The 72,089-nt window shown below is 34.1% G+C and overlaps 2 protein-coding genes across 2 annotated transcripts; both read right to left on the reverse strand.

The window, feature by feature from the left end:
• Positions 1–17,139: 17,139 nt before the first annotated feature.
• Positions 17,140–28,684, reverse strand: LOC105346328 (growth hormone secretagogue receptor type 1). The gene is made up of 2 exons (XM_011454853.4): positions 28,198–28,684; positions 17,140–18,012 (listed from the first exon to the last, which is right to left on the reverse strand). Exons 1-2 carry the CDS (start codon positions 28,490–28,492, stop codon positions 17,258–17,260), a joined length of 1,050 nt encoding a protein of 349 aa, XP_011453155.3. The 5' UTR covers positions 28,493–28,684; the 3' UTR covers positions 17,140–17,257.
• A 21,018-nt stretch (positions 28,685–49,702) lies between these two features.
• Positions 49,703–56,128, reverse strand: LOC105346330 (growth hormone secretagogue receptor type 1). Its single transcript, XM_011454854.4, has 2 exons — positions 55,390–56,128; positions 49,703–50,776 (listed from the first exon to the last, which is right to left on the reverse strand). Exons 1-2 carry the CDS (start codon positions 55,685–55,687, stop codon positions 50,019–50,021), a joined length of 1,056 nt encoding a protein of 351 aa, XP_011453156.3. The 5' UTR covers positions 55,688–56,128; the 3' UTR covers positions 49,703–50,018.
• Positions 56,129–72,089: the final 15,961 nt, after the last annotated feature.

Below are 72,089 nucleotides of genomic sequence, written 5' to 3' on the forward strand. Positions count from 1 at the left end.
ATTATTTTGTGAAAAGACAAGTTTACTCCAAAATGCTAGCATGCGGACTTTAACATTAATTATTAGTGGGTATCGTCCAAGTTCCCCATAAACCATATAATTTCAAGCGTCTTATCGAGCCAGGCGTTTTCTAGTTTTGATTGGTCAACTGCTATTTCCGCTTTCTTGGAAGTAGAGTGAACCGAGAGTGGTTAGTCAAGTTGATGGTTCATATATAAGTACACATGGTACATTTTTTAACAATCACTGTGCAAGTCGAACACGCGCGCCCTGTAGAGTTTTCCCATAATTCTTTGCTATCAGCTCAGCCGACCGTTACAATAGTTACTACATGTAGTTCATACCCGGCAGAGATGTCTAGCTAGAAAGATGCATACATGTATGTGAAGAGGCAGTTAAAAGAAGCCTGCGTCGCATATTTCTTTGCAAAGTTTCGAAAAGAACACGGAAAGAGGGTCGTTTGTCGTATTGTTGCGGTGGAGATTTGGATGGCGATGATGATGAAGAAGACGTCGATGACGATGATTTCAATGATGAAGCAGACGATGATGGTGATGATGGTGATGTTTATGATGTGGAAGATATAATGGTGAAGTAGACGATGATTATGATTATGATAATGATGACGACGACGACGAAGATTATCTGGATGACGATGATATTGATGATGATGATCGTGTTGGTTTAATTAACAGATTACATCCATATCTAGGTCCGGGACTACAGTCCCGGTGTAGGACAATAATCTGTTAAGTTATTTAGTGGCAGTGTAGAGGTGTTTTTGATATATAGTAATTTTTTCATATATTTTTTTATGTAGATTTTTATATATTTTTATGGGTGCGTGAGAGGTTTGCGAGTGTGTGTGTTTTGTGTGATTTTTAATCATCTATCTTTTCTTCTCTTTTTCTTCTTTAGTAAATAAATTATTTCTGTTTCACATGAAGATTTCTTGCTATATGGAGTGTTGCCACTCATCCTGTTACACATATACGTGTATATTGACACTTCTTTCTCAGTTCAAGAGAGAAGTTTAGAATTTTAACACAATTCACTTTTTGTATAATTTGACTTGGTTTGACGTCATTTGATCAATTTTGCAGAGGAAGATATTTTGTGATATCCCAATTAAAATTTACCATGCCCTTTGTTTTCCAATGTGATGATAATGATTTCCCAAAATACTTCTTGACTGTAGCACGTTAACACATAATATTCGTGTGTCTTGCGGGACAAAATTTGACAGAAATTGATTTTTTTTACTTGCAAAATTGATGAGGGATTAACAATCATTGACAATTCTCTTAGGTAATGGTAAATGAACCCTAAAAGACACCATAGGCTGAGGTTTCTAAAATTATAGTTATAGTAGACGTAGTTAGGCTGAGTTGGTTTTTATTTAACATATCAGTTTCCCAAATGAAATTTACTATTGTTTCATCAAGATTCAATGTTTTATCTTAATTGAGTCTTTTGGCAAAATTAATGGGCTTTTTGCAGAATGGTTGATTTGACACTTTGCTAGCACGATACTACATAATTACATCAATTTTTTGAAGTTCAAGAAAATCTAATACCGAGAGAATAATCCGCTTAATCCACTATTGGTTTGGTGATTTTGTAAACCATGACAATTTTATTCCCCTCACATTATATGTCTTTTATCCTACCTAAAAAAAAAAAAAAAAAAACCCGGCATATTTTCATTAATAACCTAACATTGAAACGCGTTATCCCAAAGGGAAGGCTTTTTGTGCATTTAGTTTTAGATTGGACAATATATGTCAGAACATATAGATTAAAAATAGTAGATCAAATAAAGTGCATGATTTATTATGTATCGGATTATCATGATAAAGCGATTAAACTAATCAACACACAGTGATTGACAGTTTTATCAAGGAGATTACTGAAATTGCTGATAGTCTAGACCGATTTAGTCGAAAAAAAAACTTTTAACGGCAAATAATTATTATTTGGTCCAGCATGGTTTTTAAACATAATTTAAGTGTGCTGATTCCAAAAAAATATGCTGGCCTTCATGAAAATGGCGTTAAGTAGCTCAAAATGGCGGACAACCAAATTTTATATTTTTTTCTTAAAGTCTTTTTATTATTGACAAACAATAATGAAATGATCCAGCCTTGAGTTTAGTATGTTATCATATCTAAAGTGTGTTCACTTTGAAAAAAATTGCTGGCCTTCCCCAAAAAGCGTTAATTAGATCAACATGGCGATTCAAAATGGCAGATACCTAGATTTTATAATTTTTTTCCTAAAAAATTTAAACTAGGGTAAACGCATAAAAAACAATAATAATTCAGTCCAACAAAGTTATTTTTGCATATTAATTAAGGCGTGCTTAGTCGGAAATATATGCTTGCTATGACAAAAATGGCGCTAATTAGGTCAAACTGGTCGACAGGCAAATTCTATAATTCTCTTAAGTCTTAAAAATTGAGGTAACAAACGATTATAAATTGGTTCAGCACAGCATTTTAGTTAAAAAGGATGGACAGCCAGATTTCATCATTTTTCATCTCACAGTCTCAAAAATAACAATACAAAATCACAAATTGGTCTAGCAAACATATTAATCATAATTAGGTTGTGCCAAGTTTGATGAAATGTGTTGGTGTTCATGAAAATGACGTTAATTTTATTATCCAATCTCGGCTTGGCATGGTAATATAGGCATGCTTATAAATGCCTGTCTCCCTACTATTACCATGGTGTGTTTGTTTCATAAGCAACGTAAGGCAAATCCTAAATTGGGACATATTCCCGGGCTTTGATTTTAGGAAGAAAGCAAATTAAACCGTGTCAGTGGGCAATGTTTTAAATTATCCATAAAACTGAAGAACTTCTCAACTCTTTGATTTTCTGGTCAGTTAGTTCCCCTTTTCATACTTGTTTCTATTCACTTATTATGACGATTTTCTCGATATGCTGCAGAAATAAGAAGTTGTGTCACACCATATCAGTGAATGAAATGAACAAAGTGCTAATTCAAAGCTCTATAAAAGGGGAACATTTTCTCTTCAACAACATTGACACGGATGTTTATCGGCTTTACAGAGGTTCATACATCCATCAGCAAACTTTGTTTTGAGGATATGTTGCAAATTAACACTGGCATGGTCTAGCATAAAAAAGCCTCAACTTTTCTTCTGAATATGGACACGCATTGCTATACTTTCCTCTGCACATTTGGCCAAACACATGTTAACAATTTTGCAAGAGGTTCTTTTATCTTTAACGAAGACATAGACAGCTTGATTCCTTATACAATATATAAATTGCCCCTAGTAATGTTAACAAGAGTAAAATTCTTTTGGGTTGCCCAAAACAAATTGTGCATACTTATTACTATATATAAAGCTGGACGATATGTTGATCTCGGCTCATTTTGAATCACGAGCTTTTCCAGTGCATATAATGATATATGAGTTAGATTTATTTGCTGGAAAGGTATTTAAGGAAGAGACAGACATATACTAGAATAGTTCTTCATGTCGTACACTGTTCCTAAGTACCTGATTGTATCTCCGTAATCATATAAGCTTTTGACATCGATGTCTTTAAAGCCTAAAAACACCAGTTTTATAGTGCAGAAATATTTCGCCTCTCTCAAACTTTGCTTTGTAAGCATTTGTTGTATTTCACGAACTTGCAGGTAGAAGAAATCGGTACATAAAGTATAATTTAAAAAACCCCAGAACGGTATAGGAACAAGACGGATATTGAAAAGCATGAACACGGAATGTTTAATTAAGATACCGGTATACGCATTAATGAGACAAAACGGAAAATATTAACAATTTTTAGTAAAATATGGAACTGTTCTTTTTCTTCGTTAAAGTGTTCCAATCTAATTTTTTATGTGCATATTTGTATAATGTAATACTTACAGGTTTCATCCCTGTAAACGGAATTAAAAGAGAATTATGAATTCTGGTTGTCGGCCATTTTGAAACGCCATTTTGACCCAAATAACGCCATTTTTGTAAAAGTAAGCATATTTTGCCAAACTCAGTATACCCTAATTATGAATAAAACCTTTTTGTTGGATTGGACTATAATTGTCTTAATGCTTTGTTTCTTGTTAAAAAAAACTTAAATAGAAAGTGTAGGCCATTTTAAATCGCCATTTTGACCTATTTTAAATTTCCGTCACAGCTAGCATATTTCTTAAGACTCAGCATGTCTTAGTTATATTGATAAACTTTGCTGGACCAAATTAAATTTGTTGGTCTCATGCTTTTTTCCGTTTTAAGAAATTTTAAAGAAAAAAATATGAAATCTGGCTGTCCACCATTTTGACATTAAAAAGCATCGCTTTAGTGGAAACCAGCATGATTCCTCAGACTGAGCACGTCTTATTTATGATTTGAAAATTTATTAAAATAATTATAATTGTTTGTTTCTCGCTTTTTCACCAGTAAAGAAACCAAAGGGAAAAAATATAAAATCTGGATGTCCACCGTTATGAATCGCCATTTTTTTAAAGATAATTTACGACATTTTCTTGAAAATGGCATATTATTCCTGACTATCCACACCTAAGTTATGATTAAAAACTTAGCTGGTCTGAATACTCATTGTTTGTCTCTCGCTTTATGTCCATTTCAGAAATATAAGACGAATTAACAAAATTTTGTTATCCGCCATTTTAAATCGCCACTTTGACCTAATTAACCACATTTGTGGAAAGCCTGCATAATTTGTAAGACTAAGCACACATTGGATATGTTTCATGTCTCATTCATTTTCTATGTTGAATCAGCTGTTTGTGTACCATGTGACCTTTATGTGTACTGATGTGTATGACGTCACGTTTTCTGTGTTCTTGAATAAATGTTAGAAATAGACACACGTGTTTTCTTGATGCTCGTTTAAACATGGTGTCAGAAGCGGCTCTTCAGTGAAATAAAACCCGCAGTTACTATCTCAGAGCTAGCGAAAACGTAATCATGCCTCTGTTCAACCCCCTGAAAGTTTTAACTTCAGCAACCCAACGGAATGGCTTGACTGGAGGGAACGATTTTCGCGCTTCAGAATGGCGTCGAAATTGTACAAGGACAACCCAGAGGTCAAGATCAGCGCCCTCATCTACGCAATGGGTAAGGAGGCTGAACACATTTTTCAGTCCTTCCAATTTGCTGATGAAGAGGATAAAAAAAAAATTAGAAAAAGTATTTGAGAAATTTGACGAGTACTTCCTTCCAAAGAGAAATACTATTCACGAGCGAGCCAGATTTCATCAGCGTGAACAACAACCTGGTGAGTCAGTAGAAACTTTTGTTAGAACTCTCCACGAAATTTCTGAACATTGTGACATTCCTGACAAGAAAGAGCAAATTCGAGATAGATTGGGGATTGGTATTTTAGACAAAGAACTTTCAGAAAACTTACAGCTCAGATCAGATCTGACACTCGAGAAAGCAGTCGAAACTGCACGGCAATCATAAATGGTGAAATTACAGATCAAGGACCAGAGTGTGTCGGCTACAAACGTGGAGGCAGTTCGCAAGCACAGCGCTACAGGCCAGAGTCCGCAGAGCAATAACAGCCGAGGCAGAGGTCGAGGTCCTGGACACAGATACACACAGAGCCGTGGCAGAGGTAACCATCACAGGAGACAAGGTCAAGGGAAATGCAACAAGTGTAACCTACACCATGTAAGGGACAATTGTTTTGCTAGAGGCAAACAGTACAGACGGTGTCACCAATATGATCACTTTGCCGTGTGTTGTAACCAGAACAGCATAGCAGAAATAGTACAATCCGAGCCGGAAGAACCATATGAGGAAACAGGATTTCTTGGATCTGTCACAACCTTTAATGACGATGAAGCAGTGTGGAAAATAAATCTGAAAATCTGTGGAAAAACTGTAACATTTAAGATCGACTCAGGAGCGGACACCTCAGTTATGGGTGAACCAACTTACCATGCACTCCAAAACCGACCAAAACTGGAATCTGCAAACACAGCTTTATTCGGACCAGGAGGACGTATCAACTGTCTTGGAGTATTTACAGCTGAGACCAGCTGCAACGGCAAACACTTTGTATTTCCAATCCATGTTATCAAAGGAACAAGTAATCTGTTAGGACGATCAGCTTTGGATTAATTCAGAAAATTGACAGTATTGAACCAAGTTTGTTTGGAAGTTTTGGACTTGTAAAGTGTCAGCCTGTCAGAATCACACTAACTGAAGGTGCAAAGCCATACTGTCTAACCACTGCTCGTCGTATTGCATTCCCACTGATGCCAAAGGTAGAAGCGGAATTGAACAGATTAGAGAAGGAGGGCATCATCGAAAAAGTGGAGAAACCAACGGATTGGTGTGCTCCTATGGTGCCAGCGTTAAAGAAGAACGGAAATGTGAGGATTTGTGTAGATCTCAAGAAGCTTAATGAAGCCGTGAAAAGAGAACATTTCATGCTTCCAAATCTTGATGATATTTCTCCGAGATTAGTAGGATCAACGTTGTTTTCCAAACTCGACGCATCAAGTGGATTTTATCAGATTCCTTTGCATCCAGACAGCTGCGAATTGACAACATTCATAACCCCGATGGGACGTTACTGCTTTAGACGAGTACCATTTGGAATTACATCCGCCCCAGAAATCTTCCAGCGCAAGATGACTGATTTACTGCGTGGAATTGAGGGAGTGGAAGTTATCATTGACGACATCCTGATTCACAGGAAAACACGCAAGGAACATGACAGGAGGCTTGACACAGTGTTGCGCAGAATTCAGGATTCAGGACTGAAATTGAACCGGGAAAAATGTGAATTCCATAAGATTGAGATAGAATACTTTGGACACAACATTTCATCTGAAGGTATCCAACCAAGTAGCAGCCGAGTTGATGTCATTAGACAGATTGAAACTCCGACCAACCTTACCGAACTACGCAGATTCATTGGTATGGTGAACTACCTAGGACGATTCATTCCTGATTTAGCCTCAGTAATCAGCCCAATGACAGACCTACTGAAATCTGGAAACGCCTGGTTGTGGGACCAAGCTCAAGCTAATGCATTCGTCGTGTTAAGGAATTACTTACCTGTGCTCCAGTGTTGACTTTCAATGATCCACAGAAGCCTATTGTCGTTGGTGCAGATGCTAGTAGCTATGGCTTAGGGGCAGCACTATTTCAGATGGAAGGAGACAAATACAAGCCAGTGGCATATTGTTCACGTAAACTAACTAACACTGAACTAAAGTATGCGCAAATTGAGAAAGAATGCCTTGCGTCGCTTTGGGCTTGTGAAAAATTCTCGCGCTATGTGGTAGGACTGAAATCATTTAAGCTGCTCACAGATCACAAACCCCTCGTCCCTTCGATTAATACTCAAGACTTGGATAAAGCACCATTACGTTGTCAGCGTATGCTTATGCGACTACGGGGATACAGCTTACATGCAGAACACGTTCCAGAAAAACACCTTATTGTTCCGGACACACTTTCAAGAAGTCCGATAGGAAGACCAAACCAGAGTGATACCTTTGCGGAGGAAGTCCAGTGTTATGTTGATTCGCTAGAGAACTCAAGACCATTGACCGACAAGCTCTTAGAGCAAATACAGAAAGCCACAGGAGAAGACAGCATCCTACAAGAGGCCATCAACCATACTCGAAACGGATGGCCAACACACCTGAAATCCATTTACAGAAGTGAATTGCAGGACTACTTTGCAATACGCAGTGCCCTGTCAGAGTCGAGAGGACTACTCTTGAACAGAAATCGTATTGTAATACCCGAGACACTTAGAAACAAAATTCTGAGGAATATACATGAGGGACACCTTGGACTTACAAAATGTAGAGCACGAGCTCAGGATTCAGCTTGGTGGCCTGGTATCTAACAGGACATTCGCAATTTCGTTAATTCTTGCGAATTTTGTCAAACACACCGTCAATCGCAACATAAAGAACCATTGAAGTATACTCCATTACCTAGTCGAACATGGCAAAAAGTCGCTGCAGACCTTTGTGAGTTGAACGGAAAACACTTTATAGTTGTCATTGACTATTTTTCCAGATTCATTGAAATAGCTTTCCTACAGTCTATCACAAGTGCACATGTTATTGGGAAAATGAAGAATATATTTGCTCGATGGGGAATACCAGAAGAGTTGGTATCTGATAACGGTACCCAATTTACCTCGGGAGCTTTTCACGATTTTGCAGAAGATTACAAATTCCGACTGACGTTTACGAGTCCTCATTATCCGCAATCCAACGGGGAAGCAGAAAGTGGCGTAAAGATCTCAAAACGAATTCTCCGCCAGGATGATATCTTCAAAGCATTACTATAGTACCGCAATACCCCTATTGAAGCGACGGGTAAAAGTCCAGCTGAACTTATGATGGGGAGAAAGCTACGCACAACAATTCCCATGATACCGGAAATGCTAGACCCAGAATGGATGCACCGCGATGACGTTTTCCTCCGCGATCAACGATGCAAGGAACGGTACAAATGTAGTTATGACCAACATTACAACGCGCAACCGTTACCCGAACTAAAGCCAGGAGATTCAGTCAGAATCAAAACAGACAAGGACAAATTATGGCTCACTCAAGGAACTGTACAGGAAGCAGATACAAGAAGGCGATCGTACACTGTTGAAATTCCCAGAGGAACATACTGCAGGAACCGCCGACATCTCCAGAAAACCGACAGACCTGTTCACTCCAATTACAGTGAACCGGTTATACCCTCCGAAACAATCGTCCCAGATGCCGATCCAAATCCACCTGTCACTGATAAGGAATTGCGACCTCATAACCAAAACGCATATTAAGATATTCCTACGATTCCACAGTCGCCTGGAGTCGCTCAAACGCGCAGTGGACGAGCTATCAGACGTCCAAAGAACCTGGACGATTATGTTTGTTGAATGACTATGTGTTGTATGAATGTGTCATTAGCAGAAGACTTGTATGTTCTAAGACTGTAATATTTGTGTCTCATGTGTATCATATATTTCCTTAGTAATAAGGTTACTTACCTTTAAATTTCTTCTATTCACACTTCTAGCCAAAAGGAACTTGTTTAAAATTTACTGTGTTTTCTTAACTGGGAGGGGGAGGTGTTTCATGTCTCATTCATTTTCTATGTTGAATCAGCTGTTTGTGTACCATGTGACCTTTATGTGTACTGATGTGTATGACGTCACGTTTTCTGTGTTCCTGAATAAATGTAGAAATAGACACAAGTGTTTTCTTGGTGCTCGTTTAAACAGGATATGATGAAATACTATTTTGGATCAATTCATTAGTGTTTGTCGTTATTTTTTCCCATTGAAGAGACTTTAAGAGAAAAATTTGAATATTGGCTGTCCGCCATTTTGAATCGCCATTTTGACCTACTTAACGCCATTTTCATGAAGGCCAGCATTTTTTTCAGACTCAGCATACTTTATTTATGATAAAAAACCATGCTGGACCAAATAATAATTGTTTGCCGTTAAAACGAATTTCTAGAGCTGTTTTTAGAAATTAGGACTAGACTATGAGCTAAACTAATGCACCCTACTTTCCATGAGCGCTTTAGAGAGATTTTTTTTTCTAAATGATGACAATAATTACAAATGTGCATTGAAGGAAAGGATAATAAAGAGACCATGATATGTACGCACTACAGCAGAGGTGAAAAGGATGACAAATATTCCAGTTCAAATAAATCGACGTTAGAAGATGGTACTTTTATTATCGGTTTCGACTGATCACAGTTAATTGTGTCCGTATGAGGCATCAGGCAAATTTCACTATCTGCGAACATATCACGCCACGTACTACAGCTTCATGTAAATCAAACATATATGTATTGTAATATGATTCAAGTCATTTTTTTCCCTTCAGATGCACCTACTAAAAGAAAAGGTAATTTATTCCTTACTATTTCGGAATGCAACTGAAGTGCGCGACTTATCCTATTTAAAGCGTGCTGTACTTCGCATAACAATAAAAAAAAAATTCGCGATGCTGACAACTGAAGCCATGTTCCGACCAATCCTTTAAAAGGAACACCTGTAACTGTATATATAACCGGTTTAAAAATGATATTTTAAACTATAGGAATTAAAGGATACCTTTGACATACTTTTTAAGTTAGGACTCATTCCTCTGACGTTGAAGGGGTCCTCGTGACAACTCTACCCTCGATCCATCTCCGCTAATACCTCTTATTTTTCTGTGCCTTGTTCATAAATTTATGGCTCAGATTTTTGTTGATATGATTAAGCATTCCATTTTGCAATAATTCACAGGATTCATCTAATACTTATACACGCAGACTGTAATAATCAATATATTAAAAATGTCTGATTCTTTTGTACAAGTAGCTGTATGTCCCATTAATCATTTCCATATATAAATACTTGTTTTTTGGTGTAGCTAATTTATGCATTTTCCTTGAGTCTTCGTCAATTCCATTCTACATTACTTTATCATTTACTTTGAACGTTATGTTCGCTTAACAGTTTACATGCAAAACTTTATGATACAATCAATGTGTACATTGTTTGTATCGTTAGTAAAGTTGGAATTAAACATTTTGATTTCAACCTTTTGATAAAACTTGACAATGTAAGGCGATTGTAACAATTCTTTTAATCTTAAACGTTGCCTGTGGAATTTCAGTAACGTATTTTAAACGTAAAAGTTACTTAAGGCAACATACAGCCATAATAATGAAATTTTTCATATTCATTTATTTTTATGATGAGATTTAACTTTATCAATGACCCGGGCAAAGACATCCTTCAAAATTCAATTCTGCGCTATGTTGTCTAAAAGCTGTTTGAATACAGATGTAAATTAAGCCTACAATTTTCGCCCAATGTTTCCAGTACATGTACTATAAGCCCGTCTGGGAAACATTTAAATCAGACTCAAGCAGAAAAAACACCACAGAATTTCTCTTTTATATGATTTATTTTCCCAGTTCATATTAGTAACGAATTTAGATTCTTGAAAAACACATTAAACTCCGTAAATTTAACAGCTATTACGCAATTCTCACAATTAGGAATATTAATTGTCGTTCATTGAAATACGTTTGCGAAGTTATTTTTCTTCTCTCCTCATACAATGTGGAACCCATTAAAAATGAGTAATTTCTTGTAATTATATCATACTTTTTTAAGAAATATGGCAATTTTGTTTAAAATATATGTACGAGCGCGAATAAAGTCCAATATTCAAAAACAATTATCAGAAGAACTTTTTAAGAACAAATACACAGGTGTACGTATACATACAAAACAACACAACAACAAACGAAGAACAAAACTTACCAAAACTCATCAATTTTTATAGTTGAAACACGAAGTATTAAAACAGATTGTCTCGTATTTCGCATTATGTATGTATCTTCATTTGATAACCACAGAAAGGTATAGTTCTAACTCCAGTTTTTGCCTAAAGTTAGTTAATGTCATGCCATATCTCTCATTTTTTAAATGTGACACGTACTTTTTTTTTACTTTTACATGAAACATTAGATTTATGTCTATTTGTATGCAAAGTTTTCAAAAGATCTGATAACTAATTATTTTTTCATTTGCGTTATAAATTGATTACTCCAACATTTTGTAATTGATATGTGGTGATAACGAACATCAGTGTTCAAAAACAAAAGTCCAAATGAAAAGAATAGGAAAAAGAAGCAGAGCAAATACGGACCTCTAAAAAAATTAGAGGTATGAACAGGTTTCATGGTGGAGTGAGCATCCTCTGCTAACCGGTCACACCCGCCGTATGCTCTTTCTCGTAATCGGTAAAAACGGAAAATCCGTAGACAATTAAATGATTAAATATGGTCTAACAATTATGACAAACGTCAGTCAGCATTCGATCCAGTAGAAGATAGTATTTGCTGACAATGTCGTTGTATCGACCATAGAACTTAGGAAAAGATGACTTCAACCGAGCCTGCTAATAGTCCTATTTTATCAACTTATTTGTAAGTAGTTTGCCTCGCCTTAGAAACTGTTCGTACGAAGAGCATGTCCTATACTAGCGTATCGAATTAACTGAGAGACATAAACTCCTTATGCAGGTGACGAAGAAACATGTATATTGCTACATAAAAGAGTTTGTTCCTCTCCTTTGTGGAAACTATTTAATGCCACCTCTAGTCTAAAAATTCTGCATCATATATTAATTCTATTTGTATATTTACATTTTACAATGCCAAATATCTATTTTGAATAAAATTGTTTAAAGAAAATTACATATTTACAGAGTAAGAATCTATATTTTGTGGGGGTAAGGTTTACAAGAAGAAAATAAACAATTTTTATTACTCAGTAGCTTTAGAGTACTGTTACTTTAGTTACTTTAGTTTCATAAGTTTCCAGACTACCAGATGGTATTACGATATATTCATGTTGTTCTGAAAAACATATTTGAACAATATTTTGATATTTCTATCGATATATTTTAATATATTTAGCTTACATTTCATTGAAGTGTTAATGTTGAACTCTAATTTTTGCCTAAAATTAACTTATTTTATGCCATATCTCAATTGTTTTAGATGCGACACCTACTTTTTACTACTTTTATATGATACATTACATGCATGTCTATTTGTATGCAAAGTTTTGGAAAGATGAAATTGCTAATATTTTTTTATTAGCGTTATAATTTGATTACTCCATAATTTTATAATAATCTTAACATCTGCTGTTGTGTTCATTATGTACTGCCATTTGAAGCCAACAGTAAAAAAAGGTTTTTTAAACTGCTTGTATAGTCAATACATGTGTTCAACTTCATACTGTATTGAAATCATTATTGAATAATAATAATACAAACTATAAATATTTGTTTGATTTCTTCAAATAATCAATTTCCATGCCAAATTTTAGCAATAATTTCTGGAAAACTATCATTTTTGTTTTGGGCCCTATGTTTAAAGAAAAAGACATGTGACATGAGTCACAAGTAAAAGAAATGAACATTTTAGGTCCCCATCTTTATATCAGATTGGTTTTCGGATGATTGACATTACTTGTATTTCAGGTGCCAACCCCCATAAGTAAGTTAACTGTTGAAAATTTGAAGTCATCACCATCATTCGACCTGTCCTTTCATTTGGTTCTGTGACATTTAAGTCTGATATAATCACGGTATGTTAAGATGACATTCAAACGCGGAATTATGAAATGTATTTCTCGTTTTGTATTCAAATTTTGTGTAATTGTAAACTCCGCCTGATATTTTTGACGCTACTAAATAGTTGCAACTGCTTTTCCCGTTTAGTTTAAAAATACCAATATTGAATAAGGTTTTGCACAAACTTTTACCATGGAACGGTATAGATGTTGTTTTTGTTTTCTGAGTACCGGTCACTCTGCGTATTAAATTCTGTGTAACATTTTCATTCAAATGAAGTCGGTTTGTGTTGACCTTTTGTATATAAAACAGAACTGATTTGAAAGTACAGTCAACTAACTTATTTGTTATAGAGAGGTTTAGCAGACCAACGGGTACGCATACTTGAACGTGTACTTTACAAGTTAGAGCTACGCGTAAGTTTTCTTGTTTAGCATTTATAACGTGTACTTGTACATGTACTTGCAAAAGGTTTAAATGTAATGTTTGTATTCCTTCCTTTTAATCTGAGTATTTCAATAGTCACAGTCGAAAACTGAAGATCGCGAGTGTTATTTTTATTGAACACCATTGTTTAACGTAATCATATATGTATGATTTTTTGATAACAAATAATTAAGAGTCATTGCCTATTTTGCAAGAATCGATTAGTGTAATATAACCTCTACAACACAATACGTTTTAGTGAAAATTTATGTTCCTGATATCAGTAGATTGCAAACTACACGTAAGGTCGAACTTGTAGCATATATTTGCTTGTTGGCTATTAATATGAACAAATGTTTATATTTTTGTAAAGCTTTACAAAAATAAACACAGTTGTTAATATTAATAGCCAACTGCTTTACAAAAATAAACAAACTTGTTCACATTAATAGCCAACAGCTTTACAAAAATAAACACACTTATTCATATTAATAGCCAACAGCTTTACAAAGTAATCACATTTGTTCATATTAATAGCCAACAAGTAAATATATGCTACAAGTTCGACCTTACGTGTACCTTACAATCTACACGTATGTTTATTCGTGCTCATACTTGTAGAGTTTCGTCATTACAAAAAACTGATGACGTAATGCACATATTTTCCTTTCTACACGTACGCGTACATGTTTGTTTACTAACCTCTCTATTGTTTTATCTTCTATTTTGTATTTTCTACGCAGAGTTTGGGTTTGATTTGATTGCTAGTCCAACTAATAAGTTATTCTTCATAATTAAATTCGGTTTCTTCACAAAATATTGTTTACTATCAAAAAGCTTCATCAAATTATTATTCATTAAATGTGAATGAATTTCGGATAAATTTCGTATTGTCTTGTTTTGAAATATTAGAGAGGTTAAGCATTTGAACGTGTACGTGTACGAGTACGTGTGACTAGGTGAATCCCATAAATTTTTGTGTATTACGTCATAAATTCTGCATACCGCGTAAATCTACAAGTTGTGCAAAACGTGTAGAATCAAAAGTACACGGAGATGAATACTTGTAGCATTTTTGAATAGAAATACAGACGTTGTTTATATCAAACGTTGTTTTATGTATAGCAGACGATAAATTGAGGACGACTGTGCTTTTTGGTTTCATAGAATTATTTCATAAACAATTAGAGTAAACTGAACATGTTGGAAATGTTAAATCTAATTATTTTACACGTTCACTTACACGTACAGTTTATTAAACGTACACCAAATTTTGGTACGTGTAAACACACGTACACGTAGACGTACACGTTCAAATGCTTAACCTCTCTATTATAGACAAATACACCCATGTTCAATCACATTTGTTCCAATTTTTATATGGTTTAAAATTACATGCTTATTTACATATTATTCACACTAGTTTTTTTTATTATTTGACTGAACTTAATTGAGTGTGCTTTTTTATAGTTTCGCTAAAACTCGTCATATTGTGACAAAATTACTTGTCAGAGCTGAATTAAAATTTTCGATCAAAGAACTTTAACATATTCTTCCGTATTAAAAATTGTTTTTTTTATGTATGAAAAAAGTCCATGTTCAATTTCCAGCTCTTGCTTAAAGTTAGTATACATTCATAGTCCTTCAAAAGTTTCATGTTTGATTTGAACCTCTGATACATTCATATTTCATGTTCTGATTAATTATCTTCGTCTGAAGTTATATACTTGTACATATATATATATGTTTAAGAGATTTTTTATGCAAAATGTCATGTTGAGATCATATTATTTTTAAGCCCCCACCATGAAATGGCCGGGGCATATAATGTTACCCTGCTCCGTCATTCCGTCCCTCCGTCAACATTCACATTCCGATTAGTATCTCAACAATCGTTGCCCACATTCAACTCAAATTTAATATATCGATGTGTCAAAGATATATACAGGTTGAGTATGAATTAATTTACGCTTCGATGATTTTTAACAGAGTTATGCGTCTTGAACTTAAAAAAAAGAGAAATTCTCAGTTTACACTTTCTTACATTTGAAGGGATGCATATATAAAGCTGATATTTACCTCATATGCAAGTAATTAACTTGAAATGTAGGTCGAGTTCGAATGGAAAGAGGTCCGATAACTTTTGACAGAGTTATGATTCTTGAACTTAGGAAAAAGGGGAAATTTTAGTTTTCACTCTTTAACCTTTAAACTGATGCATGTATAAACTTGATATTTCTTATTGATAACAAGATTTGTGTCTAATATGAAATTCTGATCTCTGTTAAATGCCTTGTTAGAATACTTACCTTTTCAGCTAAATTTATAAGAGTCCTATAGAATTTTATGGAGTGTGTTTCATTAGATGTTTTGTTTTACTTTTGGATGGCACGAAAAAGTGCGTTCTTTCTTTTCTAAAAACTGAACATTAATCACAGGTCAAAATCAAGAAAATTTAAACAATAGGCTCATGGGCCACATTGCTCATCTGAGGAACAAAATCAGCTTTATTGAGTCATTATACAAACTGTCTGGATAATACATATAGATCCTGTCTAAATAAAAATCCATTTTCCCTTTAGAAAATTCTTCTTCCTTTTCTAATGGGACGATTTTTTAGTCATATCACATGTTGAACATTGCAGTTATCAAAAAGATCCTAAACAGTTGTTGATAAATAAACCTACTTCAAACTCTGAACCCCTTGTGAGGCCCAAGAATCGTCCAGGGGCCAACGTCTAAACAATTTTAAAGAATCAGCAATATGTCAAAAGACGTGTATAAGTAAAACCAAATATTATTTCATTTCATTTTTTGTTAAAAATTAAATAATTATTGTTTTCCTTTGTACAATTGGATCCTTGATATGGCCCCAACGTACTCTTGAAGATTTTGATTTGTGCATTATCTAAGATTGCTTTTTCTAAAGTTACAGCTTTTCTAAGCAAATATTTTTTAAAAAGATTTTTCTTTATATATTTTGTACCCCCATCCCCCGTTGTGACCCCATCCTACCCCCGGAGATCATGATTTGAACAAACTTGAATCAACCTTACATGAGGATGCTTCCACACAAGTTTCAGCTTTTCTGGCAAATTGGTCCCTGAAAACAAGATTTTTAAAGATTTTTCTAGATTCCTATGTAAAAATTCAAACCCCCATTGTGGACCCACTACATCCGGGGACATTGGTTGGAACAAATCTGAATTAACCCTACCGAAGGAGTAGTAAGTTTGAGACTTCCTGGCCAAATGGTTATTAAGAAAAAGATTTTTGAAAATTTCTCAAAAATTTTCAATCATTCTTCATTATCTCCATAAAAGGAGTGATCCTAATTTTTACAACTTTGAATTACCTTGGTGTAAGGATGTGTTGTGCCAAGTTTGGTTGAAACAGTCCTGTTATTTTGAAGAAGATGTTGAAAATGTAAAACAATTACGGACAGACGGACAGACAGACGGACTACCGACAAAATGTAATCAAAAACGCTCACTTTAGCTTTCAGGTAAGGTGAGCTTTAACCCACTAAACGCTAATCGGTAAAACTCAATATTATTATTCAGAAACAATACTTGCCGCCTTAATGTTTATTATCATTTAAATGATATTATACACATGAGTACATCTATAAAATACATGGCCTAGAAACACCAAAGTTCTAGTTGTTACGTTCATTGACTACAGACCTCAGTATGAGGCCGTAGACGGGATAGCGGTAAGTGTTAGAATTTGTGTCCGACATATTCGGTCATACCGGCTTCTTCTGTGAAACAGGTCTTTGACAGCTCCTCTGAACTTGGTCGACATACAGTTATAGATGACGGGGTTCAGAGCACTGTTGATGTACACCATGACCCGTGTGAACGTGACCAGATTGAGGTAACCCTCCAGGCCAAGAGACTCTAGATTACTCCGCCCCGTGTAAATAATCCACAGTCCCACAATTCTTTGCGGCAGGAGACACAGAAAGAAGGCTACCACAACAAGAGTAAGCATAAAGACGACCCGGCGTCTTTTTTGTAGAGTGTACCTGGCTTCTTTGTCCGCCCTTCCTTCCTGCAGATCGCGGTGCCAAAGTAATCCACGGCCCATACAAATAATCAGACCGGAAAGGAGAAAAAACGGAATGACGAAGAAAAAGGTGAAAACACTCAGTAGATACCCCACTTTCCATTGCCTGTCAATAGGAATTCTGCAGACTTTAACTGAAGTACCGTCTAACCACGTAGAGTCTTTGAACAAGGGGAAAAAGAAGGTTGGCAGACTAGAGAGAACGGCTAAGGTCCAGATGACGGAAACAGCCACCGAAACACGGACATTGGTCCAGTGGCCCTTGGACATCATGGGGTAACATATCCCCCTGTAGCGGTCTGTAGTTATCGACAGTATCGTCATCACAGAAGCCAGGGTGACCACGTTTTCTGTGTAATGAACCATTTTACCTGAAAAATGTTTAAATATATATTAAGCTTGACATAACATAATTTCAAACTATACGGGGATTTACATGTATGGTCTTGGCTATCTCAAACTACTCTTGCCTTCTTGAAAACGGAAGGTTTGAAATATTCAAACTGTAAATGTAAACACTTAATTTTAGTTAACTGCTACATGTATTTATGATAATGGATGTGATAAGTTGACAATCTTGCTCGCCTGTATAATTAACATAAAATGTACTGTAAAAGTAGCCCTCAATTCAATTCATTTATTCTCTTTAAACCATAGGTACAAGTCGCATAAACATTTCGATAATTATTAACATGTACAAACAGTCTGGATCATTGTGCTTGCGGGGAATAGACAATCTCACAAAGTTTAGTTCTGAAAATACAAAGTTTTCTTGAATTACAGAGATGGTATTCGACAATAAATTACAGAACTTTAGAGTATTTGGTTGAACACAATATTTTCTGGCAAAAATCTTTTTGAATCGAAGATAATATGTTACATTAAAAGAGGTAGTGAAATTCATCGACCATGCAAACTTAGAAAATTGGATAAGGCGTGTAAAATGCCCATACGCGATCGGACAGGCTACTGAAAAATTAAAGTATCAATAAATCTGATGGTTTTTTTTTAATCATTTAAAACAATATATATTAAACGAATCATTGATTTTTAACCTATAGGTATGTTCAATACTTGAAATATGTTGACTCAAACAGGCGTATACAAATACTCTCATTTTTTAGAACTTCAAGGCATTTCTTTTATAGAGTGGGTCTGTGCTCCATATTTTTCTCATAGTATAATTAAGGTCTATTGGAAAACAAACCGATTTCAATCAATAAAAACGTGGAGGGATGACCCACTATACATTAAAAATATCATTTTGTATCCCAACAACTGAACGTTTCGAAAAAAATAATATAAGTCCGGTAGTTCGTGACCTTAGTCACACATAATATTTAAAAAGCCCATTTTGTTGTGTCCGAAATGGCTCAGTGGTTAGAATACCTGGCAAAAGCTAACCTTATATATCTATGGTTTTTATGTTACGGGTTCGATACCACCAAAATTTCCGACAATTTTTTTTTCTTATTTATTGTTAAATATATCAAAAACTGACTATAGTTAGAAATTTTGCTTTTGCAAAGTTTTAATATAATATATTTGAATAGCTTTAATTGGGGAAAAATAAATTTAAATTTAAAAAACTACTAAACCGAATGGGCAATTGCGCCATCCAGGGATGGGGTAATTGAAAAAAGTATTTGTAATTGAGTGTAATTAATTACATTTTTCAAAGTAATTGAAAGTAATTGGTAATTGAGTCTGTCTTCAATTACAAGTAATTGAATGTATTTAAATACATTCCAAAATTATTGTGCATTTTCAATTACTTTTCAATTACATCTCAATTACTTTTCTCCAAGTTTAAGATATAATAAAGGTGTCTTATAATGATAAATAGATTTTATACATGTTTGGCATGGACTTTTGTTTATACAATAATTAAATGTCCCATAATGTTTCGTATGTTTATACAGTATGACACACTGCCCAGAGCATTAGGTAAAGATCTAATTTTGTGGAGGTGTGAACTCCTCCAATACCCAAGAACCCCAATTGATTTTAGACTGAACTGAACGGATTTTAGACTCAAGGGAATCAAAATATCTCATTCTTGTGAATTATAGCAATTATTATTTATATACGAATATGCTGTACTGCCAAAAGTTGTACTTTCTCAATAAACATAGTTTTGATATGTGAATAAAAATTAATTCACTATAGAGAAAATATTATTCAGAACCAAAAATGAACTCAATGGTACTTAATGAATTTAATGTTTAAGAAAATTTTCAAGAAATCTGATCTGAACTGAACTATACAACCTTTAAAAAAATAACCGTACATATAGCCCTGTATATCTTAATGTCGTTAATATATGTATATGTTCTCAAGATTTAAAAAAATAAAACTAATGTATTTGAAATGTAATTAATTACATTTATCAAAGTAATTGAGAGTAATTAATTACATTTTAAAAAATCAATGTAATTGTAATTGCAAGTAATTGATAAAATTGTCAATGTATTTGAAAGTAATTAATTATCTTTCAAAGTAATTGACCCCAACTCTGGCGCCATCTTATTCCCCCATATTCTTTGTAAACCAAGATAAAGCATTCTGATACATTTTTATTCTACTTGTGTTTATCTAATCGCAAACTTTTGAGCTATATATTAAAGCTATATATTACCCATTGGTTTACAATCCGCTCCTCTCTTCTCCAACTCATGATGGATTTAGTAAGCGAAGTGCTCACAAGAGGACAATGAAATCTTTCTAGTTTTTGTTGCATCATTTTCGTATACATGTATCTAGCATAGTTTGGCAATCGAGAAAAACAAAAGTGACTGCGCCTAGTATGTTCAACAAATATGTAAAAGTTTCAAAATCGACGAACTTACAAATGACGGATTAAGTAAGCGAAGCGCTCACAAGAGGACACTGAAATCTCATTAGCTTCTGTTGCATCATTTTCGTGTATCAAGCATAGTTTGGCAATCGAGAAAAACAAAGGTGACTGCGCCTAGTATGTTCAGCAAATATGTAAAAGTTTCAAAATCGACGAACTTACAAATAACCAGAAGTGGTTATTCCAACACATTTGTTTAAGATTTCGGAAGATTTATACTACCTATTTACACATTCACTTTTCTTGCACGTGGTTGAACGTTAAAACACATTCAGATTTGATGCATGGGTTAATCACTGCGTCCGATCAAATACATTTGTTTTCACTCGGACTGAAATATGTCACACTTTCATTGGTGTAAACATGACACGTGACTGCCGGGTATATTTCTATGTGTGCCTGATTAAGATTTATATTCAACAATATAGCCGATGCTTCGCCTCATCTCGACATTTTATAATATTAAATACAAAAATCGCATTTCATAAGTTCTTAAAATATTTGGAGTACAATGTAGTTGCCCTTTGAAAATAAGTTTTAAACTAGAGTAGCTGCCCTTTGAAATGACGTCATATTGTACCGGTGTGCGACCAGTTCTCGCCGAGTATCCATTTCTCGCTAGTCTAGTACCAGAGGCCTTCCGAGTGCAAGCAGGAAGCTTCGTGCTTGCACTCGGAAGGCCTCGGGTACTAGGCTACTATTTCTCGCCAGAACATTGTGACGTCATTTTATCAACACATAAAATTATGAATGCAGTTAAGGGACGGGTGAGATCAAAACCGGTAGTGACGTTGCGCTTCCGCAAAAATTGTAAACATGGAACAGATTTTGCGCATGCGCTAAAAAACTTAGACGTTGAAGATGGAGGCGCTTTCAAATGCCTCACTCTATGTTCTTCTAAATGTAAGCGTTGCAGCACGTGTTTATAACTGTTATTTACAAGGGGAAGTTTAACATGTTATGATTTATAATTTTCTTACATAATTACACGATAGTGATACATATACATGTGAATATCCACTTTAGGCATGGAAATTAAGCATATAGTTTCGGGATGTTTACAATTTTTGCGCATGCACAACGTCACTACCGGTTTTGATCTCACCCGTTCCCTAACCAGATTCTAAAAGAAAATTATATACGAAAAATGATGTCACAATATACTGGCGAGAAATAGTACTTGGCGAGAACTGGTCGCACGCCAGTAGTGTATGGAGAAGAATAAAATGGCAGCGTCGAAATATTTGCTCAAACCTCGGGGGGGGGGGGGGGGGCAGGGAGGGATAAAACGTTTAGAATTAAACAACCGCAAGACTCTATAAAACAACAGGGGTGCAGCTAAGATTTATCAAACACTATTTGATAGGTGAAAATGAGATTTTGTGAAGATCGACTCTGTTATACTCTGTCCCGAGATATCCGCGATTCACATTTTGCTTAATTAATCGATATATCTATTAAAGCTTTCAAATGATGTTCATTCAAAAGTATGAATTTCCAAAATTTCTTAGTTGAAATACCGTATATACATGTAGTAATTATTGATTTTGGGGTGCATTATGAGCATTATTCTTTTCGACTTGTCAACTCGAATATTCTATACAAGATCAGGAGGTTTTATATAATTCCCATTTCCAGTCATTAAAAAATGAAACAGAACTTCTATATTCTATATAATTTTACAGAAAATTCATAAGAGGAACACACGAGATTATCATATCGGATTTTTATTGATTACTTTTTGAGTGGATTTTGAATTATTTGATATAGTGTTCATGTCGAGAGTCGTTGGGGATGAAGGTTCCTTGCTTTCCTCGACATCCAGCGTTCCATTCAATACGCATATTGACATCAACTTGTGATCACTCATATTATGTAGAAAAATGATTTCATGATTAATAATATATCAAGAAATGATTATTAATCCTTTAAATATTTTTTTGATTAGTTTGTTAAAATGAATAATATATGTATACATAGCGCATCTGACCACCGCGTGGTGTAAGAACGCGCAGATTACGGCACGTGACAAGTCTTTTGGCCTTTTCAATTAGTTCTGGTGATTGCGTGTGTGATCATCCCATTTTCAGCCGACTGAAGATTTGTTCAATCCCTTTGTTTATGTGTCACGTTTTCTATACGACATTTCTAGCAGATGCGTCCTTGGCTTGAATTAGAAACTAGCCTGAGAGATTAATAAGTCTTACAAGCAATTGATAAAAAAAAAGATCCTTCACACGAATAACTTTCATTTCTTCCATCTTGTTGCATTCCCAGTATATGGTATGATTAGACAATCGATTGTAGTGCTAATTAAAATCAAAATACATCCATTGTAAACTTACAAATCTTTCTGCAGAGGTCAACAAAATCTTTCAAAGATTACTATTCTTTTACATAAATGTTTTGGACAAACAAGGTTTGATCAAAGATTCCATTTATATTATATTTGGTATAATATGATGTCTATAATAAAATACATTTTTGGCGTAAGATTACCTAAAATATTTTGTTGCACTTTAATTATAGGAAAAACTTCAATAGGTACAGAATTTATACGAGTATACACTGGGTTGGAGTTTACGATTTATAAACCGCAATTCTCTATCATCAAAGACAGAAATCGAGACAAATTTACTTCTTAAATAACAATGAAATGTGCAAAATTTTCATCCAGCGTCATGCAAATAGATTAATACATATTAAGTGCTAGCGATTGTGACGTCATCAAGATAATATTATAGATAAAATAAATTTACATGTAACAGAATTTATACGAGTATAAACTGGGTTGGACAGTTTACACTTCACGGTTTAAAAAAAAAAACCTTTTCTAACCCAGTATATTATGTGCGAGTAAATCATGTAGCCTTTAAATTAATTCCTAATAATTTAATTCACTTAAATAATTTAAGAACAAAAATTGAGATAAATTTGCTTTATAAAGCGTTAGAAAGCATCGCATAGGCGTCGGAACCCGGGTGGGGGGGGGGAGGGGTGCAAGGGGGCTTAGCCCACCACTTTTTTTGCAAAGTTAGATCTAACCATTAGGCACATAGCATCACAGAGGGTACCACTTTTTTTGCAAAGTTAGATCTAACCATTAGGCACATAGCATCACAGAGGGTTCAGCCCACCCCCAGCCCCCCCCCCCACTCACTTCTTTTTCTCGCAGCAAAGATAATTGTTCCTAAATCTACCTTGAAAAGATGGAAATATTGAGTCAATTTGCTTCCGACGCCACTGCATCGCTCTGTTTTTCTACACGCAAATAGAAGACAAACGCAATTCTGATGGGACTTTTCTCTTCGTGTGACTTTTGAAATTGACCCCCATTGTGTTTGAAACGTTGTTTGTTTAAAATTTTACTTATAGATAACAATAAGGTTTACAATATTTAAATCATGCGGATTGATACCGTTTTTAGCGCAGGGATTGTGACGTCATCAAAACAGTTTATACAAGTGTTGCAAGCTTTTAAGAAATAAGGTATCATTTTTGGATGTATATCGGGATATGAATACGGGTTGGTCACGTGATCAAATCCCATATGAAAGATTTGATCACGATAAATCAACGTCATAACAGAAAATAGACATTTTCACAATGTCATTTCAATTTTAAAACAACGTTGATATACTACTTGAGTGATAACAATTATCATCACACATCACAATGGTATTATTTATTGTGACTACATGTCCTATCGCAGGTGAAATTATATATCCACTGATCCTCACTGAAGCCAAATAGAGACTTCTATAAGGAATCAAGAGACAACGGTTAATGAAAAGTGAAATGATGGTTAGATTTTTATATCAAAATGTAGCGGAGCAAGAGAATTCGCTTCCTTCCATTCCTGTCCTGGTATATAAGGGCTAGCTCTAATACATTAAGTCACTTCCTATTCAAATGGATTTTAACCACCGGCACTTGGAGCTTCATAGAAAGATGAAATTGTAATGCAAACGCATGCTCTAATCCTTAATTACTTGCACAGCATCACGATGACTTTGAATTCATATAGAGTTACATTATGTGAACGTCTGCTGAGAAATCAACAATCAATGACAAGGAATTTTTATTTACATATTTACACTGTTCATTATTTTGACATTTTTTAAAATCACCATAATGCAGGAAGAATATGAAGAATGTTTCAACAAAATTATCGTTTGGATTTTAAATTTTTGCTGTCTCCAAATTAGTTTTAGATAAATGAGAATTAAAGCAGCGAACAGTGAAATTAGTTCGTATATGCACAGTTACTCCGAGATCAATCGTACTATTGGCGAGATCTCATGCTTCACTTATGATCTAACGTCTAGATGTACTGACTAACAATTATGGACCCATAACACTCAGATCTTTGACAAATAGTGTCAGGAAATATTCTCTTAGTGATGGCCTTTTCTTCAAGGTGCCCTCTCAGAACCGTGTGATAGTTTCCTGGATCCGCGCATGAACGTGACTCACATTTCAATGTCCATTGGAGGGGGTGTGCTATTTCCTTGAGATAATATTTCACTTACGCGAGAACGCAAGTCATTATTGCTCTTCTCCACAAATTGCCCATAGAGTTACGCATCAGATCTGACAAACAACGTTATCTGGTATATTTTTTCTACAATGTAAAACCCATTTCCAGAACTGCAATAACACTTAGCATTGTTGTTGTATTTGCGTGAGTGCAATATAATTTAATTTGCTTTTTCTTGTCATTAACTGTTTTTTATTGAGACCAATAATATACATGCACCTACATGCATTTAAACCACTGTAAGATTAAGTTATCGATTGTATTTAACTATTATATAACTTTCTTTATGCCACACGATTTTGATTTTTCTCCTTAATTGACTTTCTGTATTCTCTTTGCTTTTTTATAAAAAAAAATAATAAATAAATATTATTTGTCACTTTTTCAAATGAAAATATCCTTCATATGTAATATTTGATGTGAAGTCTGTCATTTGTTTAAATGTAACTGGATGAAAAAGGCCTTTTTTCTGACTAAAAGGCGGCGTATGATGGTCATTCATGAAACACAATGTTGTACATAAATAGATAAAAGCAAATATGCTATAATAACTTTGAAAATAGTCCAATCTTCATGATGACCGTATTTGTTCACTGCAGCAATGTGCTACTTGACTGAGTAGACCGTTTAAGAACAATGCAACAAAGCGTCAATTTTCTACATGTACATGTATACTACTGTACTGCATGTATTATACAGCTGTACAAACACCGAGGAAAGAATTTGCAAATTATATTTGATTCTTCTTTAAAACTTCGAGGTTTTATTGTTTGTTTGTTTTTGGGTTTTTTTAGTTGTAACAGAGCATCACCACGGAACCATCTTCTGAGACTCGAAAGTTCATTTAGAACAATCATTGCACACAACGTCAATTCTAACTATTCATCGGCTCAACGATGTCTAAAACTTGGTCTTTTGTGTAAATTAAAACCATTATATCGGCGACATTTTGAATTTACGTCGACCATTTGTATAGTGAGTTCTGCTAATGTTTTTTTCATTAGAGTGTCAGGCAAACGCCATATTTAAGAACGTCGAGGTTTTCTTCCAAAACTACAAAGAATCATCAAGGGACATTCCACTGAGGCCGAACTGTTTACATTGAACGATCTATCAGCAAAATGTGCCAATGCTTCGTTAACGCAGGATATCTAAAAACTGGTCTTTTGTGTGGATAAAAGCTGCAATAACACCACAGGTGCTTGTTGACTGGACCCCCCACCCCCCCCCCCCCCCCCCCCCGACCGAATTTTACAGAATATTCCATGCGATTTACTCCCCTATTACTAAAATAATCTATTAACACTGTTACAAAATATATCCAAGTGAATAAATAAAAAAGCTACCAAACTATTTTACACCCCCCCCCCCTGCATATCTCTTTTTTATGTGCAGAGGGGACTGTTTTTAAAATAAAATCCCATGGGTTAAAATTCGGTCCGGGGGGGGGGGGGTTCAGTCAACAAGCCTGTGTAATAAAACATACACGTACAATACCGGCTATATTGTAGGCTCTGTCGATCAAAAAACACATCTAGGTTGTCCTATTGATAATTTGTAATGAATTGTAATATGTATAAGTCTATAGCCTTCGTACGCACCAATAATGCTTGGAAGATTTTGAAAGCAGTTACATTTTAGTCACTTCTGTTAAAAGTGTCTTCAACACCCAATCACTAATATTTATATGAGCATATATTCCTGTACTGTAGTCAGTCAGTCAAACCTAGCAAGTATTTTGTTTTCACGAGGACTATCAAGTGAACCATTCATTCACAAAAACGATGATCTACGCAAACCCATGTACAAATTGTCTTACATCTCGTCCAATTAATTAACTCATTTAAATTCTTAAAAATTATCAATCTCACCTTTTAAGTTCTCTTTGAAATTTTCGCTACACCAATGTTTACTTACAGTGTTTTGTTGCTATTCAATTTTAAACATTTTTCCCTTTCCTCTGCAGAAATTTTCAGCAAACATCGACGCTGCAATTTTATTCCGTTTCAGACACTACAATGTGACGTCAATAGTCGTCGAGCAACTACTCTAATTTTAAAGAATTTCAAGGTGTATCTACTCCAAAAAATTTAAGAACTTACACCATGCGGTTTCCGTTATAAATAATATGAAATGTCGAAACGAATATGCGAAGCGTCGGAAAATGACGGCCATATTGCCGAATATTAATTTAATCCTCATCAAATGTACATAATTATACAGAAATAAGAGGCAGTCACGTGTCATGTTTTAACCAATGAAAGTGTGACATTTCAGTCTGGGAAAATAAAAACAAAATAATTTTGTTATACTTTCATGTTAAATACTGAAATCTGATTGGTTTAGACGCAGTTCATAATCCGTTCTATTACCCTCAGCGTTAGCAACGCACTTAGCAACGGGTAACATTACAAATTGTTACATGCGCGAAAATTAAGCGCGTAGAATTCACGTTATTCCTATGTAAAAGCAGTAAAGTTTTCTTTAAAATTAAGACATTCAGTATAATAAAATAAATAGTGCCTGTTTGAGAGGATAACAGTTGAAATTGACACCCCTCGAAAACCATTGTCAACCTCCGCTTCGCGTCGGTTGACAATAGTTTTCTCGGGGTGTCAATTTCAACTGTTACCCTCCCAAACAGGCACTATTTATATAATAACGTAATGCTGATATGTGAATTCATAATAACGAAATATTAATTTTTAAATTTAATGCAAACCCATTGAGTAAAAAGCAAATACAATTCCATCTCAAAATTACAGAAAGTCGCAGGGTTGAATGTCTGTTTTAGAAAAAAATATGCATCGAAAAAAAAAGCATTATATGCAAATTCTGCCCTTCTGTTCACAGATCGATCTTGGTGCGTTTTTTATTTTTTGTTTGTTTGTTTGTTTGTTTGTTTGTTTTATTTTTGTTTAGCATGCACCTGTGAAAGTGGTCAAATGAAGCATTTCTACCAGCAATCGATGCTTTTGAAGATTGTCAGAAATAGAACTATTCAATTATTACGCAACCTGGATGCTGAATAGTTAATTAATTCTATAGGATTAGGAATGATACAAGCTCTATGTGTTTAGACACCCCCCCCCCTCCCCTCGTGCCCCTCTGGTTCTACTTAATATTGCATGAGTGATCTATATAGCAATATGTACTTACACATGAACTCTCCAAAGTACCATACTTCCTTGGCGAACAGGTCGACCATTGCTGAAGGCATACACACCAGTAAAATAAGCATGTCTGTCACAGACAGGTTCACGAAGAAAAAGTTCATACGGCTCTGCATGCGCTTGAAACCAAACACAATGGTCATGACGAAAATGTTGCCGAAAAATCCCACAATGAAGGTCAGGGAGTAGAAGAGACTGGCCAGGACCAGAATGTAGATTGGGGGCTCGGGCATCACAGGGGGGACCCCCAGGGAATCGTTCAGTGAGTCGTTCACAGGCATTCTCAAGACAATGTAATCTGATTTTAAATTTGCTCACTGATATTATGTAAACTCGAGTTAAATTCTCTGCTAAAAAAGATGGCCATCTACCTTGTCTGAATCCATGCTTCACATTACAAAACCAATAGGAGAGTAATCCGTCTATATACGAGAGCTTTGATAATTCAACGCCGCTGATCAATGCAGCATCGGAGGAGCAACGCATGCTCGGCTCCGGCCGTGTATTGTTAACAGTAATTAACTTCTCTATAGATCAATTATTATTTTCTAGAACGGTAAGGATTATGTTATGATTTTTCAGCAATTTTCATCTTCGGTCTAATAGGTAATATTGCTAGAATCAAACAATGAACTCAAACATAGACCGAAACATGTGCTTGGATGCTGCAAGTTTAGAAAAGGTTACTTACATTGACGATATCGTCAAAAAGTAGTTATCCTTCTACAAGAGCGATTTGTACATATGTACTTTGTTGATGAACGATAAAAGAATACTTAATGTTAATATGTGTTTTAAAAGGTGTTTTTTCATTAATTCGTTATCTCATCTGAACAAGTAACGAGTTTTTAGTATATTAACGAATTACTTAATCATTGCAATTCCTACAAAGTTGTTTTATATTTTGATGAGGACACTACAAGCAAACCAAACACTCTAAATCTATAGCATGTCCTGTGTACTTTAACACGCTCGGGCAGTGATTGGGATTACCATATACTTAAAATAGATAGCTTGGTTGAGAAAGATAACGAGATACTGAAAATAGATAGATTGGTTCTAGACGGTTGTCTGGCTACATGTAATTAGAATGTAAAGAGATACCATGCTGATCATGTAAGTGGCCTGCAAGTTAACCGGTTTAAAACTGGATGCATTACACAAACTTACACTTAGTAATGGCGATATATTCAGAACATATAATTCATTGATGATTTAAATGAGCTCACAATATATTTCAGTAAATAGATAATGAACCTCTGCAGCTCCAAAGAACAATGTAGGATGCAGTGTTTGCTATTAATTATTCCAGTAGACCACAGCAATTCTGTTCACAAAAACTTAAGCAGAATCACAGAGCCCAAAAGAAAAAAAATTACTTCATGTCCGACGTGTGTATAAACAAACTAAACAGATTAGATAATTTCCAAAATAATCAATTTTTTTAACTTAATTATTCACTTTACAAACTCATGAAATAAAATTGATAATAAATCAATCCTGTGAGCGTCATTTTAAATCATATCTCTCTCTCTCTCTCTCTCTCTCTCTCTCTCTCTCTCTCTCTCTCTCAGTATTGTCAATCCGGCTTTGTTTGTTATGTTTGCCAAACTAATAAATCACGTATCAAGCACACAACACAGATGATTTTCCCAGTGTTCAACAAACAATGTAGACGTCTAAGTCTGCAAATAGTAGCATTTCTTTCACAATTACTGCTCTCCCTAGATTCGTTTCTGCCGAAGATGGCATTTCTTTGTTCAAAGAAAAAAGCCAACAGTTCATTAACCGCTTTAACAAAACACCGCAGAATTTATATTTAAATCGAACACAGTGTGGTTTTTCATCCATAGGTAATTATGAACGCTATGCAGTGCAGGACTCCAGTGTAATTGAACACCGGTTTTTGTATGGGCTTCCAGAAGTATTGCATCTTGGTGTCCCTATCCTCATTCATTGTCAAAATCCAAAATAAGTACCGGGAAATTTATTTTACTGTATAATTCTGTCTGTGTTTAACACTTTTTTGCGTACGATATCTGAAGGCGGTATGAAAAAGTTTCAAAAATACGTATCTTAAAAATACGTTTTAAAATATTTTTTGAAAGGTATGAATTATCTATTTAACTCTCCCGGAATTGGTACATAACAGCGTAAAGCAATGTGTTAGAGCGTTCCCTTCTGTGCGATTCTGTAAGTCATGAGTTCGAATCCAACTTTCCCTTTTAAATCCATCCATTACTTTCCAAAGTAAAAATGAAAGCTGAAAACTATAATACTACTATTATAACGACACTGTGTGGAATAAGCAACGACACGCTGCAGCTATTTAATATTTGACAAATTAAATGTACAAATACATAATTATGACGTTGTTCTCCATTGACATCCCTGTCTGAGTTATCGGTCATACCAGGTTCTCATTTGTTTTTCTGTCACAATTTACTTCTGCAACATTTGTCACATCCAGCATCATAATCACAAACACCAGAAGTCTCTCTAGCCAATAACACGTGTAGCCTGGTAATTCTTGGTCATTTAAATGCCATATTTCGTTGACGATCTGTTGTTTTTTCAATAGCTTATGTCATTTTACCGTTCTCAACATATATATCCTGTATAATACAAGTACTAGTATTCATTTATCAGTTACTTCAAACTGAGACAAAAGTGATTTAATGGCTTGTGTTTCGCTGCTTATTGCAGCAAAATGAGTTTTCTTTCTTTTGAAGCTCCTTCATTTACTTCAGAATTCGATCTCTATATCGATATATACCTCACGTAGTGACGTCATAGGGTTAAACTTTGACAGTAGTTACAGAAGTTTTGTTTTGTTTTTTAAATTTTATTTGGGGATGTTTTTTGTTTTGTTTTGTTTAAGTTCTGCATACAAGAATAAAATTACGCCTCTTTAACCACTCAGAAGAGCTGTAGAACTGCGTAGCTGCAGCCTTTTGAAGTAAATATCTGAAAAAATGAGAAGATGGTTCATTAGTGTCCTCTCTACAACCATTTGTTGAGAAAAAGTTTGAATTTTGCACATTTATGTTGTAATTTTAAAAGCATGAGAGAGAGAGAGAGAGAGAGAGAGAGAGAGAGAGAGAGATTCAGTCTTTTCTACACAATATGTATAAAGACACATCAAAAGAGCCTGGCTTTCAGTACTTTGATTCATTGTTGGCAACAGTTTTGGTCTGTTTCGAACAGAAACAAACCAGTTCTAAAATGTGTACATTCCTTTTCTTAAATGTACAAGATTGCCACATACTCCCCTTAACTGGCCTGAGAAATTCTGCTCAACGACCTCAATCTTCATAGTTCTTCGAAGGCGAGTTGAAACCAAGCGCCGATCAACTGTCAACATTTTCACGAAAATGTCTGAGACAAGTAAAGAACAAAGGGTTGATTTTATGTATATGGAACAATAGCTTTCCGATCTTTTAGGAGATAATTATGTATTACCTCTGAAGCTACAACAAAACGTAGTAAACCTGTTGCAATCTGTTTAAAACTAGCAATAGTATTATATCTTCAAATGTATAGATATCGTTGATATTTCTTGTTTTCAATGCCGGTGTTGTATAGCAGTTTTTCCCCCATAGTAGCTTCTCCCCCCGGAAAACCTACTATATAGTAGCCTTTCCCCCTGGGGGGAAAAGCTACTATATAGTAGCTTTTCCCCCATAGTAGGGTTTCTCCCTCAAGTTTTTGTTTCAGATTTTGTAAAAAATATTGATGGAAATCCAGTAAGGATTAAAATTAATGTTTCTACACTCCCAGGTTGCATGCATGTATCACTGCATTCATCTATCAAGGTTAAGTTTCGTTTTGCCGATTTATTATTTTTATAGACTATGCTGAAAATTGAACATGGGTGTAATGGAATTACTTAATTAAGGTAATTAATTGAAGAAAAAAAACTTGATTTTACAAGTTATACACTTATATGCATAATTTTGTGTTCTGAAATTGTATTAAGCGAGAATGTTTTAAGAATTTTTGATAAATCTATCAGACTGTCTGTCTGTTTGGGAAAATTTCATCCAGGCTAAACTTCTGTTTTAGAGAGATTTTGTTTCCAATGTTTCAGAGCCCGATTTTTAAAATCCTATTATAATAATTATAGTGCATATTCTTTAGGGTCCAATGTCTCATAAACTAGAGATGACCATATCACCATATTTTCAAAGTGGCAGTGGTTTACCACTTGAAGATGACTCTGAAAATTTCAGCCCTCAGGGTAGGGGCCCTTGATGTTTCAGGGCCCGATGTTTAAAACCCCATTATATTCATTGATTGAATAGTGTTCTATAAGTGGGGATCCGAATCTCATATTCTAGAGAAGACCACTTAACCATATTTGACAGTGATGGTGTCATACCACTAGTAGATGACACTGAAAATTTTAGCCCCCATGCAGACAAGGGGCCTTTGTTGTTTTCGAGCCCGATGTTTGAAATCCAATTATAAAGAAAATGTATTTTTAGGGCCCCATATCTCAAAAACTAAAGATGACCACATGAACATATTTTTACGGTCTTTTAAAAGTAAAAACATCATTTAAAAATACACAATCGCTCATATATTTCCTTATCAAAATGATTGAAAATTACGTTTAATTCTGCTTTTCTTTTTTAAGAACTATATATAATATGATTTAAATTTGGCCCCCATAATTCGCAATTTCTTAAAGTGTTTCGGGTACAATAAAATGTTATGTTATTTTTTAGAAGAGTTGATTTAAAATATATTTTTTACCTATTCATTTGATTTATTTGCACTCACTTGCAGTATATGACGCCAGAAGTGACGCTATTACTACAATTCAATCAAAATCGACATTTTTTTTTATCCGTTTACGAATGGGAAATATAGAGCGCATGCTTGAACAAAGAGATGTTTTGTTACTTATCAGTCTTGGCTATATATCTCTGATTAAAATATTTTGTTTGTTCAAGCATGCGTTCTATGTTTTCTGAAAGAAAAACTGCTTGAAAACAAGCTGTTTTATGCTAAAATTGCAAAAATGGCGGAAAAAGGTTGTCTTTACGATGTCATATTTCTTTTAAAAATGTGAGCAATTGAATCAAAAAGAACATTATGTATAAACATCACATATATATCTGTACAAAGAAAAAAAAGAATTGAAGTAAAACGACGATGTTCATTTTAGGGGGCCATCTTAGGCGCCAATATCATATATAGACCAAAGTTTACGAACAAAACTTTTTCAAAAGGTACGCGGGTAAATTCTTCAAAACATTTAATCAATTCATAAGATGACTAATGATATAGTAAATAACTAGATAAATAAATCAATAAACTTTTATTTATAAAAGGAGCAACCGAAAATCAAAAATAAATAACCAACTTAAGCGCATACATGTATACGACTTTTTTTTCTGGTTAGTTGATTAGAAGCCCAAGCTTATATTTAAAAAATATTAAGTCATCTCATCACAATATATGTGTTGGTTTTTGGTGGGTTTTGGTGTTTTTTTTAAATTACCCTTGCTTCATTGTTCGAAGAAATAATATGGTACACAAGTAAATCTTTATTGCAAAAATATGAAACGAATAGTATTATACGATTTTTAGGTAAGTGAATCGTATATCTTGATTTATATGGCATAGTTTTCAAAATTGTATATTTATAAATCACGTTGCAAACTTAAAAGTGGAAAAATTAGCAAATAGTGAGTGTAAATATATACATAAGGTTAGTTCAGGCATCCATTTCTCATTTTCCAAAGTAACCAGCAAAGATACCGACATTGTTCTGGTTGTGAAGACATTTCATTTTTTTAAAACAAAATGTTTACATCATAAAATCTCGCGTTTCGTAAAAAATGTGCTAAAAAATATGAATATGCGTAAATTTAAAACAAAATTGTAAACACTAACTTTTCACATGCTTTTAATTAATATATAATCAATTAAAATACCCCTTACCCATGATTTAGAACCCCGTCAATCAAAATAAAACTAAAACATTTCAGTTCTCATCATATCATTGCACCCTGTCTCCCGTTTGATATTTAGAAGAAGAAATATATAATTGTTTTTAAGATCGTCAATTGTTATTAATATAAAATTGATAGCCTTTTGGACGAAGGGAGTAATACATTTCCACTTTTTATTCCCTTTCTCTACAAAATTATGTCAAGATTGGTCAGTTAGTTCCCTCGGAGAAGCTTATACAGAGATGGTAATTCCAAACTAGCGTATTTTTCTCAAATGTATTCTCACGTGTTCTTAACGTCGAAATCGAAACTGTAGATAAGCATCGATTAGATGAAAAAGATTCGAGGTATTCCGAAATCCGTGTAAAAAGTGTTTATAACATGTGAAATAAACGATGATGACACATGAATGTTATGGAGGCGCGTGCCTGAGTTCATATTTGGGGTTAAAAAAACCCATGTAATACTATTTTATTCTATGTATTAATAAATGCCATAATTATCCTTTTTTATGAGAAATTAATATCATATCAATTATTGCAAATTATTGCCACGAATGGTCCACCATATACATGGCCGGAATGTAAAAAAGGGGGGAAATCCACTATATAGTAGGTTTTCCGTGGGGGTAATCTGGCTATAAAAAGGGGGAAAGCCCACTATATATTCAGCTTTCCCTAGGGGAAAAACTGCTATATAGCCATTTTTCCGGGGGGAAGAACTGCTTTATAGCCATTTTTCCGGGGGGAAAGATGGCTAGGGGGAAAGGGCACTATATAACACCGGTTTATGATTTATTCCAATAAATCAAACAGATAAATTGTTTTTGTAAAGACTTTCAAGAATTACAATCAATAGAGTATTACGGGACTTAACATATACAAGTAATGTATATCTGGGACAACTTTGCATGGTATCCAGATAGGATCATTTGCAAGCTCAACATTTCGTCTGTAAATTTTACAAACAGTAACGCAACACGCCGTCGCCCTATGTAAAAGGGCTTTGTGGTCATTAAAACCCGTTACATCTGCCTTTAAGTTTGCACTTTTCGAAAAAAAATGTTGCGCCAATCTTTTGAATGATTCTTCTGTTTAACTAGTAAAACTGACTCTTAAAATATATAGATTCTATAGGTACATATATGTGTTGCATGTTTATTGATATAATATATCATAATCTAGTAATAAATTTTAAAATTATCATTTATAATTTAATCATCTCCATGCTGCCTTCTCGTTACCTCATTTCTTAAAAAAAAATTAATTACAAAAATAATAACATAAAATCTCTAGAGCACCCTCATCGCATTCAACTAAAGAGAATCAAATGGAAGTTAAGCTGGTCCTCGTGTTATCTCAAGGCCGCCCAGTCGTAGACTTTTCGTATTGGATTCCCCGGCGACGATAATCGGTCTAATATGTGTGAATTGTTTTCATTCTTTGACGACAGCTTTCGAAGAATTCGTAATGATTAATCCATCCACAGTCTTGTTGTCTTGACTTGTTGCAAAGTCATACTTGTAGAATATTGTTGCTTTTCGCGCGACTTGGTTTGCTGTTGTTGTTTGAATCTAACATCATTTAGTTTTTCTGCAGTCTTGTTTTGACTGCTGCTTCAATTATTTTTGAGATGTATTAATCAAAAAATAAAATTTACAGACGCAATGTAGAGCTTGCAAATGATCTTATCTGGACACCATGCAAAGTTGTCACAGTTATACATTATACGTTAAGTTCTGTAATACTTTATTGATTGTAATTCTTTAAAGTCTTTACAAAAACTATACGAGAAAGACGATTAAAGACATATCGTGAACGTGTTCGAATTTTTTTCTTTTTGTGTTGCTAATTACCCAAAATAATGTTTACTACTTTTAATGAATTCATGCGTTACTTTGATATATCCCATTTGTTCTTTTTAAATAAAATGTATGTAAAGAATGTTATGTAACCGAGATAGTGATTAAAACGATTTAATCCCTTCATTATTGCCGGAGAGATTGTTAAAACGATTTAGAGTTTTAAGGGGTTTCCTCAGCGGCTGCATGAGACTCTTGATGTTTTAATAAAGGTTCACCTTTATGCAATTTATATGCAGACACTGCCGAGCATTAAAATTAAAAAGGCTGCAAATCAACATTTTATTTGTAAGTCGGTGACAATGAAGTCACTGGGTGACGACATGAAACTCGAAAATGGTATGATACTACATTTGGAGTACTCATGCAGGTTCTATAACGTGGGCTGAATGCTGATTTTTATGTAAGATTCAAATTTCTGAATTTTTAAAGAAGATGTCTGACATTAAAGAAACACGACTCGACGAGTGTATGGTGAACCATTAATGATCACAAGTTGTGAAATCTGTACATGCTCTGTCTATACTTAACAACGAATGATGACAGATAGCAGTGTGTTCCCAGTTTGGTTATACGATATGATTTCTTCATTGGTCCATATGGGAATGAATGTATTAAGATGGTTATGTACATTTCTGCATGATCGCTACGTACACAATTCGCATCGTATGAGCCACTAATGAAAATACATGTACTTTCAACATTCATATGTTTACGTCATTCTCTTTCTCTGAATCTAAAATTTCTTCATATATCAATGATGAGTGTATATAACATTGTAAATTATCATGTGCGTTGATCAGTACTTTTCAGGAACTTCTGTTTACGACACCGACCCTATACTGCCCAAAAAGTGGAAGGTGTAGGTGCCTTTTAATATCTATAGATATTTATTTCATAATACATGTATATGAATACATTATCATATTTTATCAATTTTTAAGCAAATTCTCTCAGACACTAAAGGTTATTACAACTATTTGGGAATGTGACATCAGCTTTATAGACCATGCTATGGTGTATCATTAGTTTCGAAGATTACGAAAATCTATCAATTCGGGGTTAGGAATTATCGTTTAATAATAAGGGGATCATTGTCACCTTATGTGTTCTTTCAATAGAGGAACCGGGTGTCATCTTATTTATTTTATTCTATAAATTCGAGGACCGGAATTTACCTTACGTTTTAAGGATGTCGTCTAATGTACGCGTACTAAATTCTTCCGGGGACCGGAGGCCATCTTATATATATCCTTTTCTGTCCATCAATACGGAATCCCGATCATCCGTGGCCAGTTGCGTGTTATATCAACACGGGAAACGGAGGTAACGTAATGGGTTGTTCGTGCCAATATGGGGACCGGATAGCACTTTAGGTGTTTTATTCTATCAGCACTGGTAATAAGAAATAATAAGACATCCTTGTAGGTTCAAAGATTAACAAAATAAATAACGCGCCTGCTCTGAAGTCTTCATTCAATTTTCTCTATAGCATATTGCTTGTAATATCATATCATATCAATCAGGGATATTTCTCCCGATACGCCATAGCACTCCTAAATTTTTACATTATTCATTGCACGCACGGAAAGGGAACTACTTGCAGGTGCTCTGAGATCCTACTTGATCTTAAAAATTATCCTTTGCTCATTCTTCATCTAAATTAATGTAGATCTTATGCTATACACTCAACAAAACTTCTGAGTGCTCACCGAGAATAAAAATGATTTCAAAATTACGAATTAAAAAAAATGTAAAATTTTGAACATTTCGTAACTGATGTGTCTTTAAATCAATAGCACAGAAAAAATAAGACAACAGCGATTGAAATCAATAACCCGTGACGAAACGTCAAAACATTAAAATAGTATTTTTTGCGCGTAATTAATGTGATTGGCAATTTGTGTGCCTGTTTTTTTAGTCTTTGGTGTTAATTCAAAAAGTAAAACACTTAACATGGTCTAAGCATGGTAAAACTGATTTTTGAGAAAACAGCCAGAGTCGTTGGAATATTGGTGTCTGCATTGATTCTACAACAGATTTTACTCACTTTAATGCTGTTTGTTTTGTCCTCAACATTATTTTAAATATTAAGAAATCCGAAGGAAATGTTATTTTGATATTGATAATTTCAAATTAATAATACCATAAGTGTAACGTCATTCCATCCACAACTTAAAACAATCCAAAAGCTCTCAGCGAAATTCAACCAAACTGGAGGTGTTAGTGATATTTAGCAAAGGTCGAGGTCACGGGTCGCAACCAAAGGTCAAGGTCAATGCATCGTTCTTCACAATTTGAAATTTAAGTGGAATTCATCACCCCGACGGCAAGACATATACTAGTAAATGTGCTTATTTCATATAGTAATACATTATACTTGGTGAACACTTTAAAAAACTTAGGTTCAGTAAATGGTATTGCAATTATATCAATTCTTTAATCGGAAAAATTATTCTTCCAAGGGATGCCAAAGTAAGAGATAAAATCATTACCAATAAACATTTTTCTTTCATGGATCAATTCATTGATCTACGATTATTATTGGGCTCAAAAATACCCATTTTGTTCATAGAAAAATTTTGTTTACCATTATCATCAGCACATTCTAAATGAAGACTAACCACTTGGTATAATGACCCCTTGTATTTATACAAGACTTCTCTCTGGTTCTGGATTTGATCAATGTAGTCACATTATATCGAGAAGACGTCTGGTGATAACAATAATCTGGGTTATGGCGTTGGAAGGGGGAGTGGTAGTGTAGGGTAATTTTATGAAACATGCATTGATTTCTCTGAAATTCTTGGTCCCTGTGTTAGAGGTGCTGGTAATAAAGGGGTCTAATGGTCATGGGCCATACGGTATTATAGAACAATAATTAATTCTTAAAAACCTCGTCTTTAAAAGTAGTCATTAAGCAGGCAAAATGATGTTCCCCTATCAAAATTGTTCCTTGTATTAAGGGCAGCACTTTATTTACATGTATCTTGTAGGGAAAGTGTAATAATACTTTGAATATAGTACTTTTGATTCTTAATTCTTTAAGACGGAAAGAGTTTGTGTTCCAAAAAGACTTTTAACGATTACATAACTGTAGATTCTTAATTAAACACGAGGAATTAATATCCGCGTAAAATCGCGAGAAGCACATCTCGCGAATTTTAAGATCTCGCTTTTATTTTTAGGATATATTTTTATTACAAGAAACTATGATAAAAATTCGACATTCGCAATTTGTTTTGTTCTCGCTATTTGATGAGAAACGGTTGAATCGCGGAATTAAGGAATTTACAGTATCTTATTGAACGAAAAAAACCGTGTTAGTTAATAAAAAAATAGATACATGTAATTGTGGAAAGGAGATATTTGCAGAAACATAGATATTTTACCTACAACTGTTCTGTGGTTAAAAAAAACAAACAAACTGGCATTGTACCAATAATCCGGGTGATTGGTTGCCAAACAAACCTTTTCTAAGTGTTTCGCGGTTACTGATTCCAAATCAAGGGCTTTCTTTCGCATTTGAGATTCAGAGAAAAACGAATCAACGAAGACATCAGGCAAAGAAATTCAATATTCCTTCTTGACGATATTTCGTGGACACACTCGAGAAGAATAGTCCCTCGTTATAACAATCATTGAGGTGTAAAACATATCGAGGATTTCTCCACATGCAATTTTATTATTTCTATGGATCCAAGTCAGCTACAGTAAAGAAGAATGGTTTCGTTTCCGATGAACAATCGTAGACTTGATTTAGATGTTGCAAACTGCCTCAATCAGATCGCCTGATCATTTCTTTTTCAGCTTTTACAAAAGCTCTCCCAAATCAGCCATCGCTAGTGTTCACCAGTTTGCTTTCGATACGTTATCCACTGATTAAGAAATTTTATCACCCTCCCAGCTGATTACCAATTACGATATTATTTTTGCTTAGATCTGAAATAAAAAAAAAATAGGCTGTTAAAGTGTAAAATGAACCCAGTTCAAGTTCAGTTCAGTTGAAGACTTGAATTTATAACAGATGTTAATTTGTTTTTTTAGCCCATCAGCTAAACGGAACTTGATAAAGCATTTAGCTCCGAACAGATCTACCCTTAAAACCAGGGTTTTTTGTGTGTAAACAACATGCACACTCTTCCAGAAGCTGTTAAAAGTACCTAAGTCATTCAATATAAAAAATAAAGATTCTATCAAAGTAGATAACTTGTAAAAGAATATAAATTTGAGGTTTTATATTTAAGAAAGATCATCAAACAAAACGAAGAGAGATAAACGTCGAAAGTTTTGGTTGCAAAAAAAAAGCCTCATCTTAAAAGGTTGAATATTCATACAATTATTTAGTTTTCTCAGATTATCAGTGTCATTTATGACTTTCATGCAATAGTCAATTAACTCTTGTATAAAAGTTAGCATAATATAATAATTAACACGCTCCAATTTATGTTAAACAATCCGATTGTCGCAATTCGATGCAAAAAAAAAATGATATTTTATCACGTTAACCAATATCAAAGGGGAAATATGTCAAACTCTTGGATTGCAGGTGTTTAAAATATTTCAGATAAGTGGGGTTTTTCAAATACCTGGTCTGAACAAAATATAGTAAATGTAAAGTGGATTTCTGCAATTGTAAAACAAAAGTTACAAGATCCAAAAATGGTCTAGTGGAATTAATGACTCCTCAAAAGGGCAAATTTAAAAGATTTTTAAGAAACTTTTTTATGAAAAATACATTGATATATTGCCACATATGCTCAGAAAGATTTTTATGAAATTTAGAACCTCAAACCACTATCTCCCAGTGGAGGCTGGGAGATGGTACAATATTCCTTTAAACCATAGAGTGCGTAAACTGTATAATTCTGGTCAAACTGCTGACGAATTCCATTATATCCTAGACATTAATATCCTGATGAATACTGTTCAGCGCCAAATACTACTCAGTATCAAGTTTTCTGAATTTATGTCTTGTACTAATGTTACAAATCTGAAAAAAATTATGTTACTTTATTATCAAAATATACATTCTGATATAATACTAGTAGTCTGTCTTCCATTATTATACCTTTTCCTGTTTTCACTTGATATATTTTATATCTATGCTTATTTACTATTTATCTACTACTTTACTACTTATCTATTAATTTATAAAATGTACCTCTGACTTTTGAACTGTATATAATATTAATGATTGACCTCATATGCCATTTCATGGTTTGAGCGAATAAAATGAATTGAATTACCAAGCAACAGTCTCTCTGGTTCCGATAATTGCAGCAGATGCAAATTTGTTGCCTTTTTGAAAATTTTCCCTTAAGATTCTTCTTTCTCACCACTCAGAGTGCAATATTTTCTTGAAAACTGAGTGCTTTTAAAAAATCATTCACACAATTTAAAGTCAAGTTTTTAAAGTAGAATGGGTGTCTAATTATATCAATGTTTCTGTCTGAACAGAGAAGCGATCTTATTGAAATTGAAAAAACAAAACAGGACGAAATGACGCAGTTTCTGATTCAAATTGAATGTTGTTACAAATAAAAGGGAGACAAGACGTTGAGCACGTGACTTTCCTTAAACACATTACAGTTATTTCGATACATGTACGTATATTGTAGTAGGTAATAAATATTGTAAAAGTCAAATTGTTTGAACTGTTTTTATAATAAAAAAAATATGATAAAGAAGACATCTCCATTTTGCTCTGTGCCCCCAAAAAACTTAGTAGGCTGTTTTAGATATTCTGATCTATTGTATTATATGAAATTTCAAATTTAAATTTCATTTATAAAGTTAATTATTTGAACAAATTGAGATTGTCAAAAAAATCATAATACTAGAAAAGAGTATTTTATGTCAGAACACTTCCTTTGCAAGGCAAGAAAGTGGCCACAAAAATAATATTTGTTGTAGAGGATATGTTAATGTTCATGTGACACTGCAAGGTATCGATTCCCTTTTAAAATTACAGTTTCGTTTACATCTCTATAGATGTAAATATTGTTGTGTTCCTGCGCATTTCGTTTTACGCCCTTAAATGCTTAAACTATCTAGGTAGCGACCAATTCTGATATTTTTGGTTATAAACAGAGAGTCTATAACGAACATGGTCGTTTAAAAAGAATAAAAGATTTAAAGAAAAAAATTTTGAAAGCATCATTGTTTTAATATTTCATTTTGTGCAGTGCACGTGGTACCTGCGTGCTTGTGAGGAAGTGTTTGAGTTTATTCTTCCTGCATACAAGGAGGCTAGGTGATAACAAAATATTCATTAAAATTTCCTTTGAATTTGGACATGATTTTTAAAGCTATAAAGTATGACATGGTGAATAAAAATATCATATTTTAGTTTTAAAATTAAAAATTTTTCCTCTTAATACAAAGCTCGCCTTATTTAGGAAATCAATATAGTCCTAAACTGGGCTACTACCATCCATCTCTCTTAATTATAGTTTTTCATCTTTGTCAGTCATCAACAGAACAACAGATAAATCCAGCATGGAACTTTTAATCACTGGCATAGCTATTGTCTATAAAATTTAGATGACATTTTTTTTACAAACCAACCATAAGATTACAAATTTACAAATTCTCATTTCTTTCAATTTTAATGAACATAATTCCTTGTCCTTATTCATTCTTAATTTGTTTTTCTTAAAGGAATTCTTGATAATGGTTTAGATGTATTCTCTTTTGCATTGACTGTGAATTTCGCTGTAATTAGACTTTAACACTCATTTTTGACAAAATTTTATCATTTAAGGTGGAACATTTCAGTTGATCTTATTTCACCACTGTCTCTTTGGGACAGGCTTTGTGTTTGCCAACAATATTAAAGCCGACCGCCCGGGAATTGGGTCCATAGCAAAGTACATCTCTTCTTGTTCTAATGGAGGCAAAATGTTTTCATAGTAACTCGTTATATGCAAACTGCCCTGTGGGGAGTAATTGAGTGCCTAAAATGGTAGTCTTATCAAAGCTAAACACTTATCTACCTCTCACAACACTTGAGTGCTAACAGTTAAACTTGTAAGAACATTTGCTTTTTGCTTCAATGTTTCGGAATTCTCTCTCTCTCTCTCTCTCTCTCTCTCTCTCTCTCTCTCTCTCTCTCTCTCTCTCTCAAATTTTATCTACCTCAGTTAACTTGTGTTACAGTTAATCTTGCTACAATCAATTTAGTGTTCCTTTATCTTGTACTTTCAGGAAGTTCTTTTATGGCGGTTATGTGGTTACTCTTACCTTTGTTCCGGAGGTACTACACCACATAGTTTTATCTTTTAATGTTAACACGCAAGTATAGTAAGCTACAGGCGTTTTGGATGATGCCTTAATGGTAGATTGAAACTTAAAATAGCTCCCTTGAGCATATTCATTTATTTTCACCGTATGCGAACCTTTCTTTTGGAAAATGTGGGCCTTCCTTTCGTTAAATGTAGTTTTGAATAACAGGCCTTAGTCTGGCTATTGTTTCTTATTCGATTACGGTTTCCATACTAAGGACATACTTAGACAATATGTATTGTTTTTGTGGGTCACTGGATAAAAGGCTGAATTCGTATAACGGTCTAAAAGTACATGTAATATCAATATGTTGTTAAGAATGTTCATAATCACTCTTTTCTATTATGTTCACATGTATAAAAGTATATATTAGCACCAACGAAAGCTATTAAAATCATTTAAGCTACTGAAAATAAAGTTGTTTTTGTGAAATTTTGAAATGCATCCTCTTATGTACCACAACGGAGCTTTATTTCTTAGACATGTGCCGAACGGTGCCTGAAATAGCATTTTATTTCTGGTGATTTTTTCATATAAGAAAAATAGAAGCATTCTGAGAGTATTGCATAAGCAATACACGTCCCCTACCGGTTTGTAGAAATTTGTGAAAACAATGCACTGTTATGCAGAATATCATTTCTTACCGTCTCAACAGACCAACCCGATACGAACCCGATTGTAACAAGCATTCTGAGTGTATTGCATAAGCAATACACGTCCCCTACCGGTTTGTATTATTCTATGAAAGCTTCGACGCATACATCTATTTCAGAACTATTATAAACGAGATGTTATGCTTTAATCAGAGATAAATAAACAGAGGAAATTCAAACTACATAGTTGATTTAGACATTAAATAAAAAGTGGGTTAAATAATACTCTTTATTTTATCTCCAGTAATTTCGCCAAGTCCATTAAGTATTTGCTGGTAGACTTAATGGACTTGGCGAAATTACTGGAGATAAAATAAAGAGTATTATTTAACCCACGTGCTATATATATACTCAGCCAGTTAGCTGCATCACATGCTCTTTCCGCGAGTCGACAAAAAAAACGTGTCGTAACTCGTTCCTTTGTTTCGCAAGTCCGAAGATAATAGACGTATGATCAGCAATAACTTAGTCTTAATTTGTTTGTTATGTTTGATATGATTCTTACACTGCGAGTGTGAATTTTAATTTGTATATATTCTATACGTTGAACAGAAATAAACTAACTCTCTCTCTATCTTTATCTCTATCTCTCTCTCTCCCTCTCTCTTTCTCTCTGAATGTATGTTTGTGCATACTAACAGTGACTGAACTACTAAAGTCTTATTTGAACTAGAGTTACTGTGAGCAAGCTCACAATTGATACCCCCCGCTAAGAAAAAAATCATAACGCATGTATTTTTGCTATTATAGAAAATATGGGATGAATCTATTTCACTGTCCATTTTCTATAAATAACAACTGCTTTATTTTTGAAAACTGTTAATTTTTAGCTTCTAATATTTCCATTAATACATTTAAGACATGACACAGACAGAATTTAGCTTTTTTGAAACAATGACCTTGAACTTTCTCAATTGACCTTGGGCCAAGGTCATGACACACCCTTTTATCATAAGCAATCTTTGTGTGAAGAAAGAACCTCCAATGTTTCCCCATAAGAAAGATATGGACCGGGCACGAATTTTGCATTTTTTCTGCCAGTAACCTTGACCTTGCCTGAATGACCTTGGGTCAAGGTCATGACACACCCTTAGGTCATAAGCAATCTTTGTGTGAAGTAAGAACTTCCAATGTTTCCCCATAAGAAAGATATGGACCGGACACGAATTTTACACTTTTTCTGCCAGTGACCTTGACCTTGCCCGAATGACCTTGGGTCAAGGTCATGACACACCCTTTTATCATAAGCAATCTTTGTGTGAAGTAAGAACTTCCTATGTTTCTCCATAAGAAAGATATGGACCGGACACGAATTTTGCACTTTTTCTGCCAGTGACCTTGACCTTGCCCGAATGACCTTGGGTCAAGGTCATGACACACCCTTAGGTCATAAGCAATCTTTGTGTGAAGTAAGAACTTACAATGTTTCTCCATAAGAAAGATATGGACCGGACACGATTGCACAGACAGACGGACAGACAGACAGACGGACAGACGGACGGACGGACAAGGTGATTCCTATATACCCCCCCAAACTTTGTTTGCGGGGGGTATAATAAATTGTATTTATTCTAGACTCACGGTTTAAACAACGATCTCCACACAATGACTAAAAGTTTGTAGACGATCTATGACCAGGTTTACAGGTTTTATCTATACAAATCACACGTTGAAAAGAAAGTGCATTGACCTGTGCTCGTTTTTAATACTTGCTAGAAGTTAAAATATATTATTCATCTGTTTAATTAATCAGTTTTCTTGTATTTTATTGTACCGGTTGGTAAATGATTTTCTTTGTGAAATTCCCGCATTTATAAAGTTGCTAAATTGTTCTATCCACGCGCGTCGATTGTCCTAAATTATATGTAGTTGTTTGTGTATTAGAAAAAATCAAGAAACTAACAAAGTATAAGTCAGATATTAAACAATAAAATGCTTTCTATGACGATTCATGTGGTAAATGAAGGTGGCGACATTGCAGAAAAAAATTACATTACCCGCGTTCTTTTTCTCTGCATTGATCGCTAATTTATTGTTTATATTCACATCTTTCTATCAACAAATTTACAAATTGGTTGAAAAAAGTCAGAAAAATTAACAAAATTATTGTTACGTACATCAGTACGTTAGGTATAAGAAACAGCCAAATCGTCTCCTATTGGAATTTGATTCTGACATCACCATGATTATTTCGTGTAGCAGGATTTTTCTTAGGTTGCTGATGGTTTCGACCGATCGATAAACTAGTAAGAACTGGATCGTTTATATTTCAGTTCTGTCAATTTCAACAGAGCTATGAATGTACAATCCATTTTCGTAATAAAATAAAGGGAATCATACTTGGTGGATGCAAATAATATATTCATTTACATCTACTGGCTTTCGAGTATTTCTCTGCAATACGGATTCCCTAACTATGTCGGGTTAGTTAATACGAAATTCTTATTCTAAACAAAGGGAATGGAAAGTTTGGAAATAAATACTAATACTTAAAAAAAATAAGAGAAATGTTTGGTTGTGTTAAAATCCAGTTAAGCCTGTCCGTCATGTTTATGACGCCGCGTTAAAGGCTTCGTAAAATGTCGAGGTTTCGTTTTAAAAAGGCGCCGTGTATAAAGTAAAATGTATCATACTTACACTAAAGTTATATGAATAAATCATACACCATTGAGTTTTGTTTATTCTTAGCTTTTGAAAATGGTAGGTATCATCAGATTTTAAAACACGGCATTTTTTGGCCAATAATGTCCCTTGAAAACTATGCACTGTAATGCAGAATATCATTTCTTACCGTCCTCTGTTCCCTGAATCAACAGACTAACCCAATAGCCATCTTCGCTAGCCAAGGGTTTTCGGTCCATCTTGCTCCCCATAAACCCTTGGCGGATTTCATTACGAAAACTCGGTGATGTGGTGGCGCTATCTAGCGAGCAACTTGAGTTGCGCCCCTTGCATATTTACATTTAAACGAATTTAACAACAGGTTATATACACACTACGGCATTAATACAACTTGAAAACATGTTGACTACCGAATATCGGAACATAATTAACGATGCTATTAAATACGAATTAAGTTATAACCTAGGGAAAGCACGGAATGTTTTATTCATAGTGTTTTGTAAGGACCTGTACCGGGAGTGAAAAAATCGCCGATTTATATGAGAGCTTTCATGCCATAAAATTAGGTATCGTTGTCGTGAATATTGCGGACCAAAGAAATTAAATAAAACAGAGCTCACTGAACCTTTAAAAGCAATAACCATAAGCAGGAACGTACGTGTATATACTAACGGCAACTTCTACATTCGCCATGTTTACTTCCCATGCTATCACGCGAGCCTTGACAAGTTTCTAGAACTATGGTCAATCCCAGTAAAATATATAGGTTTTTAAAGCGATCTGGTTAGACCATCGTTGGGGAGGCACTGTACTCGAGAACTTGTGTCTCAACTTGTTAAAAGCACCGAATGTTTTACCAAAGATCACACGTGTTTTCTTTTAAAGTTTATATTTACAAGCACTGCGATTGGATCAGCTACTCGCAGCTGCAGCCATTCAAAAAACGGAGCTTGTCACCGAGTTTTCGTAAATAAATCCGCCAAAGGTTTATGGGGAGCAAAGTGGACCGAAAACCCTTGGCTAGCGAAGATGCCCGATAGCGAATCCGATTGTTATAATACAAAAAAAGCCGTCGATTAAATTTACAACACAATGCTTGATACTATTTTACAGATTTAACTTATTTGTTTATTAGAAAGAATAAAAGGAATGGTAAAAGTAAATCACGATATTATTACTGACTACATACATGTACTTTCCTCGTTCAGTCAATACACACCGAACCCGATAACGAACCCGAACATTAAAACAATGGAATAAAAAAAATTAATTTTCTCGAAAATATGTCAACCAGACGTTACAAAAGTGTAAACTTGATCTGTAGTTTGACATTTTGAAGCTGTTCAGCGGACGGACGGACAGACAGACAGACAGACAGACGGACTGACGGACGCAGAGGAAAGCTATAGTCCCCTCTGGTGAAAACCGGTAGGGGACTAAAAAGAAAATTACCATGGCGATAGGGTCTGGTGAATACGGAGATTGGTCCAGGTGGTGTTGTTATACCGTTACTTCTAGTATTTTACAATAAGACAGCGTGTTTCATTATCTGGGTAAAAATGTATTACGTGTTACTTGCAGTGCTTGCAAAGAAATGACTGTGTAAGAGTTTCACACCTCTTATTATATTTCGTACATCAGATAATATTTCATGAACATCTGTAACACTTCCGCCTCTTTTGATGGGAATTCGAAAGACTAAACCGATATAATTTAAGAAGATTGCACACAGAATCTTCATTCTCTTGTTTCCGTGTTAAGCAATTATTATTAGTCCCCTACCGGTTTTCATCGGAGGGGACTATAGCTTTCCTATGCGTCCGTCAGTCCGTCTGTCTGTCCGTCCGTCTGTCTGTCCCACTTCCGTTTTCAAACTTTTTTCTATATGCGTTTGAGGAATAATATGAAATTTGCTGAACAGCTTCAAAATGTCAAACTACAGATCAAGTTTACACATTTGTAGTGTCTGGTTGACATATTTTCGAGAAAATTAATTTTTTATATATCAATTTTTAATGTTCGGGTTCGATATTCTGCATGACAGCGCATTGTTTTCACAATGTCCACAAACCGGTAGGGGACGTATATTGCTTATGCAATGCTCTCAGAATGCTTATTGTACATTGTTTCCACAATCCCCTTTCCCGTTCTTGAAAAGGTTTTTTTATAAGAATTTCCGTTAATTTTAAAAGTATTGCTGTATTTAAATTTTATCATAAAAAACTGCCACCTTTTCTTTTTTGCTCATCATTTAAAAAGTATGGGTTGCAAAAACCTCTCTGAAATTTTAATTTTCTATTAAATATTTAGAACTTGATGACATGCTTATCATTTAAACGATTTGATTTACACTCATTCTTTCATCTCTTTCAATGATATACCGGTTAATTTTTACTATGCATTAAATTGGTCACTGATCTTGGCCATCAGAATTGTTTGATATATTTAGCTGAGTCTCTACCTATCTACCTATTTTGTACTGCTTTATCTATTAGTCAACGGTGAAAATAGACGCAACAGAGTTTACATTCAGTGACAGGAAAAAATCTCTGTAATATCTGTGGTAAAAAGATGTTCAATATACGACCTGATGTTAACAACCTCATTTCGGTGCTTTCTTTCAGCTTCGTTTCGTCAATGTCATGAGGTTATGTTCGGAAAAAGTGGTTTCTGTAAAGAATTCCTATACCCTATGTACAAATTATATTATGTATTGATGCTATCAGTTTATTTTCTTTATACCATTTTTTTTCTTTTGTTTTGGCATTACAAAATGATGTGTATATATAATATTCAATAATTGGCAATTCCCCAACATTTGTTGACTTTAGTTCATTTTGTTGGGTGTAAAATTTTAATGAAGAAAGTTTTTTATTTTGTGCTTATTTAATAAATAAATTTCGTACATGTACTCGTTTACTTTTTTCCTCTGTGACTCCGTCATTTATTGGTTTTTCTTATTTACTTTAAAAATTCTCTATATGCTTTCTTATTTTATATAAAAAAAACGACTACACAGTTTTTGTAAACTTTTTTTAAAATCAAATTATTGCTTAAAATTATCAAGTATATTACATACAAACTCGACAAAAACTATATTTATAAAAGAATTTACAATACATTGATGATCAGTTGATTTATACAAAGTGGCTACCAAAGATAAAAAAAAATGCATATTGCTAGCTGTAATTTGATCATAATTTTCGCAGTCGTAACTACAACTGATTTGATGTCAAACTCGTTAAATGTTCAATAAAAGATGGAACCTTTGATTTTGTAAGACAGTGTAAGCAGTCAAAGTTTTGTTGAAAATATCATAGGAATTATTGCTTTAAAAGTTCATAAATAAAATGTCTATCAATGAAAGTGTTCTAAAAACTGATACAAGTATATGTAAACACTTATGATGTAAGAACACATCTTAACAAGAACCGGATGACGAAGGAACTGTCGTCAGAGTCAGTGCCCGTGTAATGATCACGTGATTATACTGACGTCTCCTGTGAAACAGGTCTTTGACAGCTCCTCGGAACTTAGTCGACATACAGTTATAGATAACGGGGTTCAGAGCACTGTTGATGTACACCATGACCCGTGTGAACGTTACCAGATTGAGGTAACCCTCCAGGCCAAGAGACTCAAGATTACTCCGCGCTGTGTAAATAATCCACAGTCCCACAATTCTTTGCGGCAGGAGACACAGAAAGAAGGCTACCACAACAAGAGTAAGCATGAACACGACCCGGCGTCTTTTCTGTAGTGTGTACCTGGCTTCTTTGTCCGCCCTTCCTTCCTGAAGATCGCGATGCCACAGTAATTCACGGCCCATACATATTATTAGACCGGAAAGGACAAAAAATGGAATGACAAAGAAAAAAGTGAAAACACTCAGTAGATACCCCACTTTCCATTGCCTGTCAATAGGAATTCTGCAGACTTTCACTGGAGTACCGTCTAGCCACGTAGAGTCTCTGAACACAGGGAAAAAGAAGGTGGGCAGACTAGAGAGAACGGCTAAGGTCCAGATGACGGAAACAGCCACCGAAACACGGACATTGGTCCAGTGGCCCTTGGACATCATGGGATAACATATCCCCCTGTAGCGGTCTGTAGTTATCGACAGTATCGTCATCACAGAAGCCAGGGTGACCACGTTTTCTGCGTAATGCACCATCTTACCTAAAAAATGTTCGAAATAAGACTTTAAATGTATTTCAAGTTTTAATATTCAATTGCAAAGTAAGTTTTGTAAGTTTGTTTATTTCTTATATTTTGCCTCTCTACACTACACCAAAAAATTACGACTCATAGCAACAGGAGGGCTGCCCCCTCCCCCCACACTTTTTCTCACAGCAAACATTTTCCCCCCTTAAATTTACATATAAAAATGTCAATTTTCACGGAGTCCCCCCCCCCCCCCCCCCCCAGCCTCACACACACTTTTTTGGTGACATGTAAAAATAGAATTGAAAGGTAGGATATTAACAGTGAAATTGATATTATATTTAAAATATACAAACTGTGAACCGTTTCCACGTGAACGCCTAGTCACACATCAACATTTTAAAAGCACTGATTTCAATGCTAATCTTTCACCTCTCCTTGAGCCCCAGTATTGGCCCGGGGTTCATGATTTTAATAAACTAGAATTTCCACTACATATATACAAGCTCCGTTGTAAATACATATATTGGCATTTCTAGGCAGTCGTTCTTGAGAAGATTTTTAAGACACACGCCCTATTTTCACTGTTTCATAATTACCTCCCTTTTAAAAAGGGTTTCGAAAAATTTAGCAGTCCCATTTCCATAAGAATGCTTTGTACCATGTTTTGTTGAATTTGGCCCACTGGTTCCAGAGAAGGAGTCAAAAATGTGAAAAGTTTACAGACAGATGAACGGACTGACAGACGGACGGACAACAGATGATCAGAAAAGCTCACTTTAGGTTCAGGTGAGCTGAAAACAGCCGAATATTTTCCAAAAAAAGGGGCGGGGTTTAACTCATTGATAAATCATAAATGGAATACTATTGAAATCACTTTTTCCTCACAATATATTTATATCAGATGTACCTAATGAAAATTTACTACGTTTACAAAGATTTTAAATAAATGACATTGTTGTTTGTTACATAGTTGAGTACCATTGTGTGTTTCTTGCTGTTAAAAAGTTATTTAAACAATTCATTATTTTTCATTACAGATTTCATCTTGACACTTAATATTGTCGCCATCACTTACAATTTGTCCTCAAAACTAAAAAAAAATACTGGGTTTATTTTTCTCATCTACATGTAAGCCCTTGTCATAATGGACTAGGGAACACATAGCAACAATAAAAGGTTGCCTTGCTTCTTTATTAATTAACTCGAATTAAACTAGTATGTAGGATAAAGAAAACCCCTGACTTTGCGTGACTACCGAAATTTGGTACTGTCAGAGAATTGATTTAAAACAAAGAAAAGCTTCTTGGGGACCAAACACTACTTTCAGCAGTAAGAAATTCTAACGGCCCTGGAGAGAGTTTTTATTATCCCTGTCACGGACAATATCCTATACAGTCAAACTCTCTAGGTATGGCTAGTCCCCTGCAAATGAATTGTCAACTCAAATGAACTAGAGACAGATGATTGTTTTTTTGGCAACTACTAGTTTTGCAATTTACAAGTACATTCGATTTACGTTTGTAACGTTTAGTTTATTCTATCGTTTGATTGATACATATATATATACCGGGTGTTTCTTTAACAAGCTTGTTACTCTTCACTTTAATATTTGCTGAGTGTACCAACAAGTTTTTAAGTGAATCATTGATTATAATGGTAAAATAATGACTCAGACAAATGGATGTGTTCAGCAAGGAATTGAATCCAGATTGGATGTTAATAAATTTTTTTAATCAAAAGATGTCTGAAACATATTGTGAATGTAAAAAGGCAATTTATTTCCTAATATGTCATGCCTCATCTTAAAGAAAACCACTCCGTGCAAAGCTGCATGTATGTACCGTGGTGTACTTCAGTAGAAATTTGTGAAAACAATGCACTGTTATGCAGAATATCATTTCTTATACCGTCTTCTGTACCCCGAATCAACAGACCAACCCGATAACGAACCCGATTGTAATAATACAAAAAAAAACCCTGGCGATTAAATTAACAACACAATGCTTGACACTATTTAACAGAACGTATTTGTTTGTTAGAAACAATAAAAGGAATGGTACAAGTAATGCACGATATTATTACTGACTACATACTTTCCTCGTTTATTCAATACACACCGAACCCGATAACGGACCCGAACAATAAAAATTGGAGTATAAAAAATTTTCTCGAAAATATGTCAACCAGACGCTACAAAAGTGTAAACTTGATCTGTAGTTTGACATTTTGAAGCAGTTCAGCAAATTTCACAGTATTCCTCCAACGCATAAAGAAAAAACGTGTGGGGAGCACTGAAGTGGGACAGACAGACGGACGAACGGACAGACGGACGCAGAGGAAAGCTAGTCCCCTCCGGTGAAACCGGTAGGGTACTTAAATATAGCCCAACGTGCTTTACTCTTTCTTTTGTCTCTAGATTTAATTTCACATGATTAAGATTCGTCTCAAAAATAAAAGACGAAGATTTAACACACAGTACCATGTCTGATTTCCTACTGATACCTTGAAACGACGCTGTAATCATTTAAGGAAAGGAACATTGTGCTTTGCCTTAAAGCTTTATTGGTCTTTGATGCCTACCGTGCCTATAAATATTACACGTGTATATATATATATATATATATACATGTGTGTGTATATATATATATATATATCTTAAATCCTAACCATCAAAAGTTTTGACTTTCGTTCCTGTGTGTGCAAATGATATCGCTGTAGGTTCATTAACGCTCAATGATGTAAAATCAGAAAGAGGGAGGTGTGATCGAACCCGCTGTCTTTTATTCTGACAAGTTCAGCTGTCATTCAACAAACATCGAACACTGAGAACGATTTCGGGACACTCCAACCATTGAGGTCAACGTTCTTAAGCCATCTCCTTATAGAATTGCTTTGTTTAGATTAGATTGCTTGATTCGATACAGAACTTTGAATAAACAAGCATTCTGAGAGTATTGCATAAAGAAATACACGTTCCCTACCGGTTTGTATTATTTTATGAAAGCTTCGAAGCATACATCGATTTAAAAACTATTATAAACGAGATGTTATGAATCAGAGATAAAAGAACAGAGGAAATTCAAACTACATAGATGATATAGAAATTAAATAATAAATGGGTAAATAATACCCTTTATTTTATCTCCTGTATTTTCGCCAAGTCCATTTAGTATGTGCTGGTAGAAATTTGTGAAAACAATGCACTGTTATGCAGAATATAATTTCTTATACTGTCTACTGTATCCCTAATCGCAACTTTTCGGGTCTTTCCGGCAGGCTCGGAAAAACACCTCGAATGTATTAACATTACCGGTTGTTAGAATTTTATACAAAATGGTGTTGTTTCCCATTTGAATACGTATCGGCTAGACAGCCTTATAAGTCGCTTCTGTGTTGTATTTTAGGATATATTATCTACTTCAATGAAATCTAGCTTACATCTCAACAGATCGTAAAATGTGTAGTATTTATATCAAGTTTTATAAAAGGGGGGTTGTCATGGACGCCTATAGGTAATACATTCGAGGTGTTTTTCCGAGCCTGCCGGAAAGGTCCGAGAAGTTGCGATTGCTGTACCCCGAATCAACAGACCAACCCGATAACGAACACGATTGTAATAATACAAAAACCCTGTCGATTAAATTAACAACACAATGTTTGACACTATTTTACAGAACTTATTTCTTTGTTAGAAACAATAAAAGGAATGGTACAAGTAAAGCACGATATCAATTCTGACTACATACTTTCCTCGTTTATTCAATACACACCGAACCCGATCATAAATAAATAGGAATATAAAAAATTTTCTCGAAAATATGTCAACCAGACGTTAAAAAAGTGTAAACTTGATCTGTAGTTAGACATTTTGAAGTTGTTCAGCAAATTTCATATTGTTCCTCAAACGCATAAAGAAAAAAAGTGTGGAAAATTGAAGTGGGACAGACAGACAGACGGACTGCCGGACGCAGAGGAAAGCTATAGTCCCCTCCGGTGAAACCGGTAGGGGACTAATAAAACATTTGGCGATATAAAGATTCAGTTTCGTTTGCAAAGTGTTGAAAACAGTTCCACAGTAAATGTATATTTGCTTTGCTTTTATGAAGTTAATTGATTATTAGTCATAGACTCCTCGATAATTTGAACGTGTTAATTAGAATCATATAATTTAAGATAACTGTGATTTTTATATGTCAACATATTTTTGAACCACTTATCTATGTTTATACGTTAAACCTATGGATCATATGGTATTTGGTAATGTATAAAACAAGACAAATGCCATGCAGCTAGTCTTTCAAGGTGTTTGTTTTATGTAAATTATTCTACTGAAATGTTAAAAATCGAACAAATGCTAGAAGAGAATAATGCCATATTTGTTGAAGTTCAGAATTTGTATCATTCTACATGCCATTTCTGTTTTTAATTATTTACTGCAAAATTCAACATGCATATCAACCACTTTGAAAGAAATACTTCTTAAATAACATTTTACTCTAATATCACAGATATTTGTTTTAACATTTTAAGAACAGGAGGCCAATGAAACAGTTGATGGGTCTGCACTTAAAGTACAGGAGTTTAAAATATCTTATAGTTTAATGAAGCTTAAAAATTGTACTTACACATAAACTCCCCGAAGTACCATACTTCCTTGGCGAACAGGTCGACCATTGCTGAGGGCATACACACCAGTAAAATAAGCATGTCGGTCACAGAGAGGTTCACGAAGAAAAAGTTCATCCGGCTCTGCATGCGCTTGAAACCAAACACGATGGTCATGACGAAAATGTTGCCGAAAAATCCCACAATGAAGGTCAGGGAGTAGAAGAGACTGGCCAGGACCAGGATATAGATGGGGGGCTCGGGCATCACAGGGGGGACCCCCAGGGAATCGTTCAGGGAGTCGTTCACAGGTATCATTTCTACAGGAACACGGCGACTCGGTGTACTGCTAGTATCTCATTGATGCGACAATTGACTACTATGGTCAGATCTGCTAGGAATTTAAGTCTTAAAAAAGAGACTGAGAGGGAAGCCTCGACAACCCCTCCGTATCGGATAATCTGAGAATCACCACTAGCTGCCTCGATCCCGGTGCTGATAGTGACAATTAACATCCCCAGAACCTTTCAATCTGCGTTTTGTCTTGTTGGACCAATAAAAAGCATCATATCGTAATACGAGGGCTGTCGCTAGCCAATTGTGAGTGGATCGATTGTATTTCAGGTATTTGCCATTTGAAATATTTTCTTTTATCTCTGTTACATTGTACTGAGCTTTACATTTTCATGCTACTGTTATTAAAGTCCGTGCAGAAAATTGCCACCAACTTGAAACAGTGGTACCGTCAACAGAAGTGATGGGTTCGACACAGAGATTGACATTCGTTTCTTATAACAACCAGAATTTTCTTTTTCTTGATTTTTCTTCAAAGATGGCTCCATTTTTTCTTGGTCCTTGTGTCCGACGACACACATTCACTTATCTTAAGAAAAAAAAACTCGCTTTCAATTTGACGTTATTTTCAAGGATTTTTTAAAGAACAATTGATTTTTAAAAAGTTAAGTAAATAAGTCTGCCGAGAGAGCTTTATACGATTTAATTGTTTGAATTCCATAGATAACTACATTCACATTATCTCTCACACACATTGAGTTAATATTTTCTGATAAATGATAAAATCATACAGATATATAATTAAATCTGAACATACCATTTTCCACCCGTTTTCATTCTCTAGACAATTTTTAAATTTCCAAATTGCACTTCGATTAGCTATTAACTCTTTGCAATTTTAACTCTTTGAAATTTTACTTAATATCAATATATGTTTTAGCAATCAATACACGTATATTTTAAAGAAGTAAATAGCTTTCTTATTAAAAAATTGAACTTGATTTGAAACGTCGACCTGTTAAGTATACTAGAATTAAAAAAAAGTTTAAATAAAACGAAGTCAAAACTAATAGTTGAACGTCTTAGCGTTCCCACCTAGTGTGACGAAAATTGTGGCAGGCATACATGTACATGTACATAAAAGCAATGTTTGATGAGTATTATCATACATTTATCTATAAAACGCAATATTCCAAAGCTCGGAATCACTTTCTTTTTCATTCAATGTATGCTTGATCTCTTGAACAACTCCGTTTTACTTCTTCTTTCTTACCATAATGTATTTTATAAATGTTAAAAAAAAACACAGGAAGCAATGTACATTTAGCGTTTGTTAGCAGATTTATAACTTTTCAGATTAAAATTCTTATTGAAAAAATATTTTAAGAGGTTTATTCATCGTCTTTGCTTAAGATATAATCGGAAAAAAACCCTGAAATGAAACAGGAAAGCCGATTAATTCTTTTTAATATTTCCTTGAACAAGTTTCTATCATCTCTAAAAAGCGAAAACTTGTACCACATTGATAAAACCAATGTAAATTTTATGCTAATTCTTACTGACATACCTTTATTCTATTGTTTGAGTGAATATTCCAAATCAGATATTGTATTGACTTTAACGGTCGTTTTATTTTCCTTGAAAAAAGAAAGGAAACTAGATCTTTAGAAAAGCGAGAGGTACACCGTCACGTTAAAGTAGATTATAATCTGCTTACAGTTTTAGGGAATGAGTTGGTTGGTTCACAGTATGGCGTTAATTAATGTCTGAAGGGAAGCAAAACTCCTCTCCTCTTGATGTTGCCGTTAAAACAGACGTTTCAATTAAGAGAAACTGAAATAAACTGAAAACTACGGCAGCGATATGGTTACACTCAACTCATTAACATTTCTTGATTTTTTGTTTCACTTTTTTTTTTCAGTAGAACTTCCAACTTGTCTGTAAAATTAATGAAAATTTATGAGTAAAGTTTACATATTTAAAAATTTTGTCTTCGACCTGTTAATCAAAAGTTAAACTGTAAAGTTAATCTTAATTTAATAAAAATGGTAACTAGCAATCAATTGCTGCAATTAAGATAATTTATATACTATTTCCTTCAGCACATACGTTATGACCTTCTTGACAACTTTTTTAAAATACAAAATTGATTAGGAGGAAACGAAAAGGAGTGTGATTAAATAAGGACAACTCTAAAAAAAAACCCATCAGTCCATATCCTTCGTAATGTCTAATCAGCTAGGCCTTGCACAGGTTCGACGTGTCATCATGTCGTTGTCAATTGAACATAATTTGATCGCAATAGTTTTTTTCACCGTGTTAACCCAGAAAATGTTATCAAACGCCATACGTCTCGTATGCTGAATCGATGGATCCGATACGCAAGTTTTTAAATTCCTAATCACCGTCAATAACGTTATCGTATTGTTGGGCTTTGCATACTTACATGTATCTTTAAAATCGTTCATGTCATCCCAAACAAAATAATGAGGTTTTTAAACTTATTTCGTAATTATTGATTACATTTTTTGCTAATTTTGTTTTTTAAAAGGGTCGCTTTTAATTCTAAACAAATAACACTATGTTTTAGTAACCTTATCGAAAAATATGCCACTGACGTAATTTTGTGTTCGAAAGCAAGAATACTAATTCCATGGATTTATTTTTACTTAAGTAGTTTGACAAATAAGTAACAGCTGTGACTAAACAACTTGAGCAATTTTTTTTATTGGATAAAATGTGCTTTTTGTCATTTGGTGTCATGTTGGTTCTGTCCTATATTCCTGGAGGGTACATGTATGTTAGTTGGGATATATAAAATATACCTTTCTTAGTATCAAATTCTATTTGACCTCGCCGCCTCTTTTATTTTAAATCCTCTACAACATACTGTGTATTATATGTCCATCCATCTTGATCGAGCTCCAGGTATGTAGTTCAACGGAAAATTCAGATACACACGCTATAGAATTTTCACTCCAACAATTACATTTAACGCTGCCCAAAACGTGCGCTATAGCTGGTTTCCTTGAAGTAATATTCTTTTAAAATATTCAAAAGCAAAAGGATTCTTCAGACACTTTACTACTTATGTCGTCACTTATATTGCCTTGGTGTAAGACAGTCTTAAACACGTTCGGTGGCCCCGGAAAGAGATGAAACAGTTACACACGCTTGCAGATCGAGAGTCGCCATTTTTTTAAAAAATGAACACAGACTAAAGATGCTGTTCACAAGAATCTCAGAGGCAAGTAAAAAAGGATAGATGTAATAAACTGTCTGAAAGTTTTTTAATAAAAAAGTTTGCAAAGAGTGTATTGAAAAAAAAAAGGTTTTGCAGTCCAAGAGCTTATTATTTTGGATCGGCCCAATAATCCAGAAGTTGCTTTTGGTTAGATGTCCTCTATGACATGTTTTCAACCAATTTACGACTAGTTTTTCGATAGATGTTTCAGACAAGCAAACTCTACTATTTTTAACAAAAGTAGCATGCTGACATAAATAGTTCGTCTTAAGGTATTCAATGTATAATGAAGGGATATTGAACAATTTTGAATCATTTTAAACTAGTTAAATATGTATTGCTAGATAACTATGAAAGTGAAATGAACCAAATTCGCATGACAGACAACATATAAGGAGCTGGTCATTTCGCACTTTAAACTTTTTTAAAAGAGTTATTTCCCCTTGATGAAAAAAAGAAAATTTTAATTTCGTCAAAATATCTGCGGTAAATGATTCATTTTATTTCATATTTCAATAAAAAGAAGGTTTATGCATGTATTAACCAAGAGAGTTTAACGAATCTCAAGTTACTTTTTACAATATCTTAATAAAACATACTTTGCCCATAGACTTCAATGCAAAATTCAACGTGTCATTAGTTGGACCATAATCAAAATTTTGAAAATTCCTTTGGTGGAGTATTTTTATTTGATAACACCTTCAAAATGATATCATGATTAAAATATCGGACCATTTATTTATAAGGTACAAAATGTGGTCGTTATACATCGAATATCTTAATGGGCCTTGTATAAACCTTTTAAACCAAGCAGCAATTTATTGCAATACAACCAACATCTAGCATATAAACTGTTGTTTACAATTTGTGAATTGGGCATGTAGTCAAACAATTTCAATAGTTTTATTTTAATATAATGCTTTGTAAACATTCGAAAAAAATAATTGTGTTACCTGTTCCTAGTTGATTAACTTCTTCAGGTTATCTTGTTACGGTTCCAGCTTCTAATGTTACCTTTATTCCGTAATAGATGTCCTTGGTTGGCCAACCTAACCTTAATAACTACATATTTAATAACGGGTAACATATTTACATATTTACAAAAAAAAAACTTCTGCAAGTAAGAAGATACGATTGGTGTAAAGTTTGAAACCAAAAAAGAAAAAAAACATTGAACATCATAAATCTTAAAAAAATAGATCGAATTCACGTTGGGATCTACAGTTGTTAAGATGTTTACCTGATCATAAATCACATCACTTCTCGCAAAGGTTTAAATGAGATTTTAGATTGGGTCAAGCTAAGTGATAATATGAGTGGTAAATCATGTAAAGAGTATAACATACAATGTATGATTATATAAACCCAAAATGTGACAAAAGATCAACAAGTCAAAAACTAGCGCACGTTTTTTAAGCCGTGAATTACTACAAGATAAGTTTAAACTGTATGGGTAGCTTTGGCTAAAACATCAGAACCTTTGGTATACAATGTGGTCAAATAGTGAGTGTAATAACCATAACAAACAATATTTCATCCTTTATTGAACAGGATTGAAGAGAAAGAAACAACAACACCAAGCAATACAACAACTAATATTTCAACAAAAACCCCAGTACCAACTACTGCCACATCACGCACATATGGTATCTCAACACCAACAACTTTATTAACAGCATCAACACGTGCTCCAACGACATCAACTGCAAGTATTTCAACATCATCTGCAATTTTCACATCAACAACAGCCTATGCTACAATAATAACAAAAAACAGCGATTTCATCCACTGTTTTAACAACCACCAATGTTGAACTTTGAGAGCCTTCCTGGTTTTTTATCATATAGTTAGTCTAAAGGTTAATCTACTCCACATCAAGATTCTTATTTTTTAACATCACAGATTTGATCAATGTAAACAGATTCGTATTTCATGGGGCCATATTGTTTTCTTCTGGTGTATTTTGCGCAATATTAATGATTTTTTTTTTCTATATTCTAAATATGTTTGAATTTCGATTGTAATCACAAAACACAATGTTTACTACTATGCAGAGAAGAACTTGTTTAAGTTGAAAAATAATTCACAGTTTTTGTTCCCATCTAAAATAATTGAAATCTAACTTAATGTATTGAATTCATTCATATATGAAAAATGACAATAGCAAACTGTCTCAATAATCCAATAGCGAAATACACATTCAAAGCAGAGCAACACAGGCCTCTAAAAAAATCAAGATGAAATCAGGTGCCTAGGAGGAGAAGGCATCCCCTGCCGAACGGTTGCAACCACCGTGTGCTGATCATTTTCAAGGTCATGAAAAACGGAAGTCCGGTGTATAAATAATGGTTTAACAAGTATGAAAACGTCAGTCAGCATGGGTCTGAATGAAACATTGTACTTGCTGACAAGGTCATTGTATCGACCATTGAACTTGCGTATTAAGGATTTTTGATATTCTTGTTCCAACAACTTGTTTGTTAGTAGATTGCCTCATTTAAGAAATTATTCTTATTTAGGGCATGCTCTTGCATCCAAGCTGAGAGACAAAATCCCCATAAGCAGGTGATGATGTTGTATTGTTACATAAGTAAGGGAAGTTGACGATGGAAAAATTCAAATCATCACGTTTATCATATAGTTTTGTTGTTAGGTTACCATTAACGTCTTTTTCTAGTGAAATATCCAAATATAAAACAGATGTCTCTGAATCTGTGGTATCTTTCATTTCAAGCTGACTGGGATATATTGAGGTAACATAAAAGTGAAAGTAACTGTAAAGACAACAGGTTGATTAATTAAGTATCGTATATAAATCTTACACTAAAAGTTCATTTCATTCTATCTGTATCAAATTTAGAACCAACAAATATATTTGATTAATTAGTTTATAGTCTGTTGCCTTCAAAATTTTAAAAAAAAAAAATTATCAGCAACCATATATGCATCATTTTATTGCTCGATTGTGTTATTTAATTAAAAATATGTTCCCCTTGACTTTTTTGTTAACAAGATTGTTGCGATCTTTATATTTCCTTCAAAATTATATGAACGTCAACATTTAAATTTCAGGAATATTGATAACTATCGGTTATGCAAAATTAAATGAAACATTAAGCATTTATAGCAATTATAACAAGATTTATCTTTTCTATCATCAGCGGGTTATGTAATAATGTTCAGAAAGCTTTGTCTGTGAGTCATAAGCAAATTTTTGATATGAAATAAATCTGTACAACAAATATATCAGTAAGACAATTAACATATGATATACGAGAGATTTTGGCCTTGTTTGAATAATTGGACTTTTTGGCGCCTTTGTGCTATCGTGTAAAACCCCCTCGCATTCCATTAAAATAACGGAAAAATAAGATAGAGGTTTGGGTTCCCGGCATCAAAATACATGACTTAGCATAATATTATATTATCACATAAACCACAAAAATTCAACATTTTACAGCTCCACTGAAAGTGGACAGTTTAGAGTCTTGCCATCTTTTCCCCCTTAATTTAAAAATAAAAAAAAAATCAAAGTACTGAGAGTACTGAAAGACGGGGTCTTGAAAGTTCTCGAATCTGCTTCCAAAAATCATGAGTTTGTATTATTCGTTTCAGTCTATGCTAATTCGGCTTTTTTGCAATTGTCTGATACTTTGTCTAAATTTTACTTAATCCCGGCACTCATAATTGTAGAAAATTGACACAGTGGTATTTTATGTAAAATAAGACACCAAGGAAAAATTTGAAAAACTACTACTAACCAGGAAAATAAAAACAATTATATCAAGGTAGATAATTTTATATCATTAGATTTATTCAATTTTGTGATCCAAGAGAAAATGCCCAAGTCGGACGGTATCCGTTATACAAGGTTTATGAAAACCCCGAAAACTCTCAAACTGCTGAATTAACAAACAAAGTTAATATTTGTATACCGATAACACAGGCCCTTGACGTTAGAAATATTTCTTTTTACAATAAGATTCTAAGTACTCTTAACAATAATAGGTTTGTCACGGTCGCCATTTTGATTTTGTTAGACCGACTTATCTGACTCGATTTTCTTGCAGCGATTCATGCAAAATTAATAGGTAAAGATAAATCCGTTCGCCTCATACTACATTTTGTGTAAACTCGTGCATCACCTACACGAATTACGAAACAACCGTTCCGATCATTAAAATCATACTCCAAAATCAGAGACATAAATAACAGAGATTGACAACTCCACCATTAGCGTGTAAATATAAACGGGACCAACCTGACTTTGAGAACTACAAGTGCAACAGCAATCTTGTATAAGTCATTAAATATTAACCTGATAGTGAACACGAACCTGTAATTATATCTAAGCATGTTTTATTTATGAAACATCTACAAAAACTCTTTATTTAGCTTTTAAATTACTTTTTAGCTCACCTGAGCTGAAAGCTCAAGTGAGCTTTTCTGATCACCTTTTGTCCGTCGTCCGTCTGTCCGTCTGTCTGTCCGTCCGTCCGTCCGTCTGTAAACTTTTTACATTTTGAACTTCTTCTCTAAAACCGCTTATCCAATTTCAACCAAATTTGGCACAAAGCATCTTTATGGAAGGGCGAATTTAAATTGCAGAAATAAAAGTCCGATCTGTATTCAAAGCGGAGAAAACCTTGAAACTGTAGAAAAAGGGGGGTGCATTTTTAAAAATCTTCTTCTCACGAACTACGGAGACCAATTCAACGTAGTTGAGCATAAATTATCCTTATGGGAAGGAAAATATAAATTGCAAAAATTAAGTGCTAATTCTGTTTCAAATCTGAGTTATTACGAAAATAATAATAAAGGAAAGGCGTGTTTCAGCTTCGAGTTCGGCATCCGGTAAAATGGGTAGGCAAGTCATGGCCTGGGCAAAACAAAAGATTGGCAGTTATTAATCTGCCAATCTCATTAACATTTCAGGATATTTGATAAACCAGTATATTTGTATTCGCTGTAAATATTGCTGCAAAATAGTGCGTATTTGGAATTGACGATTGCCGATCTGCCCGGCTTTTATTTTGCCACGGCCCGGGTTTGCATACCCATTTTACCAAGACTCGTACTCATACTTCTAAAACGAGGCTCTTTGTTTAAAGCAGCCATGACATTATACGAAAAAGGGTCGATCTGACTATGATGAATTTGCTTGTTATGCAACAGTTCGCGTATGAAGGGAAATTTTTGAAACATGCAAAATATATTGGTGCCGATTTTGTGAAGTAAATTGAGGCTAAATATTTCAATGCGTTGACAGTTTACACATGACGTTGGTGTTAGCTTGTTCTGATTTTCGTTTCGTTTTCATTATTTATGCTTTGTAACCTGGGAACTATCGTCTGTATTTCGTGATTTTTACGTATCAAATCAAACAGAGACTTCGGTAAATCAAACAGTTAACTGTTTACCTGCGCAAATTAAGCAAAATCTGATGTATCAAAAGAGTACTGAAATACAATTCATTCTATCTCTAGTTTATTCAGTTTAAATAGAGTTTGATATCGCTAATGGAAATATGTACGGTAGGTATATACATGTATATATATGATTCATTTCGAAAAAATAAATTGTGTTCTTTATTTGTTATAGTGCATGTTTCTTGTGTTTAATTGTTTACGAATTCTATTTACTAACCATATTTGAGTGTTAAGCTTCGAATTATAAGCAAGATACAGAGATTTGCTCACAATTCTATGTTTGTACACAGATCTTAAAAACAAAAGATTAAAAAAGTAAAACAATTGTCAATATTTATTAAGAAAATTTTCAAAGTCTGTTCTTCCAGAAACCAACTTTAACAATTTATTGTATTGTAAACTTAACCTTCTTTCGTCATTATTACTCCTACTGTACATGTGATCTTTGACTGTGTTTGTGTACATTTGTATAAACTCATTTTGAGCCTCAAATACCAGTGAACTTGTCTTGAGTGAATAAAAGAATTTAAAATCTTAGGCCATTCTTTTTTTTCATTTTAAATGCTGAATAGGAAATACCAAGTTAAAAATCTTAAGCTGAATGTAATAAACTCATGTGAACAAAATATGACTCAAACCTAGGCGAACTGTGAGCTCTGTATCTTGCTTATAATTCTACGATTGACGCTGAAATTTTGGTTGAACATTAGAAATTCTATATGAATTAGAGTATGTTAAATACTTGTACAAACAAAATAAAAGAATGATATTCTGTGTATACCTACTCTCTGGGGCCCCCTCTTTATACAATAAATAATGTGAAATCTACATCAGTTTTGATAATTTTTCAGACACGAGTAAATAAAAACGACATATTTAAAACAGTTTCCATAGTTCTGACACATTTCTGTTGCGGGGATAAAGTAACTATCGCTATTCCTAAGAAAATATCACAGCGGAAATTATCCTGGTTTGTACGCAAGGTAAATAACAGTCATTTAATTACAATGGAGAAGACAAATTAAATTTATGAATGTTTTTAATTTGAGGAATTGAGCACATTGAGGTACAATTTTCTTCTTCACATCTATACATGTAGGATTTTAAAAATAAAATACAATAACTATTATATTTTTTTAAAAATACAATAACTAGTATGTAGTTGATGAAAAAAATGTACCTATATGCTCTCATATATTTTGATTGCTTTACAAAGTGTGTGTGGGGGGGGGGGGGGGGGTAGAACAAAAATATAGGGAATAGGAAGTTAACAACTTACCAGTATACCCCTACCAAATGTTTAGTTTTATATCTTGCGAAGGATTTTCTTATTCTGGTAAAAATAGTATTTTATGAAGGTACAATGTCTAAGATTACGTGTATGCAAAAATAAGTGTAAAATTCGAATACTTGACAATATTTATTTTTGTTATTCTACCGAGGGACCATATGGCACAATATCTTTTGAACGCCCATTTTTGCTCGGGTGAGCGATGTGGCCCCATGGGCCTCTTGTTTAAAACTTATTGACTTTTCACAAAGTAATGGTAATGCATTACTTTACCCATGTAATGGTAATGTAATGCATTTCTTCAAGAAAATAAGTAATGGTAATGGTAATTTAATGCTCTAATTCATTAAGAAACGGTGATGTAATGCATTGCTTTACAATGTAATTCACCCCAAGCCTGATTCCAACTGAGCCGGACAACATGAACATTTACTTTATCTTGGTTCTCCAATCAATATGATTGTATATAATATTTGATATATTGGTCACCCAAAATGTATAATCTATATAGATTTTACTTACTACTAGACTTTGACCCGTGCGTGCACGGGTTGACATTGCATATGATATCGGACATTTACGAAATAGATACATCGACATACCGTGTATTTTTGTCATTTACATAAACAAGCTTTAAGCCTACAATAATGCTATTAATTTCACTGCACTCTTTTTAGAATAATCTAACAGTGTCTTGGGACAGGCCTTCACCAGTGCCTCCCATATACCCGTAATGTAGCCAAAAATATCAGAATCGCCCCGAAACGATTTTGGAGGAAATTAATAAAGCTGCATTGAAAATAACAGTCAAATTATTCATAACAAACCATTTTGAAGCTGTAAATGCCTTTCATCTAAAAACTTAATTCATATTAAAGAAGAATTCAACACTTTTTCACCAACGTTAAACTTTTATTTGCACACTATGTTGGCTTTCGGAACTCTCGGGATTTTTCATGATATTAAATGAACTGAGTTTGAGTTATCTCCCGTATTTCTTTGATGAACAGAATATAGAGCAAATTTTCAATGAAAATTTTCATGTATTTGTATGATAGTTTCTGAGTGTACCCATGCAAATGTGATATTGAGGAAACATAAACTACAAAAACTGCCATGCTGTAGCTTGAAGGTAATGCGCATGCGCAAAATTGTAAAATCCAAAAAATCCATATGATATCCGGATTTTTAATAGGAATTTTCGTTGATTTTTAATTAGCGAAGCTTAATTGAGAAAAAAATAAAAACAAATTGGTAATCATCAAGTACCAATGATGTTTAAAATATATGAAACAAAAGACAGTACTCTTCTGATTTCTCGGTATTAAAGCCCAAAAATTCGAGTCTATTATTTTAATATAGTAGTATAGATGCATTGTTCGAAATTTAAATTCAGTTTAATTAATTAAAGAGCCAACGAACGATAAGGCAAATTCAGACTTGTTTTTAATTTCTATGTACAAAATTTATTTAGAGAGGAACGGCAACCATAGCGCAAGTAGACTGGAGGCCAATGAAAACACCTACTTAATATGCAAGACATATGTATATAATCCATCCTGATTTTAACTTCGGCTTGCGCATGAAGTTCGGTAGTTTTCAGGTGAAAGATTGTCAAAATAAAATTCACACCTTTTCAAAAATGGCACATTGCGTTTGGGAACTTTACATTCGATTCAACCTTCAACCTCTTCTATTGACTAATGAGCTCGTACACCAAACGAATCGTCAACGGCGTTGTGCATTCAGTTACGTAACTCATTCCACATTTGAACCCGAGCAACAATATTTTATCAATAAAACTATTTGTTTATTTTCTAAATAGAATTTGGTTTATACACAGAGGACTTAAAAAAATTCAATGCGTATTTTTGTATTATATATTTACTCCCTCTGCACTATTTTCTTATGCGTATACTCAATTCATGTGTTCTACGCGTGCCTTCCGGTTTGAGACTTCGGCTGACAGTAAACTAATAGACGGGGTCACGTGATCCCGTCTAAAAATCACCAATTTTTGAGCTCGTGTATTTCTTTTTTGTTTTCAGTAAGTTATAATTGGAGAAACTGTTCCTTTCCAATGAATCTACGGGAAATCATACATATATACAATAAACAGATAACAATATTAACACTGATACACCTGCTTAGACTTTTTTGTGACACTTCACCTAAAAGTTAAGACAATTTTCATGTTTAGTTGGCGTAAAATATTTTTTTTTCATATTTTTCAGATTGTTAACGGCCATTTGGTACAAGGAGATTGATTTTTAGAACTCGTTTTGTTATTCGCAATTCAAAAGTGAACTGCATTCTAAAACGAAGTTCGAAATTAAAAAATTGGAACATTAGATTACATATTTGCCGTTTCAGATACCGTCTTAATCAGGTAGATCAAAAAGTTTGTGTCCATTCGCAGGCAAGGATTGCAGTTCTACTATACGTGACGGTAAACGATCTGTTTCCCGTGGAAAACAAAGAATTATATTGATACATTTGTTTTTAGGTAGCTGAATGACGACGGATTCTTTGTAGTAAATTAAAGTTTTGTTATTAGAAACATTTCTTCTTGGGTTTTCTTTTCTCAACGATGGATATTCCGGATATACCCGCATCGGCAGCTCCCAGCATAATTGCAGGTAATGCTAAGTTGTAGACCAGTACTATAGTTAGATACAAATTATTTAGCCCTTGTTTCATTTAAATTAATACCTTGTAGCGTGACACGACTGTTGTTATTTCCATGTTAATAATTCAAAATGGATCAAAAATCCTGAATTTTTTTGGCCAAATTTCGTTTTTTTCATGGCCTAGTATAATTTTTTACTTGAATTTTTCAAAATTGACCAAAAAACATTTTATCTGTGTTTCATCTGTACATTCTTTATATATGACAGGTAATGAATGCATCTCTTTTAGCTCACGTGAGCTGAAAGCCCAAGTGGCTTTATCTGAGCACCTTTTGTACGGCGCTTCTTTGTCCGTCTGTTCGTCCATCTGTAAACTTTTTACATTCTTAACTTCTTCAGAACCACTAGGCAGAAATAATCCAAATCTAATATAAGTTTCCTGAGTTTAAAAGGGATTCAAGTTTATTATAATGAAGGGACACGCCCTTTATTATGGAAAGATAATTTAGAATATGTTGTCATTTATTATAAGTGTATATATCATAATCTCAAAAACCATATGGCTAGAAAAGCTTAAATTTGTGCGGAAGCATTCTCAGGTTTTGTAGATGTAATTTTGTTTAAATCATATTCCCTGGGGATAGCTTATGGCCAAAATTGGAGGAGGTTTAATGTTAACATACAAGTAATAAATAAAACAAGTAAACTAATGTTCACTAGTGATGCCCACGCTCTGATGTGAATTTACAAAATAAGCAAAGTTGACATCGAGTTTGTTCAAAGTGAATTCCACCATATGGTATGGCTAAATTATTAAAATTTGAACCATCTGCTATAGATACAGTAGCTGCTCACAAATCTTTAAGTAAAATTTCTTTGAAAAATTTAGGTTAATAATAAGCTGTCATTTCATAGGAAGTTGACGTCTTATTGGTACAAAAATGAATTCTACCATATGGCATGTCTAAACAAAGAGTGCTAAAAATTTCAATTACAATGTAACTGTGATTAATTGTTGCTGAGAAAATTGCGAAAGAATTTGATACGATGGGACAGACAGACAGACACACAAAGGTAAAACAGTTTACTCTCTCTTCTTCAGACTGGGAGTAAATAATATTTGTGTGGAAACATCCTCAGGTTGAGTATATTCAAGTGTGTTCGAATGATGATCCTGAAGTAGGGTTTGCCACATGGTTCAAACTAAGATTCCCGGAGTAAGGATGGAACGATAATGTGATATCAATTTTTGACATAGAAAAATATGAACAAGATATCTGTAAGCCAATGCTCATTAGTGATACCCCCGCTCTGATATGAATATGCAGAATAAGCAAAGTCGACATTTAACAGATAGCTGGCATCCGATTGGTACAGAAATATATCCCACAATATGGCATGCCTAAACAAATAGTGTGTTAAAATTTCAAGCATCTGCGATAAAAAGCTGCTGAGAAATCTTTGAGGAAAATTTGTTTGAAAATTTTGGCTAAAATAAACAAAGTCGTCATTTAACAGGAAGTCAACGTCTGATTGGTACAAAAATATATCCCACAATATGGCATGCATTAACAAACACTGTGTAAAATTTCAAGCATCTGCGATAAACAGTTGCTGAGAATTCTTTGACAAAAATTTGTTTGAAAATTTTTGCTAAAAATAAATGAAGTCGTCATTTAACAGGAAGTTGACGTCCGATTGGTACAAAAATATATCCCACAATATGGCTTGCATTAACAAACACTGTGTAAAATTTCAAGCATCTACGATAAAAAGCTGCTGAGAATTCTTTGACAAAAATTTGTTTGAAATTTTTTGCTTAAAATAAACGAAGTTGTCATTTAACAGGAAGTTAACGTCTGATTGGTACAAAAATATATCCCACGATATGGCATGCCTATACAAATACTGTGTAAAAATTTCAAGCATCTGCGATAAACAGTTGCTGAGAATTCTTTGACAAAAATTTGTTTGAAAATTTTTGCTAAAAATATACAAAGTCGTCATTTAACAGGAAGTTGACGTCTGATTGGTACAAAAATATATCCCACGATATGGCATGCCTTAACAATAATTGTGTAAAAATTTCAAGCATCTGCGATAAATAGTTGCTGAGAAATCTTTGACGAAATTTTTTTTTTTAATTTTGATTAAAAAATAAGCAACGTCGTCATTTCACAGGAAGTTGACGTCCGATTGGTACAAAAATATATCCCACGATATGGCATGCCTTAACAAATTTCAAGCATCTGCGATTAATAGTTGCTGAGATAAATGCGACAGAAATTTTTTTTACGGACGGACAGACAGACACACAAGGGTAAAACAGTATACCCCCTCTCCTTCGGAGCGGGAGCATAAAAATCTCCATTATTATTAATGTCATATATAATTCATGATATAATTAATACATGTATATGCAGGCATCCTGACATTATATTTAAACACTTGACCCCAGAACAATTCTATAGCCTCAGAATTGGCTTCAAGTTTGATGTAAGAATTTGTATTAAAAAATATTTAAGATCTTCTATGCAATTGCAATATAACGATATGTGATATAACTACATGTATGTAATTATCCTGTTTAAAGGTCGATTCTAAGTTTTACACTATTATTGACCCCTCATGAGGTTTTCAGAGTTTAATACTGGAATATAGTTTAGATTTTTAAATCATTCGAACAGTTAGCCTCGTCTGTTGAGATGTTCAAAAATAAGAATGGGAATATATGGGGGAAATCTGTAAAAATATTTTTTTTCTAAGAAATGTAATGCTTCAATTTGTATCATTATGGTATTAAAGCGTCACAATATAGTTTTATTCTAAAAGGTTGAAACGAGGATCAATTCAACAACAGAGAAGACTCAATCCTCAACAAAAGAATACGTGGAGAAAATTCTACGCTATCTTTTAACAAGTACTTAAGCAAGTTTTTCACATAATTAAGTCTCCCAGACGAAGTTTGGAGACTTATTGTTTTTGTACGGTTCTTCTTCTTTTTCTTCTTTCCAGCTCTAACTTGTTCGTCGCGTTTCTCAGAGATAGCTGAACAGAATTGTTCAAAACTCTAGGATACGATGGGCCTGCATATCTAAATGTGCACGCTGGTTTCATTTTTGGGAGTTGATTTTAATCAACTCTCCTAGGCAGTTACTCAGACAAACCGAAAGTGAAACTGTGTTTGGACCTCAGCACAAATCATTGCTGCTGACAAGACTTAGTTCTTGAAAATAATTGATAAATTCGATGTAATGTATGCTAAAGCATTGTTTTTCAAGGAAACGTATTTATAAATACCTTGAAAATAGTCAGATTTTAAATGGTACGAACTATTTAAATATTTTTGTAGTCGTATGTATTCCTACGCCAGAGTTCAAAATAGTCTCGTTCAAATCGACGCTCGGTTGTCTCCGTAAATCCTCGTCGGAGATTTACGTTGTTAGCCGAGCGTTTGGTTGAACGAGACTAGAGTTCAATATTGCTTGGATCCATACAATTTTCGAGAAAGATTTCTATCACTGATACATAATTTGATTAAATTAATTTTATCTTTAAATATTATTTAACATGATTCATATGGGGGTTTCTCGACATTCTTGTCGAAAAAGTCCAAAAATTCATATTATAAAAATGTGCATAATTCAAATTAGAAACTACATGAACTTGTCATGCATAATAACATATCATTGATTTTAAAATAAATAAATATCGACAAAATCAACTCCCATCAGTTCTTCAGTACTTTGATTCTCATTTGGGGTTGGCCAACCACCTTTCTTCGGGGTCAAAAGGTCGTAGGGTCTAACATTGAACCTTATGGGAAAAATCG

The sequence above is a fragment of the Magallana gigas genome, chromosome 2, assembly GCF_963853765.1.
Source record: "Magallana gigas chromosome 2, xbMagGiga1.1, whole genome shotgun sequence".
NCBI classification, from domain to species: domain Eukaryota; kingdom Metazoa; phylum Mollusca; class Bivalvia; order Ostreida; family Ostreidae; genus Magallana; species Magallana gigas.

What these genes read in the sequence shown, in the direction of transcription:
- LOC105346328 (XM_011454853.4), bottom strand. Translation starts at nt 28,492, where the DNA reads ATGCCTGTGAACGACTCACTGAACGATTCCCTGGGGGTCCCCCCTGTG. An exon ending in GTACTTTGGAGAGTTCATGT is followed by an intron (nt 18,013 to 28,197) that starts GTAAGTACATAT and finishes AACATTTTTCAG; the next exon opens with GTAAAATGGTTCATTACACA.
- LOC105346330 (XM_011454854.4), bottom strand. Translation starts at nt 55,687, where the DNA reads ATGATACCTGTGAACGACTCCCTGAACGATTCCCTGGGGGTCCCCCCT. An exon ending in GTACTTCGGGGAGTTTATGT is followed by an intron (nt 50,777 to 55,389) that starts GTAAGTACAATT and finishes AACATTTTTTAG; the next exon opens with GTAAGATGGTGCATTACGCA.